At 45.1% G+C, this 72,089-nt stretch overlaps 2 protein-coding genes and 1 pseudogene across 2 annotated transcripts; all 3 read right to left on the bottom strand.

Moving 5' to 3' along the window:
* Nucleotides 1-22,154: 22,154 nt before the first annotated feature.
* Nucleotides 22,155-24,127, bottom strand: LOC123396959 (G-type lectin S-receptor-like serine/threonine-protein kinase At2g19130). The gene is made up of 2 exons (XM_045091705.1): nt 23,022-24,127; nt 22,155-22,968 (listed from the first exon to the last, which is right to left on the bottom strand). Exons 1-2 carry the CDS (start codon nt 24,125-24,127, stop codon nt 22,155-22,157), a joined length of 1,920 nt encoding a protein of 639 aa, XP_044947640.1.
* Nucleotides 24,128-28,257: 4,130 nt separating this feature from the next.
* On the bottom strand, nt 28,258-36,086 carry LOC123398106 (annotated as a pseudogene).
* A 33,124-nt stretch (nt 36,087-69,210) lies between these two features.
* LOC123399621 lies at nt 69,211-70,753 on the bottom strand. The gene is made up of 2 exons (XM_045094019.1): nt 70,233-70,753; nt 69,211-70,012 (listed from the first exon to the last, which is right to left on the bottom strand). The coding sequence occupies exons 1-2, from the start codon at nt 70,544-70,546 to the stop codon at nt 69,571-69,573; spliced, it is 756 nt and encodes a 251-aa protein (XP_044949954.1). The 5' UTR covers nt 70,547-70,753; the 3' UTR covers nt 69,211-69,570.
* Between the last annotated feature and the right edge of the window lie 1,336 nt (nt 70,754-72,089).

The raw sequence follows: 72,089 nt of genomic DNA on the forward strand, positions 1-72,089 counted from the left end.
CTGCACATTGAACTACTGAGTAGTCCTCCTTACGTGCTAACAAAGCGTTCTTAACATCCTGATCAGCCGTAGCGGGTGGTTCATCTCCTAGCGCAGCATTAAGGACATAATCCTTCTTCCCAGCTTGTAAGATTAGCTTAAGATTACGAGCCCAGTCTACAAAGTTGCTTCCATCATCTTTCAACTTAGCTTTCTCTAGGAACGTATTAAAATTCAGGGTGACTGTCGCGTGAGCCATGATCTACAACACAAATATATTCAAAGTGGACTTAGACTATGTTCAAGATAATTAGAGTTTAACTTAATCAAATTATTCGCTAAACTCCCACTCAAAAAGTACATCTCTCTAGTCATTTGAGTGGTTCATGATCCACTTACACTAGCTCAAGTCCGATCATCACGTGAGTTGAGTATAGTTTCAGTGGTAAGCATCCCTATGCTAATCATATCATCTATATGATTCATGATCGACCTTTCGGTCTCATGTGTTCCGAGGCCATGTCTGCACATGCTAGGCTCGTCAAGCTTAACCCGAGTGTTCCGCGTGCGCAACTGTTTTGCACCCGTTGTATGCGAACGTTGAGTCTATCACACCCGATCATCACGTGGTGTCTCGAAACGACGAACTGTAGCAACGGTGCACAGTCGGGGAGAACACAATTTCGTCTTGAAATTTTAGTGAGAGATCACCTCATAATGCTACCGTCGTTCTAAGCAAAATAAGGTGCATAAAAGGATTAACATCACATGCAATTCATAAGTGACATGATATGGCCATCATCACGTGCTTCTTGATCTCCATCACCAAAGCACCGGCACGATCTTCTTGTCACCGGCGCCACACCATGATCTCCATCAACGTGTCGCCATCGGGGTTGTCGTGCTACTCATGCTATTACTACTAAAGCTACATCCTAGAAAAATAGTAAACGCATCTGCAAGCACAAACGTTAGTATAAAGACAACCCTATGGCTCCTGCCGGTTGCCGTACCATCGACGTGCAAGTCGATATTATCTATTACAACATGATCATCTCATACATCCAATATATCACATCACATCGTTGGCCATATCACATCACAAGCATAACCTGCAAAAACAAGTTAGACGTCCTCTAATTTTGTTGTTGCATGTTTTACGTGGTGACCATGGGTATCTAGTAGGATCGCATCTTACTTACGCAAACACCACAATGGAGATATATGAGTTGCTATTTAACCTCATCCAAGGACCTCCTCGGTCAAATCCGATTCAACTAAAGTTGGAGAAACCGACACTTGCCAGTCATCTTTGAGCAACGGGGTTACTCGTAGCGATGAAACCAGTCTCTCGTAAGCGTACGAGTAATGTCGGTCCAAGCCGCTTCAATCCAACAATACCGCGGAATCAAGAAAAGACTAAGGAGGGCAGCAAAATGCACATCACCGCCCAGAAAAAAATTTGTGTTCTACTCGAGAAGACATCTACGCATGAACCTAGCTCATGATGCCACTGTTGGGGAACGTCTCATGGGAAACAAAAAATTTCCTACGCGCACGAAGACCTATCATGGTGATGTCCATCTACGAGAGGGGATGAGTGATCTACGTACCCTTGTAGACCGTACAGCAGAAGCGTTAGTGAACGCGGTTGATGTAGTGGAACGTCCTCACATCCCTCGATCCGCCCCGCGATCAGTCCCACGATCTAGTGCCGAACGGACGGCACCTCCGCGTTCAGCACACGTACAGCTCGACGATGATCTCGGCCTTCTTGATCCAGCAAGAGAGACGGAGAGGTAGAAGAGTTCTCCGGCAGCGTGACGGCGCTCTGGAGGTTGGTGATGATCTCGTCTCAGCAGGGCTCCGCCCAAGCTCCGCAGAAACGCGATCTAGAGGAAAAACCGTGGAGGTATGTGGTCGGGCTGCCGTGGAAAAGTCGTCTCAAATCAGCCCTAAAACCTCCGTATATATAGGTGGGAGAGGGGGGACCTTTCCTTGGGGCTCAAGGAGCCCCAAGGGGGTCGGCCGAGCCAAAGGGGGGAAGGACTCCCCCCCAAACCGAGTCCTACTTGGTTTGGTGGGTGGAGTCCTTTCCTTTCCCACCTCCTCCTTTTTTTTCTTTTCTCTTTCATTTTTCTTCCAATGCGCATAGGGCCCTTTTGGGCTGTCCCACCAGCCCACTAAGGGCTGGTGCGCCACCCTCAAGGCCTATGGGCTTCCCCGGGGTGGGTTGCCCCCCCCCCCCCGGTGAACTCCCGGAACCCATTCGTCATTCCCGGTACATTCCCGGTAACTCCGAAAACCTTCCGGTAATCAAATGAGGTCATCCTATATATCAATCTTCGTTTCCGGACCATTCCGGAAACCCTCGTGACGTCTGTGATCTCATCCGGGACTCCGAACAACATTCGGTAACCAACCATATAACTCAAATACGCATAAAACAACGTCGAACCTTAAGTGTGCAAACCCTGCGGGTTCGAGAACTATGTAGACATGACCCGAGAGACTCCTCGGTCAATATCCAATAGCGGGACCTGGATGCCCATATTGGATCCTACATATTCTACGAAGATCTTATCGTTTGAACCTCAGTGCCAAGGATTCATATAATCCCTTATGTTATTCCCTTTGTCCTTCGGTATGTTACTTGCCCGAGATTCGATCGTCAGTATCCGCATACCTATTTCAATCTCGTTTACCGGCAAGTCTCTTTACTCGTTCCGTAATACAAGATCCCACAACTTACACTAAGTTACATTGCTTGCAAGGCTTGTGTGTGATGTTGTATTACCGAGTGGGCCCTGAGATACCTCTCCGTCACACGGAGTGACAAATCCCAGTCTTGATCCATACTAACTCAACGAACACCTTCGGAGATACCTGTAGAGCATCTTTATAGTCACCCAGTTACGTTGCGACGTTTGATACACACAAAGTATTCCTCCGGTGTTAGTGAGTTATATGATATCATGGTCATAGGACCAAATACTTGACACGCAGAAAACAGTAGCAACAAAATGACACGATCAACATGCTACGTCTATTAGTTTGGGTCTAGTCCATCACGTGATTCTCCTAATGACGTGATCCAGTTATCAAGCAACAACACCTTGTTCATAATCAGAAGACACTGACTATCTTTGATCAACTGGCTAGCCAACTAGAGGCTTGCTAGGGACAGTGTTTTGTCTATGTATCCACACATGTAAATGAGTCTTCATTCAATACAATTATAGCATGGATAATAAATGATTATCTTGATACATGAATTATAATAATAACTATATTTATTATTGCCTCTAGGGCATAATTCCAACAGATGTTCCGTACGTGCACATATTCAACGAGCACCTGGGCCGAAGGTTCCTCTTGATGCATGCAATCCATTTGCATCAGTCAATGCCTCCATATGCGATAGTCAAATACGGTGAGGTCACCTTGCTTCAAGTTTCGGTACTTGCGCGTCAGGTGGAGGTTGCCTGCCCCCTGGTTAGACACAAAGTAGTCCTTGACGCATTGCCAAGCCGTGGTTGAAGCTTTATGTGATTGGAGATGTGATCATCGTGGAAGTTTTGGAGAAGAGGGTCAGGCGCGGCGGCACTAAGGATGAGGCGAGCACGGTAGCTAGGGCAGTTGTTGCAGTGGGTGTGGATAAGGAGAGGGGAGGAGAAGTCCCGGGCAAGGAAGACTGGGGACATGTCCTTGAAAGCCAAGGTTTGGTGACTTTTACCAAGTTAGAGGAAAGAGATGCCACATTGTATTTTCAGATGGAAGCATTGCTACTCCCTCGAGATGGAGTCGCGTGGTTATATATTGATCAAGATATTTCATGGCTTACAAGGCTTGAATCAAACATGAGAGATTCAGTTGTTACGGGAGTTGGAGATAACTACGGGAGAGAGAGGAGATAGAGCCTAGTTGAGTTTACATAGCAAATATCTCTATATGTCTAACACCCTCCCTTAATCTCAACTATACTATATTAAGATTCCTCTTGAATTCTTCAAATGGACTGACTGCCAAAGCTTTGGTGAATCCATCTGCTACTTGATCTTTGGAAGGAATGAATCGTATGTCTAATTTCTTCTTTGCAACCCTTTTTCGCACAAAGTGAAAGTCAATTTCTATGTGCTTGGTTTTGCCATGGAAAACTGGATTTGTAGAAAGATATGTGGCTCCCAAATTATCACACCACAAACATGACACATGATGTTGCTTGATTCCCAACTCATTAAGCAGTGATTCTAACCAAATGATCTGAGCAGTAGCATTGGCTAGGGACTTGTATTCAGCTTCTGTACTTGACCTGGACATCGTGTCTTATTTTCTCGCACTCCAAGAAATGATATTAGAACCAAAGAATACTGCAAACCCTTGAGTTGACTTTCCATCATGACTGCAACCTGTCGAGTTAGCATCTGAGAAAGAACTAACCAGGGTGGAGTTAGAACACCTGAACTAAAGGCCTAACTAAGCTCACAGTATGTTTGATGTACCTTACAATCTTTTTTAACATTTTTCCAATGTACAGTAGTAGGAGCATGCAAATACTGACAAACCTTGGTAACAACAAAGGATATATTTGGCCTTGTCAATGTCAAGTACTGTAAAGCATCTGTTGCACTTCTGTATCTTGTGCTTTCTTCTTCCTTAAGTTTCTCTCCTTCAAAAGTTGAAAGTTTGTCTGAGTAGGACGGTGGTATGGGTGAAGGCTTACAATCCTTCATCCCCATACGAGTCAGAAGTTCATTAGCATATTTCACTTGATTCAGTACTATGCCATCTTGAATTTTCTTGACTTCAATGCCTAGGAAGAAGTGTAGAGCACCAAGATATTCCAAAGCAAGCTCTGAACTTAGATCACACAATAAAGCATTATTAGCACTTTGTGAAGAACTTCTAACAATGATATCATCAATATATATGAGAACAAATATTATTGTGTTTGCTATGTTATAAATGAAAAGTGTTGTGTGAGCCTTAGATGCAACAAAGCCAAGATGGCTCAACTCAGAGCTCAACCTTGAATACCATGCTCTTGGTGCTTGTTTCAAGCCATAAAGTGCCTTGTCAAGCTTGCACACATAATGAGGTGCCTTCTTATATGCATACCCAGGTTGGTTGTGTCATGTAAACCTCCTCTTCTAGAACACCATGCAAAAACATGTTCCGGACATCTAGGTATCTCAAGCTCCATCTCTTAGACACAACAATAGCTAGTACAAGCCTAATAGTTGCAGCTTTAACAACATGACTAAAAGTTTCCTCATAGTACAAACCATAACATTGCTTAAAACCTTTTGCAACTAAATGAGCTTTATACCTGTCAATTGTGCCATCTGCCTTTTTCTTGATTCTGTAGACCCACTTATAGTCGATAATATTTTCTATCTCTTTTCTCGGGTACAAGATGCTAAATCTTGTTCCTCATGAGTTCTGAGTACTTTCCACATTGGATCTTCTAGTGCATCTTCTAATCTTGTTGGTTCTCCTATGATACATAACATACCATAAGTTATAGTGCCATCAGTTCTAACATTTGGATTGCTTATACCTTTTTGTAGCCGAGTGGATACACGTGAAACTGTAGTCGGCGTAGGTAGATTTTGACGTGTATCTGCATTTTGTGGCACATGAGGTTATGTTGAACTCTTAGCCATAGAAGATCCTGGAGATAGCTATCCCTTTCTACGACAAATCCCGAGCCAAGTTGTGTTCTCCGTGGTGCGGCCGAGTTATGAGACCCAGCACCCATAGAAGATCTCGCGTTGGCACTGCTGTCCGTCGCTGTCGCAGGATCAGGCCCATGCGTGCGACGCGGAGCGGGACGCAGCGACCCACCTGCATGAAGTGGCGCGCCTCCCGTCGCTCGCGAAGGAGCGGACCCACATGTGGGATGCGGTGGAGGACGCGGTGATGTGTTGCCCGCCGACTGGTGTTGCACACCCCTGCATGGTGCGTGGTCAAGGGCGTATTTGCCTGCCCGATTAGAGGCGTCTTGACAAAGAGGAGTTTGAGGTGACGTATGATTCGCCTCATGCTTTGCATAGACTTCGTCCTCTTCTTCCACATGCAATACCGAACCCTATTATCCAAAATTATGATCATTCTCTAAGCCGTTTTCTGCACCAATTCCTGTTGTATGATCTCGCACATGAGGAGACAAAATACAGATGGTAGAATCATCAGTTGGGTTAGTGCAATTATTGCCCCCATGATTTAAGGTTTGTATATGGGTTGGAATAAGAAGGATTTACTTCTTAAGAAGTGCTCTGGCATTTGGACGAATGATTCAAATGGATACACGGTTTCATCAAACACGACATCACGAGAGGTCTAAACTCTGCCGGTGGAAACATCTAGGCATTTAACTCCTTTGTGGATGGGGCTATACCCAAGGAACACACATTTCTTTGAACGGAAATGAATTTTGCGTGTGTTGTGTGGACGAAGGTTGGGCCAGCAAGCACAACCAAATACTCAGAATGATTTATAGTCAGGAGTTGTGCTAAAAAGACATGTGATGGGAGTTTCAAATTTTATGACTTTGCTAGGGAGAAATTTAATGAGATATGTGGCAGTTAAGAATGCTTCATCCTAGAATTTTAGTGGCATGGATGCATTTTCTAGTAGAGCAAGCTCCACTTCAACAACATGCCGATGTTTTGTTTCAGCAGAACCATTTTGTTCATGTACATAGGGACATGGGACATGATGAGAGATGCCAAGTTCTTGGAAGAAAACATTTAGTTTTTTGTAGTCACCTCCCTAGTCGGTTTGCATGGCAATGATCTTAGAGTTGACAAGATTTTGAAAATTCTTAAAAACTTGAAACACTTCAAATTGTTTCTTAATAAGATATATCCAAGTAAATTTTCTATAGTCATTAATAAAACTTAAATAGTAAGAGTGTCTACCAATAGAAGTAGGAGCTGCCCCCCAAACATCTGAGAATACAAGTTGCAAGGGTGTAGTGGAAATACTCATAGAGATAGGATATGGCAAATGATGACTTTTTGCTTGTTGACATGGATCACAAATATATTCAGTCTAGACTCATGAGAGTGGGGAGGTTTATTCTTGCTAAGGACAAGTTTAACAATAACAGATGAAGGATGACCTAGTCTACTGTGCCACTTTGCTGAAGAAGGCTTGACAGCAACAAAAGCTTGTTTATTTGATGATGATGATGAAGATATGAGTGGGTAGTGACCTCCCACGCACTTTCCCCTAAGAAGTATTCTCCTCGTGTCCAGATCCTTAACCAAAAAGAAATAAGGATAGAATTCAATGAGAACACGATTATCAAGAGTAAATCTATGGACAAAACGGAGATTCTATGATGTTGTGGGCACATACATAACTTTGTTGGGATGCAAATTTTTCGTGGGGGTTTTGACTATTGAACTACCAACATGAATGATTTCCATACCAGAACCATTTGTAGTGTGCACTTGGTCATGTCCATGATACTTGTCTCTGATTGTTAGCTTGTCAAGCTCACATGTGATGTGATTCGTAGCACTGGTATCCGGTACTAGTTTGTGTCGATGCCATAGGAGTCGTTGGCGAAGTTTGCCTCTATCTACCCATACTCATCTTCCTCATAGCAATCCCAACACTCACGGGTGTCCCTCGCGGTGGTGCTTGAGGCAGATTTGGCACTCGGCGTAGTCCCGGTGCGGTGGACGTTGTTGCTGCTGCAGTTGGGGACGACCGCCTCTTCTGTTGCCGTTTCTTGGAGAAGAGGAGGAGGGTGAGCACCTGTCACGCCCAAGATGCGACCCTATCCTCAATTTGGCACGAGGGCCTCGTCAGGGATAGAAGCGCATCTCGTCGTGTCGCAAGAATGGATATCGTTACAAGTACATGTACTGAAAAGAAGAGATATATGGAATTGGCTTACACTCGCCACAAGCTACATGAGAGTCACATCAGTACATTACATAATCATCAAGAGTAAGAGCAGGGTCCGACTATGGACGAAAACAAACGAGAAAAGAAGAACGACGTCCATCCTTGCTATCCCAGGCTGCCGGCCTGGAACCCATCCTAGATCGATGAAGAAGAAGAAGAGGAAGCAACTCCAAATGAACAATCAACGCGCTGGCGTCAAGTAATCTTTACCTGTACCTGCAACTGGTGTTGTAGTAATCTGTGAGCCATAGGGGACTCAGCAATCTCATTTCCAAAGGTATCAAGACTAGCAAAGCTTAATGGGTGAGGTAAGGTTAAGTGGCGAGGTTGCAGCAGCGGCTAAGCATATATTTGGTGGCTAAACTTACGAGTACAAGAGATAAGAGGGGGGAAGATCTACGCATAGCGGACGTGAACTACAGATGATCAAATGAATGATCCTGAACACCTACCTACGTCACACATAACCCCACCGTGTCCTCGATCGGAGAAAGAACTCACGAAAGAGACAATCACGGTTACGCACACAGTTGGCATGTTTTAATTAAGTTAACTTCAAGTTATCTAGAACCAGTGTTAAACAAAGTTTCCACGTTGCCACATAACCGCGGGCACGGCTTTCCGAAAGATTTAACCCTGCAGGGGTGCTCCAACTAGTCCATCACAAATTACCACAAGCCGCATAGAAATCCTCAATCACGAAGCTCGCGATCTCGTCGGATTCCCTAGTGGAAAACCTCAACTCTGAGATTACCCAAAGCATCACCGGAATCCCGATGCACAAGATATCTCGTCAAAGGTAAAACTAATCCAGCAAGGCTGCCCGACGTGTCAACGTACCCGATAGGAGCCGCGTATCTCGTTTTCAGGACACGACGAATGGAACTAGCTACGAGTGCCAAACCTCGAGTTTCCTCGCGGTGGCCCCGCAGGCAGACCGTTTGGGACCAACACCATCAGCACTGGCCCCCCTGTTTATGTAAAATTACTCCTCAGGTAGCGCTAACTCCCTATGCATTTCAATTTATCAAAATTATTATGTTGGGCAAATATAGAACCAAAGTTGGGCCTTGCCAGACCAGCTTTAATCTAAAACGAATTATCAAGGGGTTCCCCATAACAACCCCGATCGTGTTAGGAGCGCTCGATTATGGAACATAACACCGGTAGCCGAAACTAAGGGGGCAAAGGTGGCACAAAACACCACGCTAGAAAGGCCGAGCCTTCCACCTTTTACCAAGTATATAGGTGCATTAAATTAAATAGCATTTAATATGGTGATATAACAAGGAACCCATGCTTTCACATGGAAGCATCTGCACCTGCAACTAGCAACGCTAACAACATGGATAAGCAAGCGGTAACATAGCCAATCAGTGGTTTGCTAGGTTGAACAGGTTGAAGGTTTCATGGCATTGTTGAGAGGCTGATATTTAACATGTGGTAGGCAACGAGACATAATCGATAGAAACGGTAAACTAGCATGGCAATGATAGTAATGGTATCTGGGGAAATGATCATCTTGCCTGAGATCCCGCTTGGAAGAAGAATGCCTCCGTGAAGCAGACGAACCGACGTAGTCGAACGGGTCCTCACAATCCGGCACGCTTGCGGAACTCTATCGAGACGGAGGAAACCGGAAACACAAATCATCACACGGAATTCACCACACCATGCACAACACAAATGATGCATGAGCAGCTGAATACATGCAAGTCACGGCATGACAATTCACACAATCAAACACTACACATTAAGTGAAGTTCAATATGCAACGAGTTGCATATTGACGAATCTCCACATATGAATTATTTAGTTCACTCCCGGTTATTTACACGGCAATATTAATGTTGTCAAACATGCAAGAGGTGAAGCAGAAATTAAACTACCTATCTAGACATTTTAAATGAGGTCGGAAATGACATATAGCATCTCCGAAACGACCTCACATGTTAATTTACAATTCTGTCCAGATCTGACTAACACATTTAATTGGTTGTTAAACAGCAAAACAAATAGGTTCACGTGATTGTACGCGTCATTTCAAGCAAACTACACATAAAAAACATCTCCAACGGAGCTACGGTTCAAAAGATACAGACACCGCAAGATATGATGGCATGAATGCAATATGTGTGCAACGACGGTTACGAGCACTTCAAAACAAACAACCAGCAAGATAAAATGAAACTACACGAGATTCTAAGCAAGTTTCATGTAGGTCACGATCAAATCGGAGCTACGGTTCAAAAACTACAAGCAAAACAAGAAATGACTACAATCTGCCAAAAACAGCCACATAGCATTTTCTACGCCCCACAACTACGGCTACACAACTCCGGTATGCAGAAGCAAGGCATGGCACGGAAGAGGGAAAGAAGCACTACTACGAACAACTAACAACAACTAGCATGGCAGCAAAGAACACTAGGGAAAGAAGTCACAAAATGGCTTCCCACACACTATTTCAGACTTAGTGAAAATTACACCTCACGAAAGTGCAGTTTTCGATCTGAAGCTATATTGACAGCAGCAAAACCTATAGCTACAGGACTGCAAATGACATGAAACTTTACACCATGCTAGACAAACACAAGGGGTACAACTAACTCCATTGGACCAACCTCAAAAGAGCTACAGATAACAAGATGCAAGCAAGCCAAGACATCAACAAAATATAACAGATTTCAGACTTAGAAATATTTCAGCTCCTCTAAAACAGCACTATTTCTAGCAAGTTGAGAGCAAGCAACACACACCTGAACATGCATTTCTATTGCAACCAAAAATACCAGGGGCTAAACAAAACATCCAAGATCAACTCCCTAGTTGACAACTAATTCAAACGAGGCACGGAATAAATCCTACGAATTAAACAAAAGGGCAACATAGCAAAATATCTCGTGAACTAACTTGCTCTAATGCTAAAACTAATTGCACAGAAAAATAAAATATGTGGGGTTTGCAACACAAAATAACGCCACACGAAAATGCGGGAAAATAACCTACGTACGGGAAAATAAACTACCGGCAAACCCTACACGCAAAAATACAAGTGACCGCTCTAAAATACATGCAAGAATGATTCCTAAAACATGGGCATTTATTCTACGGCATACGAACAACCCGGACTTGCGCGAAAAATTATTACGGGCACTATTCTAATGGGACAGCACGCTAATCTATATATTTGACATGTTAAACTACGTCAAATAAACATGCAAGTTTCAAAAACGGATACTACGTGAAATTCTACACCAAATCCATATATTATACGTCTCGATCCGACTTACGGATAATAATCTACGGGCGTTGCAATATACGACTATTACTGGAATTAACTAAACTGAAATAAAACCTAAAATGCTAAATGGGCCGACAGGGACGCAAGATAAACAAAAAAAATGCAAGGCGGGGGATAGAGCTCGGGCTCACCTTGGGGGAGCCTCTTGGGCCGGTTGGAGGGAGGAGCAGATAGGCCGGGGCTAGACCGGCCTGTATCGGGGGATAGGGGGAGGCCGCTCGGCGACCTGGGCCTCGGGCTGGCGCTGGGGACGCCGAGCTGGGCGTCGGCGCTCGGCCCACGCGCGCTAGGAGGGGCGAGGCCTGGCCCACACGACGGTTGAGCGAGCGGCTCGTCGTCCTCCTCGTGCCCAGGCTGCACGCAGCCATGGAGGCGGCGGCCGAAGGCGAGGGCGGCAGCCAAGGCACGGAGGCGGCCGGGAGGCGGCGGATCCGGGCGGCTCCGGGGCCTCCGGTCCCATTCCGGCCGGTGGCAGCTCGAACCGGTGCCGGGGCGAGGAGATCGCCGGCGTCTCCCATGGAGACTTCCTGCGAACAAAGAGAGGCAGAGAAGAAGCGTGAGAGGGAGACCGAGATGAGAGGAGGGGATGGGGAGGAAGAGGGTGGAGCTCCGGCCTGGTCGTGGCTGCTCCGGCGGATCGCTCCGGCGGTGCTTCCGGCGAGCGGCGACTGGAGGCGGGACCGACGGGGAGGGCGACAGCGCGGCAAGGAGGTGCTGGCTCGCTAGGGCGGCGCGATCCGGGCCCGGGCGGGCCTCGGATGGGCTCGGCGGGCCCACGGTGGCTGGGGAGAGCGAGGCTGCGGGAGAGAGCGTGGGGATTAGGGTTTGAGGGGCGCAGATCCCGAGGTGGAAGGAGGGGTTGTCTAAAAATAATACCCGGGGGTCTATTTATAGACAAATGGGGGACTAGGTTAACCGGAATTTCGTTCCGGATCCAACCGCGGGGTCGGATTCGGACGATTCCGAACGCGGGAACGGTTACGTGGCCGTGTAGAGTGGATATCCGGAGACGAGAGGGAGAACGGGCGGCGCGGCACAAATTTTTAAAACACCGACAGACGTCCGACGGTAGACCGAATACGGTGCCGCTACGGTCGACCGTTCGGGTACCAGACGGTCTCCGATCGCGACGAAATTCGACAGGCAGCCTAGCTATAAATAAATAATACCGCACAACAAATTCCAGCTCAATCGGAGAAAGTTTTAAACGCACTTTAAAAACAGGGTTTCGACGATGCCGCGGGCGCGTGCGTGTGCGGTCGGGCTCAGAACGGACAACAACGAGAACCGGCAACTAACAACGGATGCAAGTTTTGAAAACTGGCGGCAACGGAGATGCCGATGCAATGCTGATGATGCGCATGATGCGATGATGATGCGACAAATAAAATAAGCCACACGACGAAAACGGAAATAAAGGGGAATCTTCTGGGGCGTCGGCAACGGGTTGTCACAACTCTCCTACACTACAAGAGGATCTCGCCCCGAGATCCAAGAATGAAAGGGGGAGAGGATGAGAAAGAACAAGAGGTAAAAACTTAGTCTCTTCTTTGACAAACGAGTGAAACCAACGATCCTTGAAGGTTGCAAAGAGATGAGGAATGATATGAGAAAGAAGACAGAATTCACGGAAAATTTCGGCAGCACTTCGGTAGGAAAATGGCCAAAAAAATTCGATAAGATGGTAGAATTAGACAATATACATAACAAACAACTAAATAGAGCAAGGGAACACCATAATATTGATAGAACAACATGATAGACCCAAAAGAGCAACATCACAAGGCCTCCGGAAGAAGAGAATATGTACTAGCTCATACGGAAGAAGATAATGAAGAAAGAATGACAACTACTAACTCCAATGAACTTGGCAAGCACCCTTGCGAGAAGAATTGAACGGAGTTGTTGGAAAAAACAACAACGAAAGAACAAGATAGTAGTGGGCTTAAGGAAATCATCTCACATTTATAAGGTGACAACCAACCACTAAAAGAAACAAGGAAAGATTGGGAGAAACAAGATATGAATAATTCTTACACCAAGAGGATACATTGAGAACTTGGATTAATGACAAGCATCATGATAGCAACAATCCATAGGAAAAGCTTTAGGTGAAATCCAAACCAAGATAACTCAATGAAGAAATCATGACTTGAGAATATCTCATGGTCATAGAATTGGTGGGTTTAATTATCTCATTCCTGAAAAAAAATCTCTTCGAGACTCCTACACTAACAAGAATGCTATAATACCACCTCAAAGGAAAAGGAAGAACAAATGCACTTGGAAATGCAAGAGAATAAAATTTGACGTTCTCCAATAAGATTCTTGAAGAACACTTGAGAATGGATTGAAACCTTGATGAACCACCAAGAAGGACCTCCGTATACGAATGAATGATGCGAAGATATGAAGGTAGAAAGAATAATATTATGACCTTACCAAGATTTAGAAGAAGCCTCACAAAGAGATACTTAAAAGAACTTGGAACTCCGGAAAAGAAAGATAAGAACACTAGACAAAAGGAATTGATATCGAGAGCCACTCCGAACAAAGAATTGAAATCATTTGATGAAACAAGAATAAGAATTATGTTATGCTTATCCTTCATCAAGTTTAATTGATGACAAGCAACGGATTTAGCATACCACTTATTCTTATAGAAATGAATCTTCAAGAGGCAGAGAGATAAGCACCACTTGAGGCATAATTGAAGGAAGCACCGGTAAGAATTCACACTTGAATGGGAAAAAGCAAGAATTAATGGAGATACATGAGAATGAAGAGATCATGACCCACCTGAAAGAAAACTTGAACAAGGCACCGGATAATCGAGAGACGAACGAAGATACAACAATTGAGAAGAATCGAGGATGAAAGCTGAAAGTTGAGAATGAAGAATCTTCTAAAATGATGGTCTTCGGAGGATCGAGAATGAAAACAACTCAGAAAAGCACCGCATAGAAAGAAAGGGATACTCATGATTGACAACAATGAGAGGATAACACGAAGCTGAGAATGATGACGAGAAACAACACCAAGAACTACTGAGACACTCCGGAATAATGAAGAATGAAAGGTTGAGCCAATATGAGAATTAAATTCCAATAGATCTTGGAGAAGGGATATGACTGATGAAATTCATACTTACGCCATAGTTGAAAAGAATTAAACATCTCCGGAAGATTACAAGAGCCAGGTAAGATCCTGGGAAAACCTATGGGTTATGGGCCCACTCAAAGAAACCACCATTGAAAAGATTGCTAGAAAGAGAGATATTGCACCGGTAGAAATGAAAACTTGATGAGGTTGAGCACCTCAAAATAATTAAAGAATTGAAAAGAAGAAACTCTGAGACATCTTCAACGCTCCGGATGGAATAGAGAAAACTGAATAAACAAGATAGGCTGAAACGAATCTCCAACATATGAAAGAATTACAAGCACGAAAAGGATATGATGAACACGGACAACTGAATTAAATTCGCCGGTAAGGATGACAAAAAAGAACAAATATGACACGAATCTCGTGAGAATCTTCACAATGAAACACCGGATAGGACACAGAAGAAAAGATAGCGGGAGCAACAATGAAATGAAAATTCTTGGATGAAAATTGAATCATTGAGAAAAAGGGCGGGAGGGCGGGGAAAAACAAAGACAACTTGAGACAGATGAGACAACTCCGGTAATACAATGAGAGAATGATCTTGCAAAATTGGAAAGGATTGAATTCACTTGGAGAGAAACACACCGGTTGAAAGAAATTGACTAGACAATTGATAGAGCAAAGAATTAATACTCTCATAAAAATATGAGAACAACTCTTAGAGAAGATCTGAAATCACCACTTGACATCGAAGCAACACGAATTACCACATTCAACAAAACAAAGGGATGAGGCTTATGAAACAAGCTAGAACAAACTCATGTGAAAGATTTCGTCCGATATTTTCGTGGGAAGAATCGCACGGGCTCGATTTTACAGAAGCCATCAAGTGCAAGGCAGTGCACCCGACATACGAAGCGTCCCCGAGTCGAAGCAAGCTACAAGGACTCTTTAAGACACAACGTGTACCGCTGTAAGTCGACCGTGAACAAACGAATCCACTAGATGTCGAACCCCAACCTAACATCATGCATTTGTTGGAAGATTGTCCTATAAGCAGCTACTTAAATTCCCACCTATGAATTCCCGAAATATCTGGTCATGCAATCTGGTACACGGATACAAGGAGTAATAATCACACAACTCCTATACTAACCCGTCACCTGTATCACATCCGTCAACACACAACCAGAATCTCGGACCTTCATCTACAACAAACCCTCGTGATCACAACGATACAAAGTATGGCAGTACTCCCGAACAATCTGCACCAGTACTGGGGACATCGGGGTTATCTCGCCACTACTAGTATTGAAGCAATTACGAACATCCTTCGTTATGAGATACTAAGAAATCTGAATGATAACGATGTGCTCAAGAATCCCCTGGAGCTCAACTCCCCTGAGACTTAAAGCAGATAGGAGGCACCAAGACAGAACTCCGTCACATCGACATCATATAGATCTCAAAAATATCCGCGTGATCCTAAAAAAAATTTGAGTGGGAAGAGGAGTAGAATAAATTATTACGTCGAGATTCCTCACCAGAGCATAGAAGAGGAGAAAAAAGAATCATACTCTCCGATATATAACTAGACTCAAAGTAGTTTTTTACTAGACTCGACTCGGCCATGCTCGATCAATCAAGGGGGCTCCTAGGTCGGTACGGCTCTGATACCAACTTGTCACGCCCAAAATGCGACCATATCCTCAATTTGGCACGAAGGCCTCGTCAGGGATAGAAGCGCATCTCGTCATGTCGCAAGAATGGATATCGTTACAAGTACATGTACTGAAAAGAAGAGATATATGGAATTGGCTTACACTCGCCACAAGCTACATCAGAGTCACATCAGTACATTACATAATCATCAAGAGTAAGAGCAGGGTCCGACTACGGACGAAAACAAACGAGAAAAGAAGAACGACGTCCATCCTTGCTATCCCAGGTTGCCGGCCTGGAACCCATCCTAGATCGATGAAGAAGAAGAAGAGGAAGCAACTCCAAATGAACAATCAACACGCTCGCATCAAGTAATCTTTACATGTACCTGCAACTGGTGTTGTAGTAATCTGTGAGCCACAGGGGACTCAGCAATCTCATTTCCAAAGGTATCAAGACTAGCAAAGCTTAATGGGTGAGGTAAGGTTAAGTGGCGAGGTTGCAGCAGCGGCTAAGCATATATTTGGTGGCTAAACTTATGAGTACAAGAGATAAGAGGGGGGGAGATCTACGGATAGCAGACGTGAACTACAGATGATCAAATGAATGATCCTGCACACCTACCTACGTCAGACATAACCCCACCTTGTCCTCGATCGGAGAAAGAACTCACGAAAGAGACAGTCACGGTTACGCACACAGTTGGCATGTTTTAATTAAGTTAACTTCAAGTTATCTAGAACCAGTGTTAAACAAAGTTTTCATGTTGCCACATAACCGCGGGCACGGCTTTCCTAAAGAATTAACCCTGCAGGGGTGCTCCAACTAGTCCATCACAAATTACCACAAGCCGCATAGAAATCCTCAATCACGAAGCTCGCGATCTCGTCGGATTCCCTAGTGGAAAACCTCAACTCTGAGATTACCCAAAGCATCACCGGAATCCCGATGCACAAGATATCTCGTCAAAGGTAAAACTAATCCAGCAAGGCCGCCCGACGTGTCGACGTACCCGATAGGAGCCGTGTATCTCGTTCTCAGGACACGACGAATGGAACTAGCTACGAGTGCCAAACCTCGAGTTTCCTCGCGGTGGCCCCGCAGGCAGACCGTTTGGGACCAACACCATCAGCACTGCCCCCCCCCCTGTTTATGTAAAATTACTCCTCGGGTAGCGCTAACTCCCTATGCATTTCAATTTATCAAAATTATTATGTTGGGCAAATGTAGAACCAAAGTTGGGCCTTGCCAGACCAGCTTTAATCTAAAACGAATTATCAAGGGAGTCCCCATAACAACCCCGATCGTGTTAGGAGCGCTCGATTATGGAACATAACACCGGTAGCCGAAACTAAGGGGGCAAAGGTGGAACAAAACACCACGCTAGAAAGGCCGAGCCTTCCACCTTTTACCAAGTATATAGGTGCATTAAATTAAATAGCATTTAATATGGTGATATAACAAGGAACCCATGCTTTCACATGGAAGCATCTGCACCTGCAACTAGCAACGCTAACAACATGGATAAGCAAGCGGTAACATAGCCAATCAGTGGTTTGCTAGGTTGAACAGGTTGAAGGTTTCATGGCATTGTTGAGAGGCTGATATTTAACATGTGGTAGGCAACGAGACATAATCGATAGAAACGGTAAACTAGCATGGCAATGATAGTAATGGTATCTGGGGAAATGATCATCTTGCCTGAGATCCCGCTTGGAAGAAGAATGCCTCCGTGAAGCAGACGAACCGACGTAGTCGAACGGGTCCTCACAATCCGGCACGCTTGCGGAACTCTATCGAGACGGAGGAAACCGGAAACACAAATCATGACACGGAATTCACCACACCATGCACAACACAAATGATGCATGAGCAGCTGAATACATGCAAGTCACGGCATGACAATTCACACAATCAAACACTACACATTAAGTGAAGTTCAATATGCAACGAGTTGCATATTGACAAATCTTCACATATGAATTATTTAGTTCACTTCCAGTTATTTACACGGCAATATTAATGTTGTCAAACATGCAAGAGGTGAAGCAGAAATTCAACTACCTATCTAGACATTTTAAATGAGGTCGGAAATGACATATTGACAGCAGCAAAACCTATAGCTACAGGACTCCAAATGGCATGAAACTTTACAGCATGCTAGAGAAACACAAGGGGTACAACTAACTCCATTGGACCAACCTCAAAAGAGCTACAGATCACAAGATGCAAGCAAGACAAGACAGCAACAAAATATAACAGATTTCAGACTTAAAAATATTTCAGCTCCTCTAAAACAGCACTATTTCTAGCAAGTTGAGAGCAAGAAAAACACACCTAAACATGCATTTCTATTGCAACCAAAAATACCAGGGGCTAAACAAAACATACAAGATCAACTCCCTAGTTGACAACTAATTCAAACGAGGCACGGAATAAATCCTACGAATTAAACAAAAGGGCAACATAGCAAAATATCTCGCGAACCAACTTGCTCTAATGCTAAAACTAATTGCACAGAAAAATTCATAGGATTTTTCTACCCCGGAAACATATAAAATATGTGGGGTTTGCAACACAAAATAACGCCACACGAAAATGCGGGAAAATAACCTACGTACGGGAAAATAAACTACCGGCAAACCCTACACGCAAAAATATGAGTGACCGCTCTAAAATACATGCAAAAATGATTCCTAAAACGTGGGCATTTATTCTACCGCATATGAACAACCCGAACTTGCGCGAAAAATTATTACGGACACTATTCTAATGGGACAGCACACTAATCTATATATTTGACACGTTAAACTACGTCAAATAAACATGCAAGTTTCAAAAACGGATACTACGTGAAATTCTACACCAAATCCATATATTACACGTCTCGATCCGACTTACGGATAATAATCTACGGGCGTTGCAATATACGACTATTACTGGAATTAACTAAACCGAAATAAAACCTAAAATGCTAAATGGGCCCACAGGGACGCAAGACAATCAAATAAAATGCAAGGCGGGGGATAGAGCTCGGGCTCACCTTGGGGGGAGCCTCTTGGGCCGGTTGGAGGGAGGAGCAGATGGGTCGGGGCTAGACCGGCCTGGATCGGGGGATAGGGGGAGGCCGCTGGGCGACCTGGGCCTCGGGCTGGCGCTCGGGAGCCCGAGCTGGGCGTCGGCGCTCGGCCCAGGCGCGCTGGGAGGGGCGAGGCCTGGCCCACACGACGGTTGAGCGAGCGGCTCGTCGTCCTCCTCGTGCCCAGGCTGCACGCAGCCATGGAGGCGGCGGCCGGAGGCGAGGGCGGCAGCCAAGGCACGGAGGCGGCCGGGAGGTGGCAGATCCGGGCGGATCCGGGGCCTCCGGTCCCGTTACGGCTGGTGGCGGCTCGAACCGGTGCCGGGGCGAGGAGATCGCCGGCGTCTCCCATGGCGACTTCCTGCGAACAAAGAGAGGGAGAGAAGAAGCGTGAGAGGGAGACCAAGATGAGAGGAGGGGATGGGGAGGAAGAGGGCGGAGCTCCGGCCTGGTCGCGGCTGCTCCGGCGGAGCGCTCCGGCGGTGCTTCCGGCGAGCGGCGGCTGGAGGCGGGACCGACGAGGAGGGCGACAGCGCGGGAAGGAGGTGCTGGGGCGCCGCGATCCGGGCCCGGGCGGGCCTCGGATGGGCTCGGCGGGCCCACGGTGGCTGGGGAGAGAGAGGCTGCGGGAGAGAGCGTGGGGATTAGGGTTTGAGGGGCGCAGATCCCGAGGTGGAAGGAGGGGTTGTCTAAAAATAATACCCGGGGGTCTATTTATAGACAAATGGGGGACTAGGTTAACCGGAATTTCGTTCCGGATCCAACCGCGGGGTCGGATTCGGACGATTCCGAACGCGGGAACGGTTATGTGGCCGTGTAGAGTGGATATCCGGAGACGAGAGGGAGAACGGGTGGCGCGGCACGGATTTTTAAAACACCAACAGACGTCCGATGGTAGACCGAATACGGTGCCGCTACGGTCGATGTTCGGGTACCAGACGGTCTCAGATCGCGACGAAATTCGACAGGCGGCCTAGCTATAAATAAATAATACCGCACGACAAATTCCAGCTCAATCGGAGAAAGTTTTAAACGCACTTTAAAAACAGGGTCTCGACGATGCCGCGGGCGCGTGCGTGTGCGGTTGGGCTCAAAACGGACAACGACGAGAACCGGCAACTAACAACGGATGCAAGTTTTGAAAACTGGCGGCAACGAAGATGCCGATGCAATGCTGATGATGCGCATGATGCGATGATGATGCGACAAACAAAATAAGCCACACGACGAAAACGGAAATAAAGAGGAATCTTCTGGGGCGTCGGTAACGGGTTGTCACAGCACCTCCCTTGACCATGGCCTCTGTTGCCACATGCCCGCGTCCTCTGCCACGAGACTGGTTGTGCCCCCTGTTCACCATGTTCACAAAGGTGTGAAAGCCAGCATCGGAGCCATCGCCTAGCACCTCCACTCGCTGATCAAAGGCGGAGATCTAGGCGGAGAGTTCATCGACGGTGATTGATGTTTTGACGTCTCCAAGGGCCGCCGCGACCGGATCATAGTCCCGATCAAGACTAGCGAGGACGTAGTCCACCATCTCTTCATCAGAGATGGGTTGGCCTACTGCAGCAAGTTCATCCCCTAGGTTCTTCATCCGGGTGATGTATGAGGTGCTCGACATGGCGCCTTTCTTGGTGGTGGTGATGGTAAATCTCAATTTCGTGATTCGAGATTGAGACTGCGAAACAAACAGAGTGGTAATGGCAGTCCATAGATCAAAAGTGTTTTCTTTACTCACAACTTGGGCGAGGATCTCCTTAGACAGAGAGTTCAGGAGATGGCCGAGAACTTGCGGCTCCTTGGAGAGCCATGGCGCATAGAGAGGATTAGGTACCATGGATGTGGTTTTGTCCGCCCGTAGCTGCTTCACCATCTTCGGGGGCGCTAGGTCGGATCCGTCCAGGAGGCCGGTAACCTGCGCTCCTTGCAGGCCGGGCATCAACTGTACTTTCCATAGGAGAACGTTCCCCTTGGTGAGCTTCTTGACGGGTGCAGCTCCGAGGTTGAGGGAGATAGGCGCCGAGGAGGAAGACATAGCGATCGGTTCTAGCGGTCTTGGCTATTCTAGAGATCGGTAGGATTTGTGGCGATCGATGGGCTTCTGACTCGATGGATGGGAAGATGATGGCTCTGTATACCATATCAGATGGAAGCGTTCCTACTCCCTCGTGAGGGAGCCGCACGGTTATATATTGATCAAGATATGTCGTGGCTTACAAGGCTATAACCGAACGTGAGAGATTCGGTTATTAAAGGGAGTTGGAGAAAACTACGCGAGAGAGAGGAGATATAGAGTCTAGTAGTTGAGATTACATAAAAAATATCTCTATATGTCTAACATGTATGATTGCATTACTCAATGAGAGGGTTCGAAAGTACAAGTAGGACGAGCTCCCTAACGACTCCCATAACAGTTGGTATGCAGGCCTCGTACATGGTGGAGATCTTGATCCTACAAACTAGGGATTGTACAACAGATCATTACAGCAGTACGTATGTTACATCACATTGATACATGACATATCACGTTAACAGGGGGCTCAATTAAAAAAATAATCAAAAACTGCATTTTTATGTTTCAAAAAATTCAAAACGAAATTCCTGGGTGTACGGTCGTAATGTCAAGATCTACTAGTGTGAAAATTTCCAGTGCAAAATTCTTATTATTTTAGACTAGACAAAAATGACAAATCTGAAAATTTTACAAACTTCGTAAAATATACACTGTTCATCAATCCAGATCTACACATTTATCATTGTTTTCAAGCATAAAATACAATGAATTTTGTGTTGACATCTTGCACAGTAGTAGATCTTGACATTATCTACACCTAGAAAAAATTCAGAAATTTTTGAATGCTTTAAATATCAATTTAGATTTTCTTTTAAAACCGAGCTCCAAGAGCTAGCCTCCAAAACTCTGTACTCCATATATACCAACTTCCCCTTCAATCTACGGATATAATTCATCATTCACCAAAACAAATATTCGTATTAAATGATGCTTTGGTACTTATTGTGTACATTGCTAGCAGGGAAAAAAAGAGAAAAAAAAAGAGCCCTGTAGAAAAAAGCTAATGCTTCCAAGTTGCATCAAAGCTAGCATTTTGTTATAGCTGCAAGTTGTCTTGGCATCGGGGGCATATCAAGCTCCTGTAGGCCCTCGAGAACCCGAACCACTTCACCCATGGTTGGCCGATCATACTCATGGTCTTGTATACACCAAAACGCAACCTTGCATACTCTTATAGCCTCTTCCAAGTTGAACTCGCCATGTAGTCGTGGATCTACCAAACTATTCACATCTCCACCATGAAGCATGCTGATGGCTTGCACAGGGAAAAAAGAAGTGTCATAACTGTCAGAAGTGTATACTTTAGATGAATTTCTCCTTCCGGATACGATTTCCAGCAGCACCATTCCAAAGCTATAGACATCAACTTTTTGGGTAATAGGTTCTCCACTTATCCATTCTGGGGCAAGATAGCCTACGGTTCCTCTAAATGTTGTAAGAACACGGCTAAAATCCCTTCCTACAATTGTTGCCAGCCCAAAATCTGCAACTTTAGGAGCAAATGATGTATCAAGAAGTATATTTTCTGGCTTTATATCACAGTGTATGATGCATTCGCGACAACCCTCATGCAAGTAGGACAATCCTCTTGCAACTCCTGTGGCAATTTGGTACCTTATGCTCCAATCTAGGACAATATCATTGCTGTTAAACAGATGAACATCAAGAGAACCATTGGACATGTGCTCATACACTAGTAACCTCTTATCACTTTCACAGCAGAAACCAATTAATTTTACTAGGTTGATATGCTGGATCAAACCTATCGAACTCACCTCAGCCCTGAGTTGCTTCTCTCCTTGACGAGCACCATCCAATCTTTTCTCTTTCCAGCCACCACTTGCATGGTCAGAGGGTTGTAGGCCAATGTGACACCAGGTACGGGCAAGAACTTGTCTGCTGTGCAATCTAGTGGATTATTTCTCATGCACCCTCCTGCTGGATTGTCAAGATCCCATTCCCCAGGTGACTTGAAAGAGAAGCCCTTCATACAATCACACAAGAGGTTTGTGTTGTTGTTGGTGCAGATGGTGAAAGGTCCACAGGCAGCTTGGACACTACATGGATCCATGGGTTGGGTATAGAATTGCTGCCAGCGTTGTAGGCTTTCATTCCAAACACGAGCCTTTATCTGGCCAGAAATCTCTACTGTAGCGTATATGGAAAGTGCTTCATCATTCGGTGTGGAATATATGTAGTATTGCTCTTGATTGTTATCAACATGGTTGTAACTGATCAAGCCGGTATCGCTGGGATCTACATATTGCTGAGAGAATGTCCCGGATGCCCAATACACTAGGGATGAGGAGCAGAGGCTGAGTTTGATCCCTTGATCAAAGCTGGAGTCTGCCCCAACACAGTACGAGCCACGGCCCGGGTTGATCCGGTTCTTCTTTGAGACGAAGACACGATTCAAACCAGTGACCTTGTTCCTACCAAGCTTGGATCCAGGGAGACACACTTCTGTTGGGTAGTCAAAGCTCTGCCACCACATCTGCTGAGATGGGCCTGAGGCATGCCGTATGACCAGGTTCCCATTGTTGTTGAGCACAGCAACATCAGCAATGGTGTCGTTGCTGCTGTTTTTGGATGTAATTTCAGTGGACCAAACTGGTGCCCCAATGTGATCTAGGACGACAAGGTTGCCATCCCTAGAAATAGAAATTTGGAGCTTGTGGTCAGCTGGGACAGTGATTGGCTCGTCTCGGTTAGCAATCCACACTGGGGTAAAATCCGGGATCTTGTTGAACCATATGCCTAGGTACCAGTTGGGCGTGGTAGTAGCGGTGTCTGCAGAGGAGGAGGACTTACTAGTAGCCGTGCTTGATCCGGACGCAAAGAAGCCGAGCGCGAACTTGCCATTCCTTGAGACAAGCTTGTCGACCGCTTGGCCTGCCATGAGAGTGTCGTCATTTGCAGTTGCAGCACAGCACCTTCTAGCAGGGCTGTGTAGGGAGACGAGCAGGAAAAGGCCCAACACTATGTGGTGTGGAGGCATGGTGGTGAATTAATGGGGTGACAGGAATAGGATACGCGTAGGCACGTACAGATGCTATCTCTGTATGTCTTGCTGTCTTGAGAATGAAGAGGAGGATATATATATATAGATAGATCCCAGCACAATGCAATGTGATCGATGCTTGCTCCAGTGCCAGTAGTGGCTAGACAAAGAAAGCACGTACACGATGGCAACCATTGTTGACGGCGCGCGTGTCGTTAGTTGCTGGTCCAAGCTTAAAAGTTAAAAAAAGACCGGATCCACATTCAACGCGGGGGACGCCCCCGTCCAGGACGTCGATGACCACTGACCGGTGTTCAACAAATAAAAGCAAATGAAAGGATTCGAACTAATTAATGACCTATCAAAGATGTCACTACACATCCCAGCACTATATTACAGCCACGTTCATGCCAATACATGCATGATTTGTATCTTTGTATGGTGTAATGTCCCGGGTTTATTCAAACTTGACCAATTTTTGTCTGAAATTACATTTTCTCGCCATGCATGTAGCGAAAATCGCTTATTTCGCAAAATTTGGCCGAAATTTGAACAAAATACCTGCCACATCGACCGCTTCCTCTCCTTGAAAAGAGGTGAATGATTACCGAATCTTCCATGTTGAGACAACGACGGTATATAAAAATAAATCCAGAGTCACCGTCAGCGTGCGAGCAGTCTAAGGCTGGTTGTAATGGGTAGTATCATATAATAGTATTATGCATATGATACTAGTGTATGATACCACATCCGTAATGCATAGTATCATATGTTAGTATCATAGGATAAATCACTTATTACCATGCAAGAAACATAGTAGCACATCATTTAATATGATACGGTATCATAATATGATACTCAACCCTCTCTTTCTTCATTTAATTCTACTCTTTCCAAGCATAAGCAAGTGTTCACACTCATTAACGGCATCTGACCGAACAACTGCCCCCCGCGTCGCCCTCCCCGAGGGAGGCGACCGGGACGGCTCCCCACTCCTTCCCCTCCCCGCGAGTCGCCGCCGCCCTTCCCCCTCGCCGCTGCCGTCGGCGGGCGCGGCCGGGGCGTTGCCCGTGCGGCGACCCGCAGTCCGGCGGTGGCGGCCCCCCTTCTTCCCCCGTCGCTGGATCCCGACTCGGGCATGCGGTCCTAGCGGCGGAGCCCTTCGACCGACGGTGCTTCGGTGCGGATCTGGACGGCGGCGGTGCGGAGGCATTGCCCCTTGGCGGCGGTGATGGCCCATGGCCTGCAGCGGCCGGCGGCGCCCGATCTGGGTCGGGCCGGGCTTGCTGTGGGCTGCGGTGGGTTGTTCTCCGGTGGCTCTGGCGAGCTCCTCGCGACAGGGACGGTGGCTGCTGTGCCGCGACTGCTGCAGCTTGGCGGCGGAGCTTCACGGGCCCATTCTGGGCTCGGCTGGACATTTGGTCTGGTGTGCCTCTGCTGCTATGTCCGGTCTGCTACCGCCTAAGCCGGTGGAGGTTGTTCCCTCCCTCATGGTTGCGGTGCTGTCGGTCCTTGTTTACGGGTGTCTCGTTTGGATCCGACAGGCCTCGCTTCGTTGGCCGTGGTGAGACGACGGCGGTGTCCTCGTGACTGTGTTGGTGCATGTTGGTGGACGGCAGGTGTGGTGGAGCTGAAGGTTGGTCTTGGGTGATGAGTGCGAGGGGTCGGGAGAAATCCCTGTCGTGTCTTGCCGGCACCAAGGCGGTGACGCCTGCGGGTGCCGCCATCATTCTTGAAGGGCGCCGGGTGACCCTTTCACCCCACCACCCTCCGTGTACCGGAAGAAATCCTAGGATTCGTCCGGGCAGCAGCATCGACATCGTCGCATTCCTTCTTGAAGGTGGTGCTTGGTACACGACAACTCGGTGGCTTTGGAGCGTGTTGGTTATCTTCGGTGGGCACATCGGTCGCGGGGAGCCGTAGCTTTCGTTGATCCGGCGTTGTTGGCATTTTTCTCTTATTTTCTCTTGTATTTTCTTTTGGGCGTGCTTGTGCTGTCCGCGCAGCGTTGATCGGGATGTTGTATCTGGTGGTTGCTATATCCATATAGCGGGGCGAAAGCCGGCCTCTCATATCTTGAATCGCTCATCGGATTGTTCGGGAGCTATTGTCTTGGTCATCATTTGATTCCACTTCCCCGCCTTTAGTTGGAAGGTTCCATTTGTCATAAATTACTTGTCAAAGATGGGATATCTTGGCTGCCGTGAATGATACTGAGCTACCGGATCTCGGGACCATGGTGAATTATCTACCATGCAATGGGGTCTGCTTTGTAAAACAAGTAAAGTGCACGAAGACGTGTCAAAGGGAAGGAGAGAGCAAGTGTTCACACACACAAGAAAAAACGTCCACAAAACTTTTCCACAAAAGAAGCTGATTTTTTTTTTGAAGGTATATGATGTTAAGAGAAGCTATAGCTGCCAAATTGCGAGGGCCCCAAAACCCTAGCCGCCAGACCCCACCGTTCCTTCCCTAGCCGCCGCTGCTACCGGCAAGGGCCCTCACAGATCTACTAGACACTTGAGCGTACCCCTCGCGTCGCCTCCCCTCGGGCGAGTTCGTCGTCGCCACCCCGCGGAAGCTGCAGGCCGACGCGAAGAAGCTTGGGGCCTCTGTTTTGGCTCTGTGTGTAGGCAGGACACCTTCAGGCTGGACGTGCTCGAAATGCCGAAGGGCTCCGGCTTCGGTTTCGTCTGGGACAAGCTCGGCCACATTGTCACCAACTTCCATGTCATATGTGGCACCTCCGACCTCAGGTTGGTTGACACTTAACAGAGCTGCTCGCTGTCGATATATTAGGCGCCCGAACATCGGATGTGGGCACCTGCGGGCTCAGGTGGTCGACGTCGGGCGCCGTGCCGAAGCCATCACCGGTGTCGCGGTGCCCAGTGTCGTCCGAGTACTTGGTGTCGTCGCCGCAGACCTCGTCGGGGACCTAGTCGAGGCGGTCGTCAGGCGTTACGCGTCGAGGTCGTACAGTCGGCCCAGCATGTTGCCCTGAGGGGAAATAAAGTGTGAGGGCGGAGGCAGCAAGACGTGGGTGACGCCAGCGTCGGCTATGTCAACGACATGGGCATGCGTCGTCCCCAGCCACCTCGCACTACGCCTTCCCTAGATCCGCTCTCGTTGGGCGTCGTCGGCCCGCCCTCTTCTTCGCATACTGGGAGGACGGGCGAGGCCTCCCGAGCCGAGGCGAGGGGCGCGAGGGGGGCGGCCGACGGCCTGGCAGACGCGGCGCGCGCGAGGTGCCTAAGGCGGGCGAGCGGGAAGGGCACAGAGAGGAAGAAGGTTGCGACCATTTGGGAGCGGGAGGGGAGGAAGAGCAGAACAGCGGCAGCGGGTCAATGTTGTTTAGGTTGACTAGTCAATGTTGCTTAGGTTGACCAACTGAACTCAACACATATATAATGATCGTAATAAGCGTATTCCAAAGTTTAGTTACCATAATGGATTTTCGACTTAAATATAGTGAGCGTCAGTATATTTATCTCTTCTGGTCAAAATTTAAAGCTTCTAGAAACTCAGCACAGATCACTTAAGCTAAAGAGGTGGGGACATTGAGCTGCGTGATGGAAGGTAGCTGCAAGTGGGAGGCTGTATGCGCCAGAACCGTATTGTGTAGCTACACATAAATCAGATCGACTGGATACTGATTATGGATACTGAGGCTGGAGCCAGACAAGCTGCTGCAAACCGACGACGGCATGGTCTACAAATAGTACTGTACTTACCAATCTGCTACTGTACTTAAGGAGTACTTACGTATTTAATTCGTATTTGCACGTGTTTTAAGGAGTATTTTTTAATTAATCGATGAGGCAAATCTTCTGTCTTCTTTCAAAAAAATATATATAGTCCTACTTGATAGCAGTTCCTTGCTGTAGCAATTTACTTGATTGAAAGATACAGAGAAGTTATTGCCATTTCCACATCAAAACTCTACACCTGACGTTACATCCATTTTTGTTACAGACACCAGATTTGTTTTTCTATCAAGAAGAGGTACATGAGCAGCTCCCAGGAGAACAGGATCTGAGAACAAGATACATGACCTCGGAAAGCTTCTGAATAGCTTAAAAAAACCTCTCCATCCGTGCTACTCAGCAGCTACATCAGGCTTGAGTAGATCAGTCATCATCTGTGTCATCTGTCTTCTGCTTCTTCCACTTGTAAGCAGCTTCCAATATCTTGAGGCTCGATGCCAGCGTGACTTCATCAGGGAAGATATAATCAACGTACTCCTCGTACGCAACATTGGAGCCATCATCTGTGGGCAGTGGTCTCTTCCTCTTCACTTTCCTTGGCACCTTCTTCTGCACTAGGGCGACATCACCAAGATCGCCAAAACCCAACTCTTTTTTGAGCCATTCTTCCAGGAGCATTGCTCTTTCTTCCTTTAGCTCTGCAGCATTAGTCCTGAAGTAGTCGAATGCCCTTTCAAAGACAGCTCGACACCTCCGGACCCGCTCGATCTGCTGTTCCTGATAACCAGCATGGTTCTTATTCACCTCGCTTCCATTGTCTCCTCCCAAGCCAGCCGAGGCCTCGAATTCGGCGTAGCTGATCCATACCTTGAGATGCTTTGTTCTATCAAGCAGTCTCTCAAAGAGTTCCCTCGCCCTACCAAATTCGCCTTCATCAATTTCAAACTGCAAGTACTCCTTCCATAGAACCTCGGGCATGTCAAGAGCTGGCTGAGCGATAGCAAGCTCATATACCGATCTAGCACGATCAGCCTCGCCAAGGTTCTTCTCGAATTCAGCATACTTGTTCCAGGCATAACAGTTTGCATGGGACCATTCGATATATTTCTCATACAGAATTCTACAGCGGTCGAAATTGCCGAGATGAAGCTCGATCTCAATGTACTCCTTGAATAATTTCCCCTGGGGCGCCATACCTATCGCGTTGCCAAGAATTCGCCGTGCAGCCTTCATGTTCTTCTGCCTTATCTCGAACTGTGCGGCCATCAGCCACAGCTTCGCAAACGTAAACTTCTTGTGCGGAACGAGTTTCAGACACGCCCTATAAACCTCCCGGGTCCTCTCCATGTCCCGTGCATCAAGTTCCTCATACAGAGCATAGTTTATCCAAAGGTATATATACCTCTGCCAGTAGCGCTTCTCTTGTGCAGGGGGTGATAGATCCTGTGGATCGACAAGGCTAGAAGTGTTCGGTGAGAGTAGTGGTATGTTACCTTGTTGTGACCTCGATGAGCTTCCTCTCTTCGTCCATCTTGATGTAGAGGAGACGGTGGGAAGCAGGGAGATGTGGTAGCGGCGGCGATGGACTTCCCGTCGCTTCAGTGCATCCCTCTAGATCGGATTAGGGTTAGAGAGTGGGGAACCAGTGGCGGCGGCGAACCCCTTTCCTTGTGTCATGGTCCCCACCTCCTCTTTATAGCACTGCGCGACAGGGGCCCACCAGCCTTACTTGGGCTGAACGCTCCCGATCAGGGCGTGAGTCAAGGTCCAATGGGCCGTTGGGCCCATTGGGGAAAGAGATCAACCTAACATTCTCCCCCTTGATCTCATCATATACTTTTAACTTTACCCGTTTCGTAACAGATCAATTGCCGATGGAATCAGACAGCCACAATGTACCTCTCTATTTTGAGACAGATTCTTTAACCTTGGGCCCTTTATTGTCCGGAAATATTAGACTATACCATAAAACCCATGTCGGCTGTGTGTTCTCCGAACACACTGGACGGTAAGCCTTTGATAAGCAGATCTGCAAACACTTGTTTGATGCTTTTATGCTTCAAACATTTTTCCATAATTCCGGACTTTCTCCTTCACAACACGTAACTCTTTGTCAGTGTGTTTGGCATCAACACTTGACTCTTTGTGACAGGAGCGAAAGAATGTAAAATGGTTATCGTTGTTGTCAACCATTATCAACTCTGGGTATAGGTAGCCATTAACCATTTCGCCTATCCCTCGGCCTCATATAAAGTTATAACATATCATTGCATCACATTGATGACAATCGTTTCACTCATTTGGAGATTTTCCATACAAAACTCCGAGTATGAAAGTTAGCGACAATTGTGGATTTCGCTATACATTTCACAAGTCCTGCCTTTGTACTCACAATGTTTTGAGAGCACTTATTTCTTTCAGCATGAGGCCGATATCTTTGAATCCATTCCATTGATTTATCTATGGACTGGACATTGCCAAAACAACCCGGATATATACGTGAACTGTGTCAGGGTAATATCTTGAGCTTCCAACACCTGAAGCATATGGTACCATATTCGTTTACAATCTTTCCTTATTAACTTTTGGAACATCATAGTTTCCACTTCCATTACCCTTGACTATAAGAACAGACGTAGGTTTTCTCGTATGCATACTTTAGAAATCTTTCTTAGTATGTACATGTGACATTCCTAATACCCCCTTTTTATTTTTTTTAACTTTGAGGACAAAAACTTCTTCTTTCCTCCTGCAGTAGACTGACATCACCACTTGCAAGTAGGACGTCATCCACATGCACAGGAATTGGGAAACAAATTTCCCATTCTATAACTTTGCATGATTACAATTGTCCTCTCATTTTCTTTACACAAAAATCTTTCGATTTAAGTCATGTTTTACACCTTTACATATTTTCTTTGGAGTCACATTTGCCTTGTAGACCCTTCATAAAGTCTATGTTAGTGAAATTCAAATGATGAAATTTCACTAACATAGACTTTATAGTAGTCACAAGTATCTGATTTTCACATTCCTAGAGACCATCAAAATCTCAGGTACTGGCACTTCTTTCATATGGGGTAGTCGTTGCTCTGTCATTGCCAAGAGGCAATTAATTCTATAGTCACCCATTTCCAAAAGGCAATAGGTTTTACAGGGACATGTATCACAAGATCCCTTGTAGAGCTAACAAAAGGTGTTGTATAGGTCATACAACATGCTCCCCCAGATTACTCCATCTTCATTGAAGAAATGGCGTATCTTTAAACTTTCTTCTTTATGGCACTTTAAGCACCACTGTTGTATTCCTTAGTCTGCTTTCGGAACTATAAAAGATCCGAAATTACAATTGTTTCTTTTCTTTAGGGGTATCATAATGACGGTATTCAGATGACTGTCATATTCCCCTTGACAATCACATTCTTCATTAATGGATCACTTTAGATGCATAATGTGCATCACATCGTCTAAAGTACAAAGGAGTCATGAAATACACTACAATGTATTTCATGTCTCTATCTCCCCCTCGAAATGTGGCAAGAACTTTTCTGCCACAATTTCGAAACCCATTCATAGTTCTTGTGAAATGAGGAAACTTCGATTATCTAGCTCACTCATCTTATCACTTCATGTAAAATGAAGTTATAAGTTAACTAGTATGGGAGTACTTTTTCCTCATTTCATTTCAGAAACTCAACAGAGTTCTTTATAGTTGTCACTTTTGCAAGTCACACTTGCATATCATTCTTGTCTTTAGGTTCGTCTGTTACTTTTATCCTTTCTGGATTTAGTGATTGCATAATGACCGTTACACATAAGGTGTACGGTCGATGATAGGAAAGCTTAATAGCTACTCCATACTTTTCTCCCATAGTGGGACACATTAACCGCACATGAGTCATCATAACTTTCTCCTGTCATACAGGATAAGGCTTTTTCCAAAATTTCTCCCGCCATACACGGATTGTTGACATAATACAATGTCAACTTTACCCGGTTACGCAGGCATTCTTCCCAGACTTTTCTCGCCATGCGGGTATTTCCCTTTAAGGGACATCATAAATGCCATAATTGGCTCTTTTGACTGCATCAAATTCAGAAATAAATCTGAATTATCTTTGGCACACATGTTTGATCCGACATTGGTCAAATTAAACATGCATGTTGCTTGTTTCATTTCAATCATGTTGACTGAAAAAAGGAGACTCCATCATAGAGAGTACATGAAAGACATTCGTCAACCAAGACTCTCAATGATCTATCTCTTTTCTTTTCTTGAATTAATATCCAAGAGTTCTTTTCTTTTGAAGTCATTCTTTAGAGAGAATTTATTCCCTCAAGTTATGACCTTTCTTTTCCATCTTTCGGGTCACTAGTACCCAAACATTCACTTTCATGAGTGAAAGCTTGAATAACTTTTAGTCTGAGAAAACTTAGCCAATAAACAACGGTAATGAGCATAAAAATAACCCTACGTTGCTCTGATTAAAATCATGCACATTAAACCTTTTAAAACTTTCTGGAATATTCTAAAACACCGTTGTGGCAGAATTAGAATAAAACATCATTCTTGTGCATTAATTCCATATCACCGTTGGGCGGAAATGGGAATAATGCATATAACTCATAAACAATGTGATGACAGTATTTCTATTGAACAACTTTGCTAAGAAATAATCATCATCATCATTAACCATATGCATTTCTTTATTTGTGCTCCGAAAATTGATCACTTTGATACAAAATTTATCACAGATTTAAGCTTTAAACATAAGATGACTCATACAATTATAGTATTGTTATCATCAACGTTGGTCAGAAAATAACAATACCATATTTAACTTTCAAACAAACATCATTCTATTGTCATATTTCACTTTCAAACAAACAAACAAATCTGTTTGAATCTTATTTCACCCACGGGGAAAAATCATTGCTAAGAACAATTCTTCCAATTAAATTTTCCTGTTGGTTCCAATTTAATTGGAGGATAAAATCTTTTTACTTTGCAGCGGAAAAGCGTGAATATAAAATTCATGCACCTTTACAGAAAAATATTCTGTTAAAAATAAAAATTCATGAACTTTATTTTTCTTTTATAAAATCCATGAACTTTTCTCTTTCTGAAAATATTTCTTTTACTTTCAGAACCTTTTATTTTTCTTTGCAGAAAAAACATGTTACTATAACAGAAAAATATTCTGTCATAATTAAAAATTCATGAACTTTATAATCCATTTTCTAAAATTCATGAACTTTTCCTTTTCTGAAAATATTTCTTTTATTTTCAGAACCTTTTGTGTTGCAATTCTGTATAAAATTACAGAAACTTTGAACATTTTAATTCCTCTTTTCTAAACATATTTTCGTAGAAAAATATGCATAGATGAAACTTTAAAAATCTGCCTAAAACTAGACGGAAAACTGAAATTCCTTTTAAAAGGAAAAATGGCCACAGCCTCTTTGGGCCCGGCCCAGCCGGTCTCCCGCTGGCCGGTGTGGTGCCTTCGGCCTGGGCCTGGCGAGGCGCTTCCTCCAGCCGCCTGAGGCTTTGCCTCGGCCCAAGGCCTGCTCTTTCGGCCCAGTAGGCCCGGGTCGGTGTAGGGTTTTTTTTCATGGGGAATTTGAGCCGTCGGATTCATCCGACGGTGGCGCTTTCTTTTCGCATGAACAAAATGGGGCCAAACCACCGGTGAGGGGAAAACCCTACCCCATTTCCCCTTTCCAGCGTCGTTTGCTCTCTTTGTGGCAGCGAGAGGCTCCCGCAGGGCAGAGCCCCGCGCTCTTGTCTCCTCTCGAGCGTTCCCTCGACCGAGCGGCTGCTCTCATGCTCGCGGCAGCGGCCAGCCACCGCACCATGCGCCGCTTTCGGCCCTTCCTCGCGTGGTGGCAGCCAAGCCCCGCCGAAGAGGTCCTCTTCTCCCTTTTTCCCTCGCCAGATCTGAGCCGAGGGGGTTCTGAGCACCCTCTCCCTCGCCAGATCCGAGCCGGGGAAGATCCCTGGGGTTGGCCGGCGGCCGTGGTGGTCGTGGGTTCCCACGCCGTGCGCCGGCTTGGGGCTCCTTTCCCGTTGCGGTCAAGCCCTCCTAGCGCGGCGGCCGAGCCCCTCCTAGGTGGCTTCCATGCCCCGCCGGCGCACCTCACGCACACAAGGCCAGGGCCTTCGGTGGCCACGGCGGCCGGGCCTCTCTCCGGTGCTTGTAGCGCGAGGGAGGGGCCTTGTTTCCGTGGTTGCCGAGGCCTCTGACGGTTGCCTTCGCCCCTTCCTTTTTTTACTGTGATGGAGAGAGAGAGATCCAGCGGACCTTTACTTTTCGGTTCTTGGCAGCTCCGTTGCCATCCCCCTCGCCAGCTGCACGTCCACCTTGCGGTGAGCGTGCCGCCGTCGAGCGGTTTGGTGATGAAGCTTTTTGCCCCTGTGGGGTGATATTTCGTTTGCCCTTTCTTTGCATGTTCCCCTCATCCCGTTTCTTTTTGCCTTTTCGGATCCGATCCGATTTATTTCTTTGTTTTTCTTTTGGATCTTGGTCCATTCCTTGCCTCCGAGGAGGTAGGTTCTTCTTCCCCACACCTCGGCTTGCTGATGCGTGTGGGGATCGAGAGGAACAGGCGCGGCCGAGGCGGCGCTACTTTGCCGGAGAGAACTCCGGTGAAGCTTTCTTTTTGCTTTGAACTTTGCCCTTCTAGGGTTCATATCGGGGAGGGGGAACTTTTCTTGTACATGTTTCAACCTAAACTCATCTAAAGCCTCGTGGCTCATGATACCATTGATAGATCCTGTGGATCGACAAGGCTAGATGTGTTCGGTGAGAGTAGTGGTATGTTACCTTGTTGTGACCTCGATGAGCTTCCTCTCTTCGTCCATCTTGATGTAGAGGAGACGGTGGGAAGCAGGGAGATGTGGTAGCGGCGGCGGTGGACTTCCCGTCGCTTCAGTGCATCCCTCTAGATCGGATTAGGGTTAGAGAGTGGGGAACCAGTGGCGGCGGCGAACCCCTTTCCTTGTGCCATGGTCCCCACCTCCTCTTTATAGCACTGCGCGACAGGGGCCCACCAGCCTTACTTGGGCTGGACGCCCCCGATCAGGGCGTGAGTCAAGGTCCAATGGGCCGTTGGGCAGATCAACCTAACAGGGGGGACATTTGCGATAGCCCTCTCGTACACATCCCTGATCCTGTCCTTGTCCCCGACGCTCTCCTCCAGCCTCATGTAATCGAACCATGAGTCGTAATTGAGCGGGTTCTTCCTCACCTCATCTTCATATTGGAACCTCTGCTTGCCCACAATGGCATCCTCAATCCCCACACGGTCACCAAATCGTTTCTCAAATGCCAGGAACTTCCTGTAAAGATCCTCGGCCCTGCCCTTGGGCACTCTGTCGAGCGCATACTTGTATATCGCACGAGCCCGCTCCACCTCCCGGCGATGTTCCTCGAACTCGGCAAATGCTACAAAGAGCACCTCTGCGTCCTCATCGTCCACAAGCAGTTCCGATGCACGCTCATACACGCGTCGTGCCCGATCCACTCCTCCATGCTTCATCTCGAACTTGGCATATCGGACGAACGTGTCGGGCCGCGGGTGCTCGGCGACGATCCGCTCGTAGATCGCCCTGGCGCGCTCGACCTCCCCATACCGCAGCTCAAACTTGACGTACGAGCTCCAGGCAGCAACGTCGGGACGCCATGCCATCCAGCGCTCAAAGAGGCGGCGGGCATTGGCGACGGCGCCAAGCAGCTCCTCCATGTGGATGTACTTGTGCCACAGCTGGTCGACGCGGGGGAGGAGCGCGACGGCGCGGTCCCAGGCGTTCCTCGCGTGGTTGACGCACCGGTTGCGCATCTCGAACTCGGCGTACTTGAGCCACAGCGCGTGGTCGCGGCGGGCGGCGTCCAGGTCCAGGGCACGCTCGTAGACGGAGCGGGCGCGGGCGAGGTCCCCCTGCCCCTCCTCCCACCGAGCGTACTTGACCCACGCCGGGACGCCGCCGCGAGCGACGAGGCCCTCGAATCTCTTGCGCTCGCGGAGCCGGTAGCCCGCGAGCTCGTCGGCGTCGGCAATCCTCTGCCTCGGCGGGCGGATCTCGGGCTCCTGCCGCTCCCGGGCCTCCGGGCGGTGATCTGGACCCCTGCGGGCGCCTTGTTCTTCACCCGCGTCGCGCGGGGCAGCCTGGCCTCCGTATCGCGGTTTGTGAGGAGGCCGAGGCTCGCTTGGTCGGCACCGCCGCCTCTGCGGGTGGTGGCGAGCGCCATGGCCGGTCGCTGGTGTTCGTGCTAGGGTTAGGGTTCTGGGAGCAGAAGGACAATAGGGGGACGGTGGAAGGCTGCCGCGCGAGGGGCGGGGCGGGGCAGATCGACTCTCCTACCACCGCCGTTCAAGCTCCGTTTTTGGCAAGAGCTTTGCGCGTTCCTCCATTATAAACAAGGAGGAAAGATCCGAAACAAACACGAACACGGTTTACTCGCACGGTCTGAGAACACGTACGTATCACGGTTTACTCGCACGGTCTGAGAACACGTACGTACCACGGTTTACTCGCACGGTCTGAGAACACGTACGTACCACGGATTACTCGCACGGTCTGAGAACACGTACGTACCACGGATTACTCGCACGGTCTGACAACACGTACGTACCACGGATTACTCGCACGGTCTGACAACACGTACGTACCACGGATTACTCGCACGGTCTGACAACACGTACGTACCACGGATTACTCGCACGGTCTGACAACACGTACGTACCACGGATTACTCGCACGGTCTGACAACACGTACGTACCACGGATTACTCGCACGGTCTGACAACACGTACGTACCACGGATTACTCGCACGGTCTGACAACACGTACGTACCACGGATTACTCGCACGGTCTGACAACACGTACGTACCACGGATTACTCGCACGGCCCTCTACCACGTGCACCACGGATTACTTGCAGGTAAGCTTGCATGGCTAATTTCTTTTTTTTTCTTTTTTTTTGAAGATACATCTATTCTCAATAAAAAAAACACTTCGTTTGTATTTATGTTTCTTGAGGTAATAACACCAATGGTGCCCAAACTTGTCATGGATGTTCACTTTGATGCCTGAACTTGAAAAATACATCGAATTGGTTTCAAAACTTGACAATATGGTTCAAATACAGTTCAAATCATGTCTAGATACATATGTATTGCTGACTAGACATGCCAACTTGGCGCAGGGCCCACTTGTAGTGCCGGATAGACTGACACAAAGAGTATGTCTCATTGACCATCGGGTCCCACCTGTTAGTATATACAACTATAATAAACAAAAAATGGTTAGGCTAGGATTCGAACCAGTGGACTGTGCTCCACGAACGACAAAAGGTAAAATTATTGTCTATTCATCATCACTAGTACAATTTATCTACTCCCTCCGTCCCAAAATTCTTGTCTTAGCTTTGTCTAGAAATGGATGTATCTAAATACTAAAACTTGACTAGATACATCCATATCTAAACAAATCTAAGATAAGAATTTTGGGACGGAGGAAGTACCTCACAAGACCGTGGAATTAAATGGGGTAAAGTTAGTGCAGCCCATTTTACATCTGTTAGTTGTTTTTTTATTTTAGAAATTACAAGATATACAGGTAGTATATAAATTGTTCATGCTTTTAGGAAATGAATTTCTAGTTGTAAAAGTGTCCATGTATTTTAATAAAGTAAATGTGTTTGTCAAAATATATATTTTTGAATGAAAATAAATTTTAAAATATGTGTAAAAATATATATATAAGAGCCTAGTGTGTCCCAAGGATTTTATACATTCTTATATTTAAATTAACACATTTTAAAATATGCATACATTTTTCTAGTTAAAAAATACTTTAAGACAATAAGATTCTAGATTTATCTTGATTACTATTACAATATTTTACATATATTCTAAAATTTCTAAAAACGAAAAAAGGTCACATGTGGAAGGGTCACATAAAAAGGAAAAAACTGAAGTTCCAAATAGAGAGCACGTGGATATATCTTTTAAAGATGAAGATTTTGAAAATTAGATGAACATTTCAAAATGTAAGAACTTTTGGAAATTGTAAAATTATTTTATTATATATCAAAATCCTTCGAAAAATTCCAACAACGTTTTATTAATTGTTTATTATTATTTAATTCATTATTTTTAAAATTAAATTTAATGTTTTCTTAATATTGTAATTATAGTTTGAATACTTTTGTAATTTTTAAGAAAGAAAAATAACTAACATGTGGAAAATGGGTGACACATTGCAACCCATTTAACTTTGCGATGGGGTTAGTTAAATAAACAAGAGCCGTATGTAGTATACAACAAAATTACCTTGGTTATGTGGTTAGGGAGGGTCATTGATAGCATATACATGTCATTTGTTCGAATACCAAGATATCTTTATTTTTTATTAATTTCAGTTGTTCACTCATAGGTGAGACCTGATGGTCATTGAGTCGTACAATTTTGATGCTTGTCTGTCCGTCGCTATAAATGGCCCCGCGTCATGCTGGCATGCCTAGTTAACAGTATCTAGACATGATTTGAACCGTATTTGAACCATACATCCAAGTTATAGAACCAGTTTGATGTATTTTTCAAGTTCAGGCACCAAAGTGATCATCGATGGCAAGTTTAGGCACGACTAGTGTTATTACCTCATGTTTCTTCATAGCAGAAGTTTACACGTGCAACAACATTGTTATAAGCTTAGCAACAGAAATGTTTTGGGTCCCCTCTTGAACATATGTGAACGAAATAAGCTAGTAAAATCTTCTTTTAAATTAGACCAGTGCTTCCTTGATCACTAATCAGAGCGCTCCTGCACAACAACCTCAATGACAATCTTACTTCTCTTTATCGGTTGCTCGCCATTTGTGTCGTCGTCATTGACGACATCTTCGCCACACTGCACTAGCTCTCGGAGCCATGAAGGCGATGGTAGATTTTGTCTGACTATTGCGCATGGTACCGGATCAAGCTGCTCGCTCCAACCATGAAAGCGAGCACCTGGTCCAAACACTGAATGGTCATTATGTCTTTCAGAGAAACTCGAGCACATATATACTGGTTGAAGTTTCACAGTTTTAGTGGCGAAAAATAGTCTTAGTTGTTGCATAGAACAAGAAAGATCCGATGCTTCAATATCAAGCAAAACAGTGCACTATTCTCACCAGTTTCAAGCAACATATTATCTCTCACGTTCTCTATTGGTTTGAAAGCATAGTTGTCTGAATACTCTTAAACCGGGGTTCTACAGAGGTAGTTTTAAAGAATCTTGTAATGATGTGTGATCACATCAGATTGACAAAATTAATTATAATACACAATAAGAAGGCAAGGAACCATGCCATGATTTCTGGTCTTCTATATATACTTCCAATTTTGGACAAATGGTAGGCAATAATTACGTTCAGAAACCAATTTGTAAAACAAGGCAATAAGATGTGGAATTCAAACTTCAGGTGATGAAGAATGATTACCAATATATCTACATCTTATGCCTACAATAAGAAACAATGAAACTGCCGCTAGGATGGTGAATGAGAAGTCAACATCCGACATGAATAGATAAACAGTAGATGGATAACAAGCTAACCTTATTTTCCTACTGAATCTTTGATATAACCCCGGTACTGCAAACCAGTGGCTTTGTTTTTTCCCAAATGGATCTTTTTCCCTTAGTTCTTCTAACGAAACAAACAACTTTCCCCTGTATAACCATCAAATGTTCGTATGACAACAACTTGCACCATCCACCTGTATGGTTCTTAGTTGATTATTGTGCCTCTTCTTCTGCTCTCACAGGATACAAACCAAACAGTGTCATGTGTAATGCTCCAATAATCAGACAATCAAGATGCACAAACTTAAATATAAACACAATCTTAACATGTGTTGACATCTACAAAGGTGTCAGTAATGATTTCATAGATGACATCAACAGATTTATACTATGCCAACAGAATTACCAGTACATAATTTTGTTCAACTACATACGTACATGTACATTCAGTAGTCTACTGGATTTAATTCTTGTTAGAACGTGTAGAAGATTTTTAAAGATAAATAGACAATTAATAACCCAGGCAATATCAACAATGGGATGCTCTGGCTTATATATCCGTGCTCTGGTTTCTTGTGCAATCTATTTTCCAAGTAATACCAATCTGATTACTTGGTGATAACATGAGTGAAAAAAACAAAATACAAAACATCACTGTCAAAATATATTTTGCTAATGAAGAACAATGTTCCAAAAAAAGTCAGCAGCAGTACTTACTTCAGCATAACTAAGAAATCTGACTATGTTGGTTTAATGTAATCACCAATGTTTTGATAGTCTACAATAAAATAAAGAATAGTATGGTTATGTTTAGTAATATCAAGCACAATCCATTAGATTGGAGTTCCAAGTATGAACAAGGGATATATAACAGATCCTTGATTTTTGTCCCATCCGTGTCATTTTGTATAAAATCCAGTACCACAAAAATAACAAAAGAAGATCCTTCACTACACTAACAGTTCTTGGTCAGACTTCTATCATAAAGGCACATGTTGCCGCGCCTGTCCATTTTAGAAATGAATTATAGAAATGAACATGCATATCGGAAACATGTTGTAGATAATGAACCTAACCTAGGAATATATAATAGTATAATATAATAAATATCCTATATGCTTTTTTTTCTTCCATTTTGTTTTCATATTTTCTCATTTCTATTGAGTCGGATTCTAAAATCATTTCTTAAAAGAGGACACCATTTATAAAAATTAAGGATATTATAGTATAAATCTAGCCTCACTCCATCCTCCTTAAAGTTTCAGTAATTTAAATTACATAGGTGGTGGGACATATTTATAACAAGCCATAACTAATACATCTGTATAAATGTTTGCTCTATATTCTCTCTATGAAAATGGGAACTATGATCTCAAAAATCTTTTACCACCCTCATCCATCTCGATGAAAGATTAAAATAACTATAGAATATATAGATGATACAAATCTCGTGCCATGACATCACAAGTTCAATGATGGCACAAACGAGCGACTAAGCTGATGATAAATGTAGTTGCAAATGAATATATTAGGATCTCACACATAATACTATGCATGACACATCTATATAGTTCAACATAGCAAATTGTTACAGAAATCCAGAAGCAAATAGGTTAACAAAACCACTATAACAAATACTCGTTCATCTCAACACAACACAATAGAAAATAGTTTAACAAATCAATGATAATCAACATGACCATATCACTTGGTCTTCCTCCCTCTCTTAGCGGTGCGCTCCTCATTCCTCTTCGAACCAGTCTCTTCCGTTGTTGTTTTTGTGCGACGAGAAGCGCGCTCCCTATGAAACGGGTATGGATTCTGCCATTGCTTTGTTGGTTGTTTTCGCCTTTTGTCCTAGGTTGCCTGAGTGGGTCGAGGGTCGGCATCCTCCCCGTACTCCTCCTATTCACCACCTTCCTCGTCTTCTTCATGTACTTCCTCTTTGTCATCCTCAACAATGTGAGACGACCCGGCAGCATGGCTAGAGGAACCTCCGCCAGCATGGCTCGATGAAATGAGGGTACGTGTCGAGGGTGGAAGAACATGCACATCACTGGAGGTAGCGCACCCAAGCATGCCCACTAGCTTGCGACAACGGTTCATGAATTTCTGCAAGAAAGAATATACAAAAACATGATATGGAAGCTCAGAGTAAAGTGAATAAAACATGGCTAGGAGGCTCAAAGTTGCCTTCATCGCTTCTCTCAGCTTGTTGTCAGATTCCTCGGGGGTCATAAGCCAGCGCATACGAGCCATTGAAAATGCTTATATTCAGCTATGAAGCATGCAAATGTAAACATCATGAATAAGTTAGTATCAGTGACATGAATAAGTTAGTAGCAATGACTAAAGAAGATTCTCACTGAATAGATGGCTTGACACGATTATTTACCACTCTATTCATCAGGGATACATACATCCTAAATTCATTATTAGTCTTTGTCATGTTGGCGTTGTACACCTCATCATCGTAGTCATCCTCCTCTAGTTCTGTGATACTAGTTGGGATCCACTGTGGCCTCAGGCACACACGAAACGTCATGCCATCGTCATACCAAGTCATGTGTTGTTGTACACATCCCAATAAGTCCCTCTTCTCTTCCCATATTTGTTATACCTCCTCTCATCCCACATTTTTCACATACTCTGCATGCTCGTGTCCCCAATACGATATCGACTCACAATTCTTCCTGCTATTCCTGCAAGGCGTATAAGAAACAATACAACATAAAGATGCTACACGGTCCACACATCGACATCTTCCAAACAATTGGTCGGTTGTTCTGTATCAACATGAGTGATATGTATCCATCATATCATATACAACAACTATATATATTCAACCATTCAACCAACATCAATCATATCATATTCAAAAATTGTATATATTCAACCATTCAACCAACACCAATCATATCATATTCAATAATAGTTAATAAATCTAAAACAAATGCATAATCAACAATATTGGAATATGCATATGAATCATTTACCATAATCCATCATATTCAACTATTCTACTACATGCATATGAATCATTTATCCAACCTCAATCATATTCAACCACATCAATCATATTAACCAAACATCAATGGACCATTCAAAAATAAAACTATAAACATGAACAAGGGTTCATCTTCAAACTAAATAGACACAATAAACTAGTTAATACAGAATGAACAAGGATTCATCGTCAAACTAGATAGAAAAAAACAAACTAGTTAATACAGAATATAGTCAATTAGTTCTATCAAGGTAGTTCAATCAATATAATTAAGGAGATGGACTATTCGGGTAAGTAAAAGCTCACAAAAGCCAAAGTGTCGTGCAAATATGGTCAACTTTTGGTTGGTCCTCTCTCCTTTTCGGTTTAAAAGGCATAACCTATTTCTAGATTGCCGGTTGGATTAATGTAATATATTTTTATACTTTAATGATAAAAAATCATGAAATATTGATTAAATTGTTGACCTAGAGATACACATGGTAATTGAAAACAGGAAAGGAGTTAGTACACTCGCTATAACTGGTAACCCCGGCAAAATAGCTTACTCCCTCTGATTTGAACTAAATGACCTAACCTCTATACAATGCGAGCACCGAAGTTCCGATTATGCCATTGCTTTGGTCTATGTATAGTTCGTTGCGAGCGATTGATATCACTCTTTTACAAAACTTTGCACTTATGTCAGTCCATTAAGAGGAGTGTGAGCTCAGTTTTGTAATTGCCACATGCTACCTAGGTTCGCTCTATGTATTTTTGTTACCGATTTTCTAGCTTACTTTCATTGTTCTTTCTATGTTTTATACATTTAGTGTGTAGCTTGGTGTCTGGTTTTCTTCTGGTCTTTGTTCAGATTTTCTCTTTGATTTTATTCCTTTGTTCTTTTCCTTTTTTGCGGATGGCCATTTTTTGACCTGCTACAGTAGGGGAAATCCGTATTGTGATTTTGCGGATGGCCTTTGTTCACAGACGTGTCTTACCTATTATTTTTTGTTCTATTTTTTCTCTTTTCTTTTTCTTATGTTGTGTTCCCTTTTCTTCTTGTCTTTCTTTTTAAATTCATGACTATTTCTTGAACTGACAAACATTTATAATTTTGTAAACATTATTTTATTTGTGTATATTTTAAAATTCATAAATATTTTTAGTTCTTGAACTTCTTAGTGAACAAATTTTTATACACATTTTACAATTTGTAAACATTTTTTAAATCAATCAAAATTAATTGAAAATCACCAACATTTTTATATCTAGGTTAATCCTGATTTTTTTTAATCTGTGGAGATTATCTGAAATTTGCAAGCCATTTATTAATCCACAGACATAATTATTTATGTATTTTCTTTTCTCATTTTCCTATTTAAATTCATTTTTTTTGAACAGACAAACATTTATAAATCTGCAAACATTACTTAATTTGTGAATATTTTCGAAGTCATAAGTACTTTTAAGTTGATAAACTTCTTGGTGAAAATTTATTTTTACATATTTTTTCTATTTGTGAACATTCTTTGAATCCATGAAATTCAAAATTGATGAACATTTTTATAGCCAGGTTCATCCTTATTTTCTTTGAATCTTCTGAAACAATTTGAAATTTGTTATTAATCCGTGGACAGTGTGAACATTTTTTCCTTTTTTATTTTATATTCATGTCCTTTTTTTGAACTGGCAAACATTTATAAATTTGCAAATATTATTTAATTTCTGAATATTTCCAAATTATAGAACCTCTTGTTGAGCAATTTTTTGTACACATTTTCCCAGTCATTATTTTTTTAATCCGTGAAAATTATTTGGAATTCACGAAAAAATTATATCAGGGTTCATCCTGATTTTTTATGAATCTGCGGACATTATTTGCATTTCGCATGCAAATTATTAATCCACGGACACAGGGAACAGTTATTGAATCCGTGAATATTATTTGAAATTCATGAACATTTTTTGAATCTGCAAACATCATGAGTGCACAAATAATTTTAGAATAAGCAAACAATCTTAGGAATTCATGATTTTTCAAATTTTAAACATTTTCTCTTATTCATGACTATTTTTAAAAATCATGAAAAAAAATTGAATCACGAAATATTTTTTAAATTTTCACATATTTTCAAGCCCATTAGCTTTTTTGTCCCATTTTTCATGAATTTTTTATAAGCCCGTGAACTTTATTTCGTATTTACGAACTTTTTTTAATCCATGATTTTTTTCTCAATTATGCAAACATTTTTCAAAATCGATGTTTTAAAATATATAAATAATGACCTGGAATAAGAAAGGGAGTGAAGAAATCAAAAGGGGTAGGAAGAAAACTTGCCACTTTGTTGCCGGAAGGCGCAGGTAGATATCCATTTTTGTGTTGCGGTTGGAAAAAGATATGTGTGCCAACGTGAAGTTCAAAAAAAACGTCATGATGGGGAATGCGTCTAACGCGTGACATGTGGCACTGAGACATGCCACATAGGACGCTGGAGTGCTCCCGCGCAGCCCTCGTGGGGTCCCCTCCAACAAGTTGCTGATGTTGCACGTACTCACCATGTCAAATTTTTGTAATAGAGTAGTCGCATATGCTCACTTACACGTACATACAATTATACATATTAACGCATGCATGTCTATCTTATCCTATGAGCGGCTGCGAGGCAACGAGCGGCACAACATATTACGAAGTCATCATTGGCATCGTGCACCGACGAAAATATCTTTTTTTACTGAACAAACATAGCGAGAAAGACATAAATAAATCCTAAAAATATGATCACTGGTGCAAGTTCATGACTTAGACCGTGGTGGGTTCGCTCCACCATAAGTATTCTAACCATTTGAGTCGCCATTCTAAATTTTGAAAGAGTAACTAAGGTTGTGTTTAGTTGAAGAACCAAGCGTAATGAAGTGGAATGATTCCATTTCACAAGAATGAAATGGTTCCATCTCTCTCTTTGATACGAAAAGTGACGTGAAATGGAACGGTCACATCTCCATGTTTAGTTGGTGAAATGGAATAGAATGATTTTTTTCAATTATTGTTTTCTTTTCTCATAAAATATGCAACCACCGGGTACTTTGCAAGGGGGCTCGTAGCACGCGTACGGAACATCATGTGGTGCGCCCATCCATTGCCACGTGTTACCCATTTGGCGCCTCCATGGGGTACATTTTTCCCTTTACTGAACGTGTTTTTAGGATCTTGGATTTTGCTTATTTTTTCTAGGTTATCTAACAGAATTGTTTTCCTTGCTTGAAGCACACCGTGTAAAAGGAGTAGTTGTGATTCCTAAAAATTAAAAAGCACAGTTGTGCTTTAGCATGAAGCAAGCACAAGTGTGTTTCACGATGATGCATATTGATGCTTCCCAGAAAGTGTAAAAGGAACAAATTTTTCTTCCAAGTGTCTCTTTCAAGCGTTTTTTTTCCATTGTTTTCTGTTTTTTTGAAAAAAAAGGTTTTGTCAAAACCTAATACGAAATCTACGTTCGAGGACCTTGACAGGAGAAATCCAATAGTGAAAGGGAAACGATTACCCCAGCCCGCTGATAATCACGGTGCGTCGGCCGCCTCTCTTCCGTGCCATGCGTCCTCAGCATAAAGGAGGTGTAATCACATATTTCAGCAACAACGGTGTTGTGGCAAATCTTAACAGCGAACGCCTACTATGATGCGACATGATTTTATTTTGTAGAAATAATCACGCATAAAAGTCTTCTATTGCATAAAAAAAATCGCAACAAGCAGATGTTGTAGATGTTTCTTTTTTTGCAACAAGATATCTGTTGCAGAAAAAGTCTGCAAGACGTATGTTGCAAAAAAACTGCAATAAGATGTGTGTTGTAAACAAAATTCAAAACAAGGCATGTGTTGCAATGATGGATGATACGCTCGGCCGTTCGATGCGTCAAATCTGATGACTCACGCTCGACCGATCTTTTGAAAAGATCAACTGACGCAATACAAAAAAATAAAAGTACACAGTCCCAAGTCATGACAAGTATTGCATATTGTGTGTTAGTTTGTCGCCACCAAACCAGGTGGGATGGAGCTTTGCAAGGGAAACAGATTCATCAAACTGCCGGGGCGCTGCACGCATGATCGAAACGATTGACCAGGAGGGGCCGGCCTGTTTATAAGCGAGGCGTGTGTTCACCGATCAGTTTTTCCGGTGTTGGGAACATTCTAGAAGGTCCTTGAACCGTTTTTTCCTGTTTCTTTTTCGTTTTTCTCTTTTCTCTTCTTTTTCTTTTTTCTTTTTCAATTATCATTTCTTTTTCGTTTTTTCCTTTTTTTTGTTTCTCCTCTTCTTTTCATTTCTTTCCTTTTTCAAGTTTCTTTTAACTTTTAACAAATATATAGCAGTTTTAAAAATGTTTGCATTTCAAACAACTGTACATAAAAATTAGACATTTTAAAAAAAATCCATTTTCAATATTTTGTTCACAAATTTAAAAAATGTTAGCCTTTTGGAAAAACAATGTTTGCTCATTCAAAATATGGTTTGTGTTTTTCCAAAAAAAAAGGAATGTTTCTGCTCCAAATTTCACAACTTTTCAAAAAATATGCCCTTTCAAAAAATCTTGACGTTTTCAAAAAATGTTCTCATTTCAAAAGATGTTTAGTTTTCTTTTTTTGAAGTTTCACAAAATATTCGAATTTAATAAAATCAGAAATTTCAAAAATGTCATGTTTTGAAACGTTGTTCCGAAATTGCAAAAATGTTTTCTTTTATGAAAAATGGTTTGCGTTTTTGCGAAAAAAGTTTGGAATGTTTCTGCCCCGAAACTTAACAAGTTTTCAAAAAAATTCCTATTAGCAAAAATGTTCATGTTTTCAGAAAATATTCCTGCTTAAAATATGTACGTGTTTCAGAAAATATTACCATTCCAAAACAATAAAGAATTTTCAAAATATGTTCATGTTTTCAAATTTTGGTCGCGAGTTTTAAAATGCTCGCATTTGCCCAGTTTTGTTTGGGAATTTCAAAAAAATGTTCCTGCTTCCAAAGATATTCACATTTCATTTTTTTGAAATTTCAAAAAAGTTTCCCATTCCAATAAAAATCAGAATTTTCAAAAAATGTTCATGTTCTCAAATTTTGGTGGGAAGTTTAAAAATGTTCACATTGGCTCAGTTTTTTTACAGAATAAAAAATCTCATTAAGAGAAGTGTTCGTGATTTCATAGAACATTCATGAATTTGTAAAATATTTTAATTTTTAGAAAAACATTCTCAAATTGAAAAGGTGTTTATGTTTCATAAAACTTTCAATATTTTTTTGAAAAATGCATCAAAAATTCCAACAATAATTCAGATCTGCCCTGTGGGTTGGTTCTTAAATATTTGATGCTGCTTATTAATGTGGAATGCTTGCTAGCTAAGGTGGTTGCAGTGCGTGGTCTGTAACACGAGATCCGTGGATCAATTTCCTGCAAGGTAAATTTTTTCTGGAGCTACAGTACAACAACGGAAACAGTGAAACACACGCACGGACGTGGCCCAAAAAGCCCACCCATCAGCTGCTCTTTACGTAGCCGCACCTACTTTGACTCACAATGCGTAACATATGATGTCCCCTTCGCAAGGGTACCTTAGAGCGAGAGCAACTAGTTAGCGAGTGCTCTTTCAGTAGCCTCAGAGCAAGCACATCCACGCGTCGTCATTTGACGCGTTTTCAGTCGCCGTCACGTGTTGCGTTCTGAGCGCTTTCTTCGAATTTCGGTTTTTTTCTTTTTCCGCACGCGTTTGCGGCTTTTTAGATTGGTTTGTTTTCGTTTTTTTTTATTTTTCATCGGTCTTTCTTATATTTTTGATAAAAAAATAATAAAATCCATGAAAAAATGAGTTTGGATTTTTTTCGCGACAGGCACGATTTTGTTTTTGCGAAAGGCACAATTTTCCCTTCGCGACACGCATGGCCGTGTCTCTCAAAAACAAAAAAGCAAAACACATTTTCTGTTTTTGGGAGAGGCACGGTTTTACTTCTTCGAGAGGCACACTTCTGCTTTCGCGAGAAGCACGTGTGTGCTTCTCGCGAAAGCAGAAGTGTGCCTCTCAAAGAAGTAAAACCGTGCCTCTCCCAAAAACAGAAAATGTGTTTGTTATACTTCGGCGAGAGGCATGGTTTTGCCTTCACGAGAGGCATGGCCCTTGCTTCTCGGAAAGGAAAAAACACGTTGTTTTCCACAAGAGGTACGGGTTTGCTTACACGAGAGACATAGTTTTTTCTTCGTGAGAGGCACGACCGTGCTTCTCGGAAAGGAGAAAAACACGTTTTTTTTATTTTTATTTTGTGAGAGACGCTGTTATACTTCCGCGAGAGGCATGATTTTGCCTTCACGAGAGGCACGGCCCTTGCTTCTCGGAAAGGAAAAAACGCGTTATTTTTCACAAGAGGTACTGGTTTGCTTAAGCGAGAGGCATAGTTTTTTCTTCGTGAGAGGCACGACCGTGCTTCTCGAAAAGAAAAAAAACTCTAAAAATGTGTTTTCTATTTTTTTTCTATCGGGAGGGGCATGTTTTTTTGTCCCTTTTTTCGTGAAAAAAAGTTTATCAAAACTTAACAACATGAGATCTAGTTTTGAAGATTTCGACGCGAGAAACCCAACCGTGAAAACGGTTCAAGATTTGCACACACGGTTTGAAAGATACAATGTTTTAAAAATACGAATCTACGAAAAAAGGAAAAACTTCCAGATTGTGACAAGTGACATGCATATAGTGCGCCACTTGTCGCAACCTAAGAATGTGGGAGTGATCTTTTAAAGGTATACTCTTCGATTAGTGATTTTGCCTCGGAGCTCCTAGTCAGCGTTGCAGCGCTCGTTAACGATCCGGCACGTGCAGCGTCGCTGGCCTGGGGCGGCCCACTAGGATGGTCGCGAGCTGCTCAGTTTTTTTTGTTCCTTTTTTCTGTTGATAAGTAGGAGAAACCCGTTCAGATTTTCTATTTGTTACAAAAATGAAAATGTGAAATCAAAAAAGTTTAATTTAATACTAGATATCGATTTTCAAAGAAGTTCATCGGTATTCAAACAAATTTAATTTTTTGAAAGATTTATCGATATTAAGAGAAATGTTCATCAATTTTAGAAAAATGTTCATCAACTTTTAAAAAAAATCAATTATATTCAAAAAATATTATAGAATTTTGAAGAAAAAGCTCGTCACCATGCATGTACCGGTCATTTAAGGACGCTACAGCCGTCAGCTAACGAAATACTAGATATTAACCGACACCTGCAGCGCGAAATAGGAAAATGACAATAGGAGCTCTCCTGAGCTGGATCGGGAATGCCACGGCGTATTTTCCTTTTCAACCCAACCAACAGACCACCACATGCATCGCCTCCGCCGCCCGGCCGACTGTGCACCGCGTCTCTGACCGGCCTGGACTTTCGCGCTGCATAAATCGAATTCATTCCGGTGTTCCGCGCCGACGGCGTTTCACTTCAGTTTTGGTCATCGCCCGGCCGACACTCCGCGACTCCCTCGTCTCAACCTTCAGTTTTGTAACAGTGCGATTTTTTGGCAAGTGTTGACTTTTGCCTCGAGCTCTGTTTTTTCTAGCATTCGCACAAAACCGACTGGTCAATGCCGGCCTCGGCCTGATCCACCACACACGCCGCGTGGTCGGCGCCGATCAAGGGCTGATAATTTCCTTCAGGCATGCAGCCGTCGAAGTAATTCCAATACCCAAAAAACAGACCGGAAATAGGTGCTGCCCATCAATGAGACGGCGATAGATCGCCGGCCGGATCGCGCCTACCGTCCGTGCTACTGTATACGTGCACGCAATGCCGGCTCCAGTCCACTACCAACTCGGATGAGGAGATATACTCAGAGGTCATCAGTGAACGTGAATGAGATATGCACGACACGAACGAGCCTGGAAGCTACTCCCTCCCTTTCTAAATATAAGTCTTTTAAAGATATTTAATTAGAAGTCTACATACGAAGTAAAAATGAGTGAATTTATTCTTTAAAATATGTCTATATACATCCGTATGTAGTCCACTAATGAAACCTCTTTAAAGACTTATATTTAGAAACGAAGGGAGTACTATATATTTCTCTCGATTTTTGCGGCCACCGACGGGGGTTTCTTCCCTTGCTTCGCGAGCACCCAACAAAATGTATGCTTGTTCAAGTAGTAACCCCGATCTAGCTTTGCACTTGCAGTCCACCCCGCCGGTGGTGGAGCCGGTCAGCCATGCATATACTAGTATAATCTTACCCGCGCCTCTACTTGTTTATCTCGAGTGGAAATCAATCATGATATTGTATCGCTCACGAATGTGATCTTCAGGTGCAAGATACGGTCAAAAAGGAAACTCAACCTTTCTTCAGGGATGAAGCATCCTACGTACCGTCAGAGAAACCTAACTAATCATGCACAACGTCAATAAAGCTGAAAAGCTTTTCTTTTAGGGTTACAGCGCCAGTAAAGCTAGCACCAGGGGTCTTCCTACAGATTCCACACGTGAAAAACCAACGCGAGGGGGAAAAAAGATATATCGTCACTTACACATTTGTAAACTCGTTTTTCCATTCCATTTCGGTCAAGCTGTCTGCACTCCATCCATCACCTTTGCAAAGTGCCTCGGGCCCTCGGCCGCAAACCACAGGGAGACAGACGCGATGGTGCCCTGGTGATGTTGTTTCCAGAATGGCTGCCATAGCTCGTACTCCACAGGGAGACAAACCACAGGGAGTACGTACAATCTCACGCTTAACCTCGGCGAAATGGATCCATCGGGGGCATATGCTACCCCATCATGGGCGCAGCTTGTCTTTCGTTTTCAGCGTCCGTTTGCCTTTTTCCGGACGATGCAATGCAACCGGCGAAGGTGACGGATTATCGTCTAGAAGATCGATTATGTGTGGACCTCGTGCTCCATTCTCGACCGCGCACCTGCCTTATCTGCAGCGTCCAATGGTGGCTGTTGACAGTAATGTTCTACTAGTTACTCCCTCTGCTCTATCAAGAAATAGTATAAAACGTGTTTGTTTGCTCTTTTGTGCTTACTTGACTATAAGGGTTACTTATTTTCTTCATATATATGCTAAATACTACACGTACACACTCTCCAATATGATAGATACTACCTACAACATATCGAATAAAATTGGATGTAACTACATCCGGTCGTAAGAAACAATAAATATATTTAATAATAGATTTATCTACACCTATGAGCCAAAACACCTCGTCTGGCCCTAGTTAAGTTTCGAGGTGAATACACCGGTAGTTATAGAACTTGCACGTGACGGTCAATTTGGTGCATAATTTCGTAAAATACATGTTTTTGGTCATCAAACTTACACGAGCATGCAAATACGGGCATGCTTCATGTACACGGACGTATAGGGGCCTGTGTGGCATGCCAACGTGGCCAAGGCCCGCTGTCAGCCGCTGTCGCGTGATAGGTTTACAGAAAAGCCATCGTATTTACGCATTGAGACCCTAAAATAAAATGGAAAACAAGGGGTGAGGGTGGTGTTTCAAACCCACGACCTGTCACTAGTATGTTAGGGTGCATAACCACCAAACATAGGATGATTGATGTTTTGTACGCACGAATAATCTTTGTATCGTATGAATATGTACTGAAAAATTAAAAGAAAATCTAACAAATGAAATTGAAGAATCACAGCTCGAACATGTTACCTCGTGGAGTGATGATCACTCTTAACTAAGAGTCCACCAGACTACCACACCATATCATGTTCAGAATGAATAAACATTTTTTATGTTGTTGTTTCTTCTTGTTCTATGTAATAAAACAACTTAAGTTCTGGTGTTTGTGACATTTAAAAAATGTTCAAGCATTACAAAAAAAGGCGCGTCGTATTTGAAAATTTATTTATGCGTTGTAAAAGTTTAGTTAAAAAACATAAGTTGTGTTTTGAAAACGTTCACATACTTAAAAAATATATGACATTTTCAAAATATTTATACAATTTACAAAAATGTTTGTATAGTTCACAAAATATTTTATACCATCCAAATATCACAACCTGTTTTTGCTATCACTTATGTGTACTGTGAAAAACTGAGCTTGTTAAAACTTTTTTTTAAACTAATGTTGTGAGTGCCATGATTGATATTGTATGCTTGTGTGCTTGATCATGTGAGGAAGAAAACCCTATTTCATAACATTGTTTTCCAAAAACCTTTACTTATTTCTGATCAAGGTAAAAACCCTACTTTGAGTTGCACCACATGCCCTCGATAGCAAGTAGTGCTTATACTCAAAGTTGGTGATCTGATTTTAACTTATCTTTATATTTCAAAACCACAAAGATAATTACTTTTGTAATTACTTTCCTAATTAAATAACATGTCCATTTCTGAGGCAGAATTGGTATTCCTACATGGAAAAATACTTTTCTGCCTTAGAAAAATCTGATTAAATTTGGAGATGATCAGAAGGACATATATTTTCCATAAATAGGATTTTAAACCCCATTTTATATTATATTTATTGAATAAAACCATGAAAGCTATTTCTGTCTGTTTTGGCATTTTGAAATATTTCCAAAGGAAATATTCTCAATAAATTCCTAGAAAATTCCAGTGATATCCCTAAGCCCTAATTGGTGTCCACATAAAGTTTCACCTTGATCAAAGGTGAATAAGGACCCCAAATAACCCAAAACCCCCTTCTGTCCAGAATCAAGTTAGAGCAACTCTACATAGCAAAGTTCATCCAATGATGTTGGAACTTTGGAGGAGTGCCTAATACCTCAAATAAGGATTCCACACCAAAAATGGGATTTACGGGACTTAGTTTGCCCACACTCCCTTTGGAAGGGACAGATTTGGTCATATTGGAGTATTTTCAAGTTTACAAAGCTGAACTTGTCCTTGGGAGCTCAAATTTGGTGAAACCCCATGGTTTACCACCAAACCCAAACCTGTTAAGTTACAGCACCGGTGGTGGGGTGCAACCCCCTTAACCCACTGTCGAACATCTTCTGACAGATAGGAAAAAGGCACCTTAGCCAGAGCTAAACCAAACCCCTTTGCTTCAATCACATAATTTAAGTGGCCAGCATCTGTGCCTAACCCTAGTCAACTAGCCCCTCACTGGTTCAAAGTGAAAATGCCAAAACCTCCAATTTATATTTCAGTTCATGGCTGACAGCACCAGTATTTCTTGTCTCCCTTGACCAGCCTAAGCTCCCACAAGAACCAAACGGCTAGCTACACTCCCAAAAAGTGCCAGGACATGCTAGACACGTCCAAAGTGCCTCTGAGCGCGCCAGCATGCCGTGGCATGCCAAAACTGCGCTCTGGGCGCGCTACAGGAAGTCACCGAGGTGGGGGCGACGTTCTCGGCCAGTTCCAGCCTCCCCCGAGATGTCCAACCTCTTCCCCGACAACCCTTCTGCGTCGAGCAAGCCTCGGGGCCCCTCCTCTCCTTCGCTAGACCTCGTGCGACGCGTGCCCGCACGCACCAGAACCGACCAAGGTTGCGCGGACACGAATGTTCGACTCCTCTCTCTCTCCCTGTGCTGCAGATAATTCGGGCAGTCCAAAACCACGTCCTGAGACCGTGGTTTCGACCCCAGCCTCTCTCTGCACCCCCATGCGCACCACGGTGAGTCACCGACGCTCCCGAATTGGCTCACCGTCGCGGGCCTATAAATATCCTTCCCCCTCGCTCCAGCACCCCTCAGATAGCTTCACCACGATCACTAGTACCTCCCTAGCCACCCGAGCAACCCAGCAGAGCCCCGGTGCTCGAGATCGACCGAGGCACCTCCGTCTCGGAGCTTCGGTCGATCTCCGGCTACACGACGGCTCCTGCGCCCCTCGACCCACCAAACTAACCCTCTCAACCCCACGAAGCTTTCCCCCAACTCGCCCGAGCATTTCCGTGTCTCTAGCCACCTCCTCGACCACCTCCCGAAACTCCTCCGCCACGGCCTACTCGTCGCCAGCGAACCCCTGCCTCCCCATCGTTGTTCCGACCACCAGCAGGTAGGCGACAGTAAGGCGAACCCATTCCAGTCCTCGTTGGGGCATGACAGCATCGACAACCTCGCTGGCGGCCTCCTCCTCCTCTCTGGCCAGAGGTAGGGGACGACCCCGACAGTTGTGCCCCACCTGTCGGTGGCCCAACCTCCTACCCCGCGTTGTCCTCAGCCACTGACCGCAGGGCCCCGCACAACGTGACGGCGCGCGCGCCTGGGCATGATGTCGGCTTGCCATGGGCCAGCCCAGCTCCGGGCCGAGCCAGGCCGGGAGTTTGGCCGATTTTCTTTTATTTTAAAATCCTGGTTTCTAAGATTTTTATAAAAACATTTAACCAGTATAAAAATATAATTTTTCCACTGGTATTCTTCTAAAAAATGTGTAGTATTTAATAATATGTCTGGATGAATTTTCCAACAACTATTCTATTTTACATTAATAAAAAGGACTCAATTGAAATAGTTTTGGTTGTGTTTAGTTGATTTCAAAAATATTCGTTCAAGGAAAATTTAGGCAATATTTTTCAAAATGATACCTTAGATTTATCACTAATAAAGAACATTTTTAAAAATTACTTTGTGATCTATTTCTGTGTGAGCTATTTCTTATTTATTGTTTTATCAACGATAGAAAATCCGTGTGACGAGGGAATCAGAGCGGAAGACCTCGAAGACCCCGGATACTTAGCTGACCAAGGCAAGCAACCCTTTGACCATGACTGAGCATATGTTACTTTGCATGTTAAAATAGCAAGTATTCTCGTTGCATATGATCATAAGTGCCGGTAATCATTTGATATGATTTTACCGAAGGCTCCCCCGGAGCACATGCATTGAGCTTGACCCTATCCCTTGAGGGTCGTGCTAATACCATGTTGACAAGTAAAGATAGAAGTAGTATTATCATGAGCATGTTGTTGACATAATGCAAGAGTTTACTAAAACCCCGTCGGGTGCCACTAATGCCCGAGGGTGATGATGAGGGAGGTGGTCACTTTCGATGAAGTGATGCACCCAGTATTTGTGTGAGTATGGTTTCGGAAATGGGATTAGATTTATGATGTGTCGACCGTCCCAACCTTACCAGTACGACCACGTTACCCCTCGTGGGACGGGGCTATGTTAATTACTCTGGTCGGTGCTAGCAAAGAGCCACATTACTAGTGGCGGGAGTGATGTGTGGTCACTCTCGTGATGGGGTCGTGCCGGGTAGGACGACTATGTCATTTTTATGAGTTCCAGTCACACCGTTGTTCCCCGCATGGTTGGTACTGTCCAGAGTTGGTGCTCGTAAGACGTACAACATGTGGGCTGGGTACCAATCGAGTGGGCCTCTTTGTCTAGTATCATTAGGGGAAAGGCATTGATCGAGTACTTACCTCGGGTATGTTATATACCACGAGTCGTGGATGACAAGGAAGTTTCCCGGATCTCGTGGGTCGAGCATACTACCTCTGCAGAGTGTAAACTATTCGAATAGCCGTGTCCACGGTCAAGGACAGTTGGATAATTCTGCTTAAACTACGTCTAGTTATTTCCGCATAAACCAAGTGTGAGTGTGTGTGGCGTTGAAAAAGGTGTTGTCGTGACAATAATGATATGACCAAGTTCGGTGACTTGGCATATAGGGTAAACCCGAATGGTTCAACCCTCGACAGATATATTGATATGTGTAACCTGTTCTTCAAAAGTAATTCTTTAACTTGATGCATAATCATGATCATTCCACCAAGATGAGTTACACTAAAGATGCATGATATTGTTATCCTTCACTTTCGTTGATTATATCGTGGACTGTTTGCGAGTACATTCAATGTACTCATTGGCTTGCCACTGGTTATGTTATTGACCAGACATGGAAGGACCGGAGTTTGGAGATGAGTACGTCTTCGGAGATGCCCCTGCGAACTAGGACGCTTCCGAGTCAGAATGCGTGTCAGTGTAGGCTTGATGGCATGGGCACCCGCTTAGCCCCTATGTTTTCCGCTACTAGTGTATCTGAGTGATTTGGCCTTAGGCCCTGCCTTGTGAACTTGACCCTTCGGTCATGTGTTGTAATAATCGATACTTGGATGTAAGACTCTTTATTCGGTATCTGTGTTCGGTGAGCATTGATCTCTGGGATCACTGAGCACGGCGATCTCGACTCATAAGTCGGGGTCTTCACGGAGCTGGTATCAGAGCCATCCTGACTACAGGAAGCCTTAGGTAGCATGGACAATAGCCGAAACGATTAGTGCTCATAAGATTGACCCGAGAACCTGCACCCACTAAAAATTTCTAACCCTCTCCTCTACACCTTGTAGATGGCCGCCGTACCTGAGATGCTTCTGGAGACGGGCTTTCCACTGCTTTTGAGCGATAGCCTCGAGCAGTGTCAAGTACGTCGCACACCCATCTTCTTGTACCACGAACACTGGGTCAATGCCGACACCAAGGAGTATCACGTGGACGTGATAGTGAAGGCTAACGACTCCCCATCTAGCTGGTTCTTTGAGGGGCCACAGATGGAGGACCTGATGTTGGCCATGGAGACTGCGGCTCGAGAGGCACTCGTGCGACTCCGCGACATCCTTCCTGAGATGGCTGATGAGCCAACTACTTGTCACCTACCTTTTGTTAAAGATAAGGTAGACAGGAGTTGGACACTCAACCCCTCTTCCGAGGACGGGACGCCGCTGAGGTTTCAGACCTACTTCAGTCTCTCCTCAGACACCTTGATGCATCTTTTGATCAAGGAGTCGACTAGGATCCGCCAAGAGCTGCACCAAGTCAAGGACCTACTTCGCACGGAGAAGATGAAGAACCGCAAGGTGAAGAAAGAAGGAGCATCCATAATATCACCTGGCTTTGCTTTCCAAGGAGGAATACCCCCGCTTCAGGCCATTCCTCTTCAGAGTCGTCGCTTGACCGCATAAGAGTACACCGAACTATTCGCTACCTCGCCAACCAAGAGACGTCGTGATGGTCCGCTTCCTTCCCCTACTCCTTCAAGGAAGGGAAGCACTAATGAAGATGAAGATAGAGATGAAGACGAAGACGAAGATCCCACAGAACCGGGTTATGAGACCACGCAGTCGATCGCTTAGCAACGTAGGCAACTAGGATGTACCCGAGCGTAGGAGTTCTTGTATCAGGATTGTATGACCCCAGGTGTTGTGTAAGCCTCTTGGATGCAAGTCGCATTCTTCCTTAGGCAGCTTGTGAGCGACTACATTGCTTGTATTCGAATTTAATGCAGTAGTTCTTCTCAAAACCATTGTCTTAAAATCTTGCACACTAGCACGACACCAAACCCCCCTCTTTACTAGAGCATCATCCCTTTTGAATGCAACCAGTTTGGCAAATTGACATGTCTACTCCCCTGACAGGAGGGTGAATGCAAATCGCAACAGCACCTTTGGCAACCCCGGCTCTGCCTCTTCAGGACAGCAGCAGGGAACCGGAGGGGAAGCTCAAGCTGGAGATCACCACGAGCAGCAAGACGATGTTCCACCACCACCGCCTCCTCCTGAAAGCTTGACCATGGCTCAGTTCCTTCAAGATCTTCGAGAGGAGCGTCAAGCCAACAATGCCGCTATCCAGCAACTGGCTCAAACCTTGGTGAACCACCCACCACAGAACGGGATCGGCAACGGTCGCTCAACTCTCTCTGAGTTTATGCGAACTACGCCACCCATATTCACGGAGACGACTGAACCCTTGGATGCCGATGACTGGATCCGCACTATTGAAGACCTTCTCGCGTTGGTCGAGTGCACTGATGACCATGAGAAAGTCCTCTATGCAACTCACTGTCTCGGAGGCACATCCAGAGCTTGGTGGGATGGATTTCAGATCATGCGAGCGGGGCAAGTCATCACTTGGGCCGTGTTTAAGGATGGATTCCGCGCTGCTCACATTCCTCCTGGAATGATGACCATTAAGAAGCGAGAATTTCGAGCTTTAAGGCAAGGAAGTGGATCTGTCAAGGAGTATTTGCAGAAGTTCAACCTCCTATCAAGGTACGCACCTGGAGACGTCAGCACTGAGGCTGCCAAAGTGGAACGCTTTATGGAAGGACTGCAGCAGCCACTCGAGTATCAGCTGGTTGTTTGTGAATGTCGTACCTTCAGCGACCTGGTTAATAAGGCCCTTATGTTGGAAGACAAGCGTCGTGCAATGGACGACACCCGTAAGCGCAAGCTAATGAGTAGTGGAGGACCAAGTAGCTCGAAGCCATGACCATGGCAGTCAGCTCCAGCAAGACCCAACTATCAGCAGCAACAATACAAGTATCCGACATTTCGCCAAAATTACCAGCCTCAGCAGCAAGTCAACGCCAAGCCAACAAGCAATCCGCCAAACAATGGTGGGGTCAAGACCAATCTTCCAGCGCAAATTACCTGTTTCGGATGTGGACAAACAGGGCACTATTCCAGGCAGTGCCCCAACAAAAAACCCGATACTCCGCACCCCAATGCGCCAAGTCCAGGCCAAGGAGCACCAGGTAGGAACCAGGTTCCCCGCAATCAGCAGTATCACACCAAGGGGCGGATAAATCATATTTCCGCAGAAGAGGCACAGGAAGACCCGAACTGCATTCTGGGTACGTTCCTCATCAACTCTACCCTAGCAACAATATTGTTTGATTGTGGTGCTTCGCATTCTTTTGTTACGCAAAAGTTTGCGGAAAAGTGTGGTTTAGAACCTACCTTGATTCGTGGGCATATGGCAATTCAAACCCCGGGAGCAGTTTTGAGGACCAACCTAGGATGTAGGAAGGTCGGGATAGTTATCAATGGGACGAGCTTCTCAGCGGATCTCATTGTGCTTAAGTCGCAAGGACTAGAAGTAATTCTCGGCATGGATTGGTTGGCCAAGCATCAAAGCATCTTGGACTGTGCCAATAGGGCCATTACCATGACAAGTGACCAAGGGGTCAAAATCAAGTATGTCTCTGAGCCAGTACCCGCTCGAGTACCACGGGTCAACAGCCTGTCAGAGGAAGGACTTGACAGAGTGCCAATAGTCTGTGAATACCGGACGTTTTTCCTGATGAGCTACCAAGGATGCCTCCTGATCGAGACATCGAGTTCATCATCGAACTCATGCCCGGATCAAGGCCTATCTATAAGAAGCCTTATAGGATGGGATCCGAAGAGCTAGCAGAGTTGAAGAAGCAACTGGATGAGCAACTCAGGAAAGGGTTTATTCGTCCGAGTGCGTCACCTTGGGGATCACCTGTTCTCTTCGTATCCAAGAAGGATGGGACAATTAGACTTTGCGTCGATTACCGTTCTCTCAATGAGGTCACGATCAAGAACAAGTACCCACTCCCCAAGATTGAAGACTTGTTCGATCAGCTAAATGGAGCTAAGGAATTCTCCAAGATCGACCTCCGATATGGGTATTACCAACTAAAGATCCGACCCGAAGACATACCGAAGACAACATTTGTGACCCGGTACGGTCTGTATGAATGCACTGTCATGTCTTTTGGGTTGACTAATGCCCTAGCTTACTTCATGTACCTCATGAATATGGTCTTCATGGAATACCTGGATAAGTTTGTCGTCGTATTCATTGATGACATATTAATCTTTTCCAAGTCTGAAGAAGAGCATGAGCAACACTTAAGGTTAGTATTGGAGAAGTTTCAAGAGCACCAACTGTATGCCAAGTTCAGAAAATGCCAGTTTTGGCTGAACGAAGTTGGATTCCTGGGTCATACCATGATAGCAGGTGGATTGGGAGTTGATCCCTCTAATATTACCACGGTAACCAACTCGGAATCGCCAATTGGCGTGAAGGAAGTCACGAGCTTCCTCGGACTCGCAGGATATTACCGCAAGTTTGTAGAAGGATTCTCCCGCATCGCACGACCTATGACTCAGCTCTTGAAGAAAGGCAAGAAGTTCGAATGGACGCCGAATGTGAAGCAAGCTTCCAAAAATTGAAGAAGAGACTAACCACCGCCCCGGTATTGGCCACTCCAGATATCAACAAGGAGTTCGTGATATATTGCGATGCCTCAAGGACCGGGCTAGGTGGGGTTCTAATGCAGGATGGCAGAGTCGTGGCATACTTGTCACGGCAACTGCGCCCGCACGAGGAGAACTATGCCACCCATGATCTCGAATTGGCAGCAGTAGTGCATGCTCTGAAGATATGGCGACATAACCTTCTGGGGAAGCGATGTGAAATATACACTGACCACAAGAGTGTGAAGTATATCTTCACCCAAAGGGAATTGAACATGAGGCAACGAAGGTGGTTAGAGTTAATCAAGGACTACGACCTCAGCATTCAATATCACCCCGGTATGGCTAATGTAGTGGTTGATGCCTTGAGTCGGAAGACCAACACCTTGAATGTCATGCTTAAGGAAAGGTTGCCTACCTTATATGAAGAATTGGAGAACTTTGGGTTGGAACTAGTGGAATCTGGATTCCTAGATAACCTCGAAGTCAAACCAACGCTGGTAGACGACATCAAGGAGGCCAGAAGGGTCACAAGAGCATTGAAGGCATCAAGAAGAAGATTCAAGAAGGCAAGGCCCCAGGATTCTTGGAGGATGAACAAGGAGTGGTGTGGTTTGGGAAGCGTTTATGCGTACCCAACAAGGCTGAACTCAAGGATTTAATCCTACGGGAAGAACATGATACACCCTACTCCATTCACCCCGATGGTACCAAGATGTATCAAGATCTCCGAGGAAGATTCTGGTGGCACGACATGAAGAGGGAAATAGCGTCTTATGTGGCCAAGTGCGACATGTGCCAGCAAGTCAAGGTTGGGCATCAGCGACCTGCAGGACTGCTACAACCTCTCAAGGTGCCGGAATGGAAATGGGACAAGGTAGGCACGGACTTTGTTACCGGATAACCAAGGTCTAGCAGGGGCCATAACTCGATATGGGTTGTTGTCGACCATTTGACCAAAGTGGCCCATTTCATCCTTGTCAACACCACTTACGATGGGAACAAGTTGGCTAGTCCCTATATTGAGCGTGTAGTAAGCCTTCATGGAGTTCCCGAGGAGATTGTATCTGACCGAGGCACACAATTCACCTCAAGGTTTTGGAGGAAATTTCAAGAGGCCCTCGGGACCAAGCTCTCCTTTAGCACCGCTTTCCACCCGCAAACAGGAGGACAAACGGAAAAGGGTGAATCAGATACTCGAAGATATGCTCCGCGCATGCGTCCTGGCACACGGAGCCAAATGGGAAGACTGTCTGCCGTTCGCTGAGTTTTCATACAACAACAGCTACCAGTCCAGTCTCCAGATGGCCCCGTTCGAAGTATTGTACGGACGGAAGTGCCGCACCCCGCTCAACTGGTCTGAAACCGGTGACGGGCTGATTTTCGGACCAGAAGTCTTGCACAAGGCAAAAGAGAAGGTGCAACTAGTCCGAGAAAATCTGAAAGCAGCCAAGTCACGACAAAAGAGTATGCGTACTCTCGCCGCAGGAATGTGGAGTTCATTTCCGGAGATCTGTTGTACCTTCGTGTCACACCTCTCAAGGGAACCAAGCGTTTCCACGTTAAGGGGAAACTCGCTCCAAGGTTCATTGGACCTTTTAAGATCACGGCAAGACGAGCAGAAGTTACTTATGAGTTGGAGCTACCTCCGGAACTTTCGGGTGTGCACAACTTCGGAAATGTCTTCAAGCGCCAAGTCGTCCCGATCTTTACAAGGACATTGACCACCAGGCCATTGACCTTCAGCCTGATCTCACCTACCGCGAGAAGCCGATCCGCATTCTAGGCAAAGCAGAGCGTTGCACCAGGAGCCGCACTATCAAGTATTTCAAGGTTCAATGGAGCAACCACACCGAAGCCGAAGCTACATGGGAGCGTGAAGACTATCTCCGACCTGAGTTTCCACACCTTTTTAGCACCTAGCTTGGGAATCTCGGGGACGAGATTCTTGTAAGGGGGATAGGTCTGTCACACCCTGTTTTTGCTATCATTATCTAACTATGAAAACCTAAGCTTGTTAAAACTTTTTTTTAAACTAATGTTGTGAGTGCCATGATTGACATTGTATGCTTGTGTGCTTGATCATGTGAGGAAGAAAACCCTATTTCATAACATTGTTTTCCAAAAACCTTTACTTATTTTTGATCAAGGTAAAACCCTACTTTGAGTTGCACTACATGCCCTCGATAGCAAGCACTGCTTCTACTCAAAGTTGTTGATCTGATTTTAACCTATCTTTATATTTCAAAACCACAAAGATAATTATTTTTGTAATTATTTTCCTAATTAAATAACATGTCCATTTCTGAGGCCAGAATTGGTATTCCTACATGGAAAAATACTTTTCTGCCTTAGAAAAATCTGATTAAATTTGGAGATGATCAGAAGGACATATATTTTCCATACATAGGATTTTAAACCCCAATTTATATTATATTTATTGAATAAAACCATGAAAGCTCTTTCTGTCTGTTTTGGCATTTTGAAAAATTTCCAAAGGAAATATTCTCAATAAATTTGTAGAAAATTCCAGTGATATCCCTAAGCCCTAATTGGTGTCCACATAAGGTTTCACCTTGATCAAAGGTGAATAAGGACCCCAAATAACCAAAAAAAACCTTCTGTCCAGAATCAAGTTAGAGCAACTCTAAATAGCAAAGTTCATCCAATGATGTTGGAACTTTGCAGGAGTGCCTAATACCTCTAATAAGGGCTCCACACCAAAAATGGGATTTATGGGACTTAGTTTTCCCACAGTCCCTTTGGAAGGGACAAATCTGGTCATATTGGAGTATTTTCAAGTTTAGAAAGCTAAACTTGTCCTTTGGAGCTCAAATTTGGTGAAACCCCATGGTTTACCACCAAACCCAAACCTGTTAAGTTACAACACGAGTGGTGGTGTGCAACCCCCTTAACCCACTGTCGAACACCTTCTGACAGATAGGAAAAAGGCACCTTAGCCAGAGCTAAACCGAACCCCTTTGCTTCAAACTCATAGATTAAGTGGCCAGCATCTCTGCCTAACCCGAGTCAACTGGCCCCTCACTGGTTCAAAGTGGAAAGGCCAAAAAACCCAATTTATATTTCAGTTCATGGCTGACAACACCAGTATTTCTTGTCTCCCTTAACCAGTCTAAGCTGCCACAAGAACCAAACGGCTAGCTACACTCCCAGCCAGTGCCAGGAAATGCTAGACACGTCCAAAGTGCCTCAGAGCGCGCCAGCATGCCGTGGCATGCCAAAACTGCGCTCTGGGCGCGCTACAGGAAGTCACCGAGGTGGGGGCGACATTCTTGGCCAGTTCCAGCCTCCCCCGAGATGTCCAACCTCTTCCCCGACAACCCTTCTGCGTCGAGCAAGCCTCAGGGCCCCTCCTCTCCCGCGCTAGAGCTCGTGTGACGCGTGCCCGTGCGCACCAGAACCGGCCAAGGTTGCGCGGCCACGAATGCTCGACTCCTCTCTCTCTCCCTCTGCTGCAGATAGTTCGGGCAGTCCAAAACCATGTCCTGAGACCGTGGTTTCGACCCCAGCCTCTCTCTGCACCCCCATGCGCGTCCCCCTCGCTCGCTCCAGCACCCCTCAGATAGCTTCACCATGATCACTAGTACGTCCCTAGCCACCCTGCAACCCAGCAGAGCCCAGGTGCTCGAGATCGACCGAGGCCCCTTCGCCTCGGAGCTCCGGTCGATCTCCGGCTACACGATAGCTCCTGCACCCCTCGACCCACCAAACCAACCCTCTCAACCCCAGGAAGCTTTCCCCCAACTTGCCCGAGCATTTCCGTGTCTCTAGCCACCTCCTCGACCACCTCCCGAAACTACTCCGCCAGGGCCTCCTCGTCATCGGCGAACCCTGCCTCCCCATCGTTGTTCCGACCAACAGCACGTAGGCGACAGTAAGGCGAACCCATTCGAGTCCTCGTTGGGGCATGAGAGCATCGACAACCTCGCCGACGTCCTCCTCCTCCTCTTTGGCCACAGGTAGGGGACGACCCCGACAAGTGTGCCCCACCTGTCGGTGGCCCAGCCTCCTCTCCCGCGCTGTCCTCAGCCACTGACCGCAGGGCCCCGCACGTCAGGTCCAAACCTGACGGCGCGCGCGCCTGGCAGGCTGTCGGCTCGCCATGGGCCAGTCCAGCTCCGCACCGAGCTAGGACGTGAGTTTGGCCGATTTTCTTTTATTTTAAAACCCTGGTTTCTAAGATTTTTATAAAAACATTTAACTAGTATAAAAATATAATTTTTTCACAGTTATTCTTCTAAAAATGTGTAATATTTAATAATATGTTTGGATGAATTTTCCAACAACTATTCTATTTTACATTAATAAAAAGGACTAAATTGAAATAGTTTTGCTTCTGTTTGGTTGATTTCAAAAATATTCCTTCAAGGAAAATTTAGGCAATATTTTTCAAAATGATACCTTAGATTTATCACTAATAAAGAACATTTTTAAAAATGACTTTGTGATCTGTTTCTGTGTGAGCTATTTCTTATTTATTGTTTTATCGACGATAGAAAATCCGTGTGACGAGGGAATCGGAGCGGAAGACCTCGAAGACCCCGGATACTTAGCTGACCAAGGCAAGCAACCCTTTGACCATGACTGAGCATATGTTACTTTGCATGTTAAAATAGCAAGTATTCTCGTTGCATATGATCATAAGTGCCGGTAATCATTTGATATGATTTTACCGAAGGCTCCCCCGGAGCACATGCATTGAGCTTGACCCTATCCCTTGAGGGTCGTGCTAATACCATGTTGACAAGTAAAGATAGAAGTAGTATTATCATGAGCATGTTGTTGACATAATGCAAGAGTTTACTAAAACCCCGTCGGGTGCCACTAATGCCCGAGGGTGATGATGAGGGAGGTGGTCACTTTCGATGAAGTGATGCACCCAGTATTTGTGTGAGTATGGTTTCGGAAATGGGATTAGATTTATGATGTGTCGACCGTCCCAACCTTACCAGTACGACCACGTTACCCCTCGTGGGACGGGGCTATGTTAATTACTCTGGTCGGTGCTAGCAAAGAGCCACATTACTAGTGGCGGGAGTGATGTGTGGTCACTCTCGTGATGGGGTCGTGCCGGGTAGGACGACTATGTCATTTTTATGAGTTCCAGTCACACCGTTGTTCCCCGCATGGTTGGTACTGTCCAGAGTTGGTGCTCGTAAGACGTACAACATGTGGGCTGGGTACCAATCGAGTGGGCCTCTTTGTCTAGTATCGTTAGGGGAAAGACATTGATCGGGTACTTTCCTCGGGTATGTTATATACCGTGAGTCGTGGATGACACGGAAGTTTTCCGGATCTCATGGGTCCAGCGTACTACCTCTGCAGAGTGTACACTATTCGAATAGCCGTGTCCACGGTTAAGGACAGTTGGGTAATCCTGCTTAAACTACGTCTAGTTATTTCCGCATAAACCAAGTGTGAGTGTATGTGGTGTTGAAAAAGTGTTGTCGTGACAGTAATGATATGACCAAGTTCAGTGACTTGTCATATAGGGTAAACCCGGATGGTTCAGCCCTCGACAGATATATTGATATTTGTAACCTGTTCTTCAAAAGTAATTCTTTAACTTGATGCATAATCGTGATTATTCCACCAAGATGAGTTACACTAAAGATGCATGATATTATTATCCTTCACTTTCGTTGATTATATCGTGGACTGTTTGCGAGTACATTCAAAGTACTCATTGGCTTGCCACTGGTTATGTTATTGACCAGACATGGAAGGACCGGAGTTTGGAGATGAGTACGTCTTCGGAGACGCCCCTGCGAACTAGGACGCTTCCGAGTCAGAATGTCTGTCTTTGATGACATGGGCACCCGCATAGCCCCTATGTTTTCCGCTACTAGTGTATATGAGTGATTTGGCCTTAGGCCCTGCCTTGTGAACTTGACCCTTCGGTCATGTGTTGTATTCTACTTTGCTGTTATGGTATTTACAATCCTTGAATTGTTTGAACCTGACTCTCATTATCTCCCCCTAGCCCTTACTCCCTTGTTTCGGTGGTTGATGGGCCAAGCCTGCTATCAGGCAGTGAGTGGGAATCAATCCTGAAAGAGAGAAGGTCTAGTGCTCTCAGAAAATATTTGATTCGCCGAAAAATTGGCTTTATCAGACCAATCGCGAGGAGCCGAAGATTCTAGGGGGCTACAGCTGCGCTTTTGCAGCACTGAACATGGTTCCGGGTACTCAAGATATTGTGTTTGGAGAGGGTCGATACTAGATTCATTCTTTCCGCGAGGGCCTCTGCTTCTCTCTGTTCGGGTGAGCATTGATCTCTGAAATCACTGAGCACGGCGATCTCGACTCGTAAGTCGGGGTCCCCACACCAAAATACGTTTAACATGCATTTGACAAAGTTTCAAAAACTTGTATTTGAGAAAATGATAATCACATGTTTAAAAACTATTAAACGTGTATAACTGTTTTATAGATGTATAACTGAAACGGATAATGTGTATGAAAAAATAGAGATCAAAACATATACCCTGTATTTAAAGTGAACATTGTATTTGGAAAAAGTTGAATGTGTATAAAAATGTTTTTGACTACGAGTGTATTTACCACTTAAGTTTTCTTTTCTTCTTGTTTAGCATCCCTGATATAGGCTGAATGTATGTCTTACGGATGTATGGTTATTATTGCTTCTTCTTGTAAAATAACTTTATTTTTTTAATTCAAATGGGGGCCTCGAGGCTAGTTTCATCTAGAAACAGTTATGGCATGAGTAAATAAATATGTAGTAATATATAACATATAGTGTTAAAGAACATTATGCAAAAACAAAGGTAGGAAAACTTCCTAGCCTCTGCATAATTAGATCCACGCTTCTCTTAACTAGTGGGTTGTCATGACCACAACATTGATGCAAGTTCGATTAGGTGGTTGCTTCGGGATGGCTTCAATGACAGGATCAAGGAGGTGTGTGAGAAACGGGTGGCCTATCTCAATACATAGATGGAATAACAAAAATGCATGCATCACGTAAATTTCTTGATGATTGGGCTAGGCATACGATGAATTAGAAGCTTTGTCAGAGGTTAGACATCTATCTAAGCATGAAACCGAGATCAAGAATCATTCAAATGCACACATAACTAACATACTGCGTGAAGAGGAACTCAGAGGTTAGATCTCCTCATCGTTGGATGAAGAATCATCAGAATCACAGATAATGTTGTAGAAGAAAAAAATCATCGCCGGAGTCCATTTGTACCTTGCGGGTAAAGCGTCGAACAACTCGCGGGCGTCTTGGGCAAATCTGACCGGTGAGCAGCCTCGCGCCTCACCGAGACAAAGTAACGGAGCCAGGCGGCAGGGACGATGGCGATAGGAAATGAGGCTGCCAAGAGAGGTCAGTCTACGGCCGGTTGGCTGGCGAGGACGACAGAAATGAGCGACGGAAGTGGGAGGCGGGGCGGACGGGAGCCTTGAAGGGTAAGAGAAAAGAGAAAAATGATGTGCGTGCCACCGACTCGCGGGCCAAGAAGGAAAGAAGGGCGGGCGACGCGTCCGTCCGTCCCATGTCCGCGCTGATGCAAATCCGACATAAATTTAAACCTGAAATTGATCGCGTACGTATAAAAAAAAAGCAAGGAGCGTGCATCTAAATCAGCGTGTTCGACGGATTTTTCCGTTGGCGGCAACCGGATAAAATGGCTCGGTCGATGAAGCTGGCGCCGGTGGACCGAGGGCAAAGTGTCGTCCAAATATCTTCGAAAAGCCAGCTCTTCCAGCTAGTACTGTTTGCTGCTGGTGGTGGGCTTGGTTGGAGAGACAGAGTGCAGCAGAGCAGCGCAGCGCCAACCCAACCACCAAAAGGCATTGAAACCTCCAAGCAACGCCTAGAGACGCAAGGAAGGAAGGAAAAGGCCCTCATCAAACCGTACCAGCACGGCATATTTTTCCCGGACGCCCATCCATCCATCCATCGCCCCGCTACGCCGCAACAGGATAAGATCACATCGCACATGCACAGTCATCATATCATACCATATCCTATTCCTATCCCCTCCCTCACCCCCCACACCTAACTTATCCATTATCTAATCGCGCTTGAGACCGGAGATGCTGCCATTAGCATTAACGCATCGATTACTACTCCTACTACTATAGACTAGTATAGTCGTACTATCATAGTGTAGGACTCCACATCACATCACACACAGATAAAACACATTTCCCTTCGTCTTCTCCTTCTTCTTCTTCTTCAGACTTGTCGCCGAGAAAATCAAATGCAAGGTGAGCCATCAGCGGACAAAGATCAGCCCGTGCGACGCACCGACGCTGCCCTGTGAATGTATGATAACAATGTGAGATCGGGTTAAAAACATGAGACGTCAAATGGGACCTTGTCGCCGTGATTGCGATCCATGATTTTACTACTCCTGCTGCTACGTTTCACCCACTTCTCCCAGGCCAAGATCGATGTGTTCTAGGGGTAAAAGTATAAGCGGTTTTGTTTGTTTACGTGGCAACCCGTTTCTGTTCTTTGCCGGCGGCCGTTGGGCGCCAACATGGGGCGTAACTTTTCTCAGAGAACGGAACAAAACTGTCTGCCGTGGTGGTGATAGATCTACGCACCACGCAGATTGCTGGGGAAAGAAGCACACAAATGGATGGCCGGATCTGCCTTTCTAGGCACAAAGTTTACCGGTGCCTGCAAAAGCGCCATCTTTCCATCTTTCTTTCTCCTTGGAATTGATTAGCGGTCTGGTCCGTCCGATTCTTCCTCGTTGGTGGCCATTTCAGGGCATTTCATGCCACCATTATCATCCCTTCCCACAAGCCAAAAGCATAGCCCACTCGGTGGTGGCACAATCATGGCGGGGATCGCTTATCCAGCAAATCAAATTGTATATATGTTTGTACAGGACGAAAGGATCAGGAGCGACGCCATTGAACTAACTACAGAGTACTAACTAATCTTATCTTGAGGATCGTTCATCATTAGTTAATGATGGGCGTTGCATGAGTTCACCGGAGCAGTTCATACATGCCTGCGTACATGGGGTGGGTGATGTCAACGGGATCCAACTGATGGATACAAGAACACATCGGATTTAGCTTAGGACACTTACACATGCTCTTGAGATCACTTACTTATGTATATAATTAAGGAGTAAGCAGTGACAACAGCTCTACGGGACACACGAGAGGGGATCGATCCAAGGCTGGCTGGCTGGCTGCGAATTTGCAGCTACTGGTTATAACTGGCATCGCCGCCGTTCCGAAGATCTGACAGCGAGTAGGACCTCGGCGACCTGAAGCTGCCGCCCCTCCTCGCGGCCGCCGCCGCGCCCGTCTGGGTGTTCACGCTGAGCCTCGGGGGCGGCAATGCCGGCGCCTCCCACCCGTTCTTGCCCCGGTGCTGCTCGTCGGAGCCGGAGTCGGAGTCGTCGTCCTCCTCGCCTTCGTCCCCCTCGGGGAGGGCGTGGTCGGGGGCCAGGAGCGGGGGCAGGTAGGTGGCCGTCGCCAGCGAGCTGCAGGAGGCGCGGCGCGACCAGGTGGCCAGGATGCGGCGGCGCTTGTTGAATGGGTTCTCCGGCTTGGCCAGCTCCTTCACGGCGTCCCGCGCCGCCGCCTCGGCGAGGCTGGTGAAGGACTTGGACTTGCCGGCGTAGAAGCTCGACAGCCCGTTCCTGAAAAATCACACCAAAACGAAGGATCAATTTCCCATACTCCTCTCTTCCTCCCTCGATCAAATCAACCGCAATTGATCTCTAAACAAGATGAAAGCTAATACGAATTTCCTGCTACAACTTTCGCAAATCGATCGAAGAATCCCCAAAAAAGATCTTCTTTTTTTCCTCATTTTGGGGGAGCAAGAAAGAAGCATATTCTGAGAAGCATTTGACTCACTTGATGGGCAAGGAGTCCTCCAAGGCGTCCAGGCAGCCGAGCCCGGGCTCCTCCTTGAGCTTGCTCTCCACCTCATCGTCTTCACCATCGCCACCAACCTCCGACGAGGAGTCCTCGCCGATGGAGGAGCTCGACGGCGACGGCGCGCCGATGGAGGAGCTCTCGGTCAGCACCTCCTCCGCCTCATCCTCCTCCTCCTCCTCGATGAAGAACCCGTCGCTCATCTTCTTGCCGAGCAGCGCGTCCCCCTTGGTCCTCCCCGATCCGGGGAACCCACCGTAGGACTGGAAAGCCTCCGCCACCGCCGTCGACATGTCTGCGCCGCGAAACCGACGATCCGGACGATGATGCCAGCGCCGCCCTCGGAGCAAATCTCGAATGGGAGATGGATTTGTCCGTCCAAGAACAAGGACAAACACCAACTCAGCAGCAACTTGTAAGAGAGAGAGAGAGAGGGAGAGAGAGGGAAGAGGAAGAAATGGGTGATGGGATAAGATAAGAGCAACGACCGGAGAGGAGTTGGGTAAGCGGGGTCTTTGTAGGCTCACGGCATGGGCGCCCACCACGGCCAGGATCCTCTACGGCGTATAACCCAATGCACTCCACTACTACCGTAAGAGCATCTCCAACAGCCGCGCTTCGCGCCGCGCCCAAAAAATTTATTTGCCGCGCGCGCTTCGGCTGGTTTGAGGCATCGCGCAGCGCTGGCTCCAGCAGCAGCGCTAAAACGCAGCACGCGCGTAGCTCCAACAGCGCGTAAAAATGCAGCGCGCACAAAAATAAAAACATGTGAATTTGACACAAACAAGTTGAGATGCATAAAAGTTCATCCAACCAAGTTCAAAATGCAAACAAGTTCAAGACATATAAATGAAAGACACATCATTCATCATCTTCCTCGTCTTCGTCCTCATCTTCCGAAGACGATTCTTCCGCCTCCGTAGATGAATCTTCCTCCCTAACCTCATCACGCACCGCATCACGTGAAGCTTCGACGGTGTTGGCAAGATCTTCAACGGCGGCCGGAGGTGCACCCATGCCTCCCATGGCGGCCGGAGGTGCACCCATGCCTCCCATGAGAGAAGCAAAACTCATGCCTCCCATGGCGGCCATAGCGTCGGAGGGTGCTCCAAAGCCACCCATGCCTTCCATGGCGGCCGGAGGTGCACCCATGCATCCCATGGCTCCAAAGCCACCCCATGCCTCCCATGGCGCCGAGGCCACCGCCACCCATGCCGCCAAGGCCACCGCCACCCATGTCACATGCGCGCGGTGCGAAGGAGGAAGAAAGAGAGAAAGTTCGCGCGCGCACTCGAGTCTGCCGCGCACGGAAGTGTGCGCTCCAAATTACCAGCGCGGGATGCGGCTATGGACAGCGCGCCCAACTTGTTTTAGCGCGCGCGCGGTTTTTGCGCGCCCACTGGAGCATCCCGCCGCGTCGCGCGCGTGCTAAGAAGGGATATTTTTGGGTTGGAGATGCTCTAAGTGCATCTCTAGCACGGACAAAGATCAAGTGACATGCACGTTTGCATGTCACCGTGTGCCTTGCGGTCAAAATTCAAATTTAAACATTGCGAAAAAATCTAAAATAGATCATGCATGTTCACAACACATATTAAGATAACCCTTAAAAAATTCAGATCAAAATTCAAAACATACATCGAGAGACAAAAAAGAGAAACTCGGATGTGAATAGTATACACAGAACCATTCGCGAACTATTCATGACAAATTTCTCTTTTTTGTTTCTCGATGTATGTTTCGAATTTTGATCTGAATTTTTTAGGGGTTATCTTAATATGTGCTGTGAACATGCATGATTTTTTTTAGATTTTTTCACAATGTTTAAATTTGAAT

The sequence above is a fragment of the Hordeum vulgare genome, chromosome 5H (assembly GCF_904849725.1).
Source record: "Hordeum vulgare subsp. vulgare chromosome 5H, MorexV3_pseudomolecules_assembly, whole genome shotgun sequence".
Classification (NCBI taxonomy): Eukaryota; Viridiplantae; Streptophyta; class Magnoliopsida; order Poales; family Poaceae; genus Hordeum; species Hordeum vulgare.

Coding starts and splice junctions, on each gene's coding strand:
- LOC123396959 (XM_045091705.1), bottom strand. CDS start 24,127: ATGCCTCCACACCACATAGTGTTGGGCCTTTTCCTGCTCGTCTCCCTA. Junction 22,969..23,021: donor CTAGATTGCACAGCAGACAA/GTTCTTGCCCGT, acceptor TGACCATGCAAG/TGGTGGCTGGAAAGAGAAAA.
- LOC123399621 (XM_045094019.1), bottom strand. CDS start 70,546: ATGTCGACGGCGGTGGCGGAGGCTTTCCAGTCCTACGGTGGGTTCCCC. Junction 70,013..70,232: donor GAGGACTCCTTGCCCATCAA/GTGAGTCAAATG, acceptor GTGATTTTTCAG/GAACGGGCTGTCGAGCTTCT.